This window comes from Cyphomyrmex costatus, unplaced genomic scaffold (assembly GCF_001594065.2).
Source record: "Cyphomyrmex costatus isolate MS0001 unplaced genomic scaffold, Ccosl1.0 scaffold496, whole genome shotgun sequence".
In the NCBI taxonomy this organism is placed as follows: domain Eukaryota; kingdom Metazoa; phylum Arthropoda; class Insecta; order Hymenoptera; family Formicidae; genus Cyphomyrmex; species Cyphomyrmex costatus.
Window position 1 is genome coordinate 91224 of NW_017279235.1, and position 64142 is coordinate 155365.

At 33.9% G+C, this 64142-nt stretch overlaps 2 protein-coding genes across 3 annotated transcripts in view; both read right to left on the reverse strand.

Annotated features, from left to right (window-relative positions):
• The window catches only part of LOC108778196 (carbohydrate sulfotransferase 11), a 14991-nt gene extending 6110 nt beyond the window's left edge, over positions 1-8881 (reverse strand). Inside the window, exons 1-2 of the mRNA XM_018545310.1 lie at positions 8647-8881; positions 1490-1662 (exon numbers count right to left, since the gene is read on the reverse strand). Of these exons, the coding sequence (XP_018400812.1) occupies positions 1490-1662; positions 8647-8659 (186 nt within the window). The 5' untranslated portion in view covers positions 8660-8881. The remainder of the gene's footprint in view (positions 1-1489; positions 1663-8646) is intronic.
• Positions 8882-23561: 14680 nt separating this feature from the next.
• Positions 23562-45677, reverse strand: LOC108778201 (potassium/sodium hyperpolarization-activated cyclic nucleotide-gated channel 2). Of its 2 annotated transcripts, none has more exons than XM_018545317.1 (8): positions 44823-45677; positions 37807-37956; positions 35758-35976; positions 35518-35664; positions 34895-35012; positions 34479-34767; positions 33008-33143; positions 23562-25672 (listed from the first exon to the last, which is right to left on the reverse strand). In XM_018545317.1, the coding sequence occupies exons 1-8, from the start codon at positions 44868-44870 to the stop codon at positions 25529-25531; spliced, it is 1251 nt and encodes a 416-aa protein (XP_018400819.1). In that variant the 5' UTR covers positions 44871-45677; the 3' UTR covers positions 23562-25528. The 2 variants fall into 2 exon arrangements, with proteins under 2 accessions (XP_018400819.1, XP_018400820.1); XM_018545318.1 differs by having other exon boundaries at positions 25529-25672; positions 34491-34767.
• Between the last annotated feature and the right edge of the window lie 18465 nt (positions 45678-64142).

Sequence of the window (64142 nt, forward strand, 5' to 3'; positions counted from 1 at the left end):
ATATTTTTATAACCTTATAAATATCGAAACGCGTCTTTGCATTGATGTCTAATGAATTTATACTGCTTTTTCAAAACTGGATCTAAAAGTATTACATATCCATAGCTATCACAATATTTTAACGGTTTATTTTTACACAGAAATCTTTTCAATAAATGCAGAAACTGAATTCTGTAACAATAACATGGCATCAAATGTTCAAAGAAAACATATCTGTAGTAAAAAAACTTTCAGGACCGAGTAAAAAATTTTTACTAGTTTTTTTTACTCAAAATATTTTACTTAAAATTGATAGTTTTTTCGGTAAATTTCTGTCTCTGACACGTTATTCGTACAAAAGTTGCTTTAATATAAGAATTTTAATAAGTTTTGTGTGAAGATAAAACTTTGCTGCCACCCTCCAAACTGAAATCCTTTCATGGAAGAGCTTATTGTTGTGATGATATATTATACAATCAAATCGATGATAACATATTTCTATTGAAATGTAGGATACATTTATTTGTCTGATGAATCTCATATCAAAAGATTTAATGGATGTAGTACATATTTATATTCGTTCCCGACAATCGCGAAATAATTGTTTGCACATCAAGAAGGTTATTTTACTTATTTTACAGTTTATTTTACTGAGATATCTAAAATTTTGGCTAGAGAGAGAGAAGAGAGAGAGAGAGAGAGCTGAAAATAATTGTATTGAATCATAAAAATATTTACGTAAGAATCTTAAGTAACGATGAGCAATGCTACAAAAAGTTTTGATATACTAGCAACTAATTTGAACATCCTACATAATTATTTTGATGGTCCAAGAAAACCATTTTCAGATCTGAATTAACTAGAATTTTGGATATTTTAGCAAAATCCTTCCCTGTAAAAGTAACTTTTAACTACCTTTTCGGATATTTAAATAGACCATATTAGGCGAGCACTGATCCACGTACCGCATTGCGCCTGGAAATGTGCCAATCTATGGTCGTTGTGCTTTATGTAAGGCAAACGTTTTCGGTCTCCTAGGAATCCGGTTGGAAGTTAATACAGAACTCTGCGCTCCCTCAAAATCAACTCTTTTTTTATGCGAACTTTTGTTATGATAAGAATGAATAACATTCCTTCTTGAAATAACACCTTTATAGCTCGTTAATTGAGATAAATGTTTACTTAAGTGCTAGCTTAAAAATGGAACTCAGCGCGCAATTATCAGCAGAATTAAAATTCAGATCTATACATTAGTATTGCATTTTTTGTGTATAATGTTGAAAATTGATGCGAATTCGATTGAATATGAAATTTTAAATGATTCTGGAAAATGCTATTAAAGTTCTTAAATATATAAAACATCATGCTGATGTTAAATAATTTATGATAGTTCGGCTTTCAAGTTCTATATATTGGTACTTGCATTATTTGAAACAACATAGTGCAGATTTCTAGAATATTAAAGATTCGCGAAATATCGCTGATAAAATTTCTGTAAAATACAACTCACCTCCAGCGAATTCCCGTGCTGCAGAGTGTTGGTGCCATCCTGGCCTGATAGTACTAGGATGATAAGTGCCAGGACACTAGCGGCAAAAATAGCACGACGAATTCCTGCCAAGACGCGACGACGTGGGGTCATCTTCTCCCGGAGAACGTGTTTCCGCCTGTATTCATATCGGACTGAAATACATTTATAGTGTAACTATGTATGGCGTTTCCTACGTAATGAATAGTTGTAATTAATTGCTGATCTGCGAGTTAATTACTGATCCTTCATTACGTTAATTACATTATCGCTCGCTCGCTCGCGACAATGATACTTCAAATCTCATTAACTAGGATGCTCGAGATTAGGTGATAAACGAACCATAAACATGTATCAAGATGTTGTAGCTATTATGCTTCTCGATCAGAAATTATTCAGTACTTCGCAATTTGTAACTCTCACGTCTGATGACGACACTCGTATCATTGTTTGTTTTAGAATGGTAACCGTTTAAATTTGGTAGTGTAAATAATCTTTATTTCACAGTGAGATAGAGAGACGGCAGATTAATAGCTCGAGTGACAAATATACATCTTCGCGCAACGCGTTCGACGTGCTCAATTAATTTTGAACTTCTTTTAGAATTCTTATAAACAATTCTCATTATATTGACATACATTTTCTATCCTAACGCCTACATGGAAAGATGCGTCTGCAACGTAATAGATGTTTTTTCCATACATCAATAATTGAATCAACAAAAAATACAAACTTTATAATATTTGTATTCGATTAAAAAAAGAAATGTTAAATTATTTTTCTAAAATACATAAATATTTTTCGTAGTACTTTTTTAAGGCGGCTTTTAATTTTTTGATATTTGAAACACATTTCTTAATTTTAAAATAATATTGAAGAAATTTATTTAAAAAAGAAAAAAACAAATATTATTAATTATATATTCTTCATTAAGACTAAAAAATTGTATGTTTAGCCTTCTAACCGTCTTCAGCAATGAAACATCAAATACTTATTAGAATGCTTGTATTCCTTTATGAAAATGAAGATATGCAATGTCCATTACGGTCTCCAAAGCAAGTCAACAACTTTTCTTATAAAGGAAAGATCTCCTATACTAGCTGTAAAGCTAGATGGTCTCAAAGTATTGAGTGCCTTAGAATGGAATGCATTGAAATCAATAAAATTCTAATGAGAAAGATGACATAAATTGATTTACCAGAACAGAATCCGCAACAGATGTGTAAACTGCCAGTCAGTGTTATAAACTAATTGATAGAAGGTTAATGATTTAAAAAATTAAATGGTATTACAATCGCTTAAAATTGGATAAAACAAGATGTATATTCTATACTCAATCAAACAATAAAATGAGAGTCGGATTTGTTATAACAGATAACGTTGTTTCAAATCATATTTGTTGTCAAAGATAAAAACGAATTAAAAGTAACTATGTATAAAAGGCTTGGTTTAGTAATTTGGTATCTGCTTTTAAATTGATGTTATTATTTTGATTAATCATCTCAGATATATTTATTTTATATTAATTGTTCCTTGTAATTAATCGATAATTTAATCGAGACGCCAAGTAATTAAGAAATATAATCAAATGATATCAATCAAATGTATATATCTTTATTAACCGTCAGTTACCTCACATATTTTTACTTTCGTTGTTACTGTACGTGAGTATAGCATACCTCGTCAATGTTCAAGTATTTCTAATTTTTGGTAAGATGCACTGATTAAAGTAAATGTGTAAAATTTTCTTTTTGTGTAAAATATTATTTTTTAAAATTATTAATTGTTCTTAATATAGAGATAATAAAGAGACTAAAAGAATGAAAATCTGAGGAAGAGAAGTGCCTAATCGAGTCTTGTACAATTTTTCTTACGTTTCGATCCTCGGTTTGGATCCTTATCAAAGAACTTCTAATATGGTATAAACATTGTGCTACCTAGAACACTTTATATTAAAATTACTTAACTGATGTTAGAAGCTTGTGAAGATAAATAATTGTTAACAGTAATATTCAAGTCCAAAGTATTAATACAATGTGAAATAAGACAGTAAAAGTATTATAATAATAGAGAGAAATTGTAAATGTAACACTGAGAATACAAAAACTGCGAAAGATATATGTGTGAAACTGCATTAAAATAATATCATACTCAAATGAAAGATAGAAAGAAAAAATAAAATAGATAGTTAATTATAAGAAACTGATGTGATTGTAAGAAATATAGAATTTTTATGCAAAATCACTTACATGCTATAATATTAGAAGTAGCGAATTGTAACGTTCTTGTCGAGTGTTTATGTGATAATGTGACTTTTAAAGTTAATTCTTTTATAATTAATGTCATTAATGAATTTCTTTGATTTCCATTTTTTTAATAATGTTTTAAGACTGGAAATAACCTTGCTTACCGGATTATAGACAAGTAAAAGATAAGTATTTTGATCTTTGAGAATATTTTTAATAGGTAAACAAAATTTTTCTCCGAGTTGAAGAAGAGATTGAACGTCATTCGGTATAATGTGTTGAGTCAAATTGATAAACCATTTGTCATTAATTTGATTTATGTCATACTTAATGTGTCGATAAAGGAATGAACTTATTTACACATCTACTGTTAAAAGTGTATATTTTAATTAAAAATATGTGTCAAAATATTTCCGCGCAAGTATAATAATTATTTTAACAAGTGAAATTGCACAATTTTTTTTAAATAGAAAAAGCTTTTTCACACGAACTGACGATGCTATAGGTATGGGAAAGTATACGTTGGATACTTAACTTTTTTCTCCTCCTACATCTAATACCTTTTCGATTAGCTTGCATATAAACATGTATCGAGAACACGCGTAACGATTAAAGAATACTTAAACCGAGGACTTAGATACAAAATAATTAGATCAGCGCAGAAAATTATAGGAGCTCGTAAGAGCGTTGTGTTTATTCGCGGAATGCTACAGACGGTGCGAGAAGGAGGTGCGGCAGTTCGATGGAATGGGTAATCAGTTTCGCATTTCCCGGTGCCGGTATGCGTCTGTCTGTGTATCGAGATCGCGAGTATTTGCGCGCCAAGCAGCTATGGAGCCGCGGAAATGTGACCGCATCCACGCGATAAGCATTTGTGCGCTGCAGAAATTCTCACGGTCAGTATGTCAGCGGTAACGTCGGCGTGGATAATCCCATTCACAGTTGACTTTCTCCACGTATAATCGTGTGTTTGTTACAGATAACTCGTAGATAGGTTACTCGTCGAATGGCAGATTTATCGAGATTTGTTTTTATTGTATTCCGTTATTGTATTTGTCGAATTATGCAAACTGCTACAATGAAGCACATAATATTCTGATACGTATCTAAGTTAGTCAGTCATTGTGAGAAGGAAGTTCGAGATCATTACGCAATGAGTACATGTGTGAAGGATAATAATCTGCAGTGAGGAGAAGAATATTGAAAAAACAAGATCTTAACAATTGAAAAAACAATTGAAAAAAACTGTTTCTTAATAATTGGTCAATATTCTACTGTGCAATTAAGTGTAATTATTGCTTGCGCGTCGCGATATATGGTAAAACAAAGTCTCATGTTAGAATAATCGCAGAGAAATGTGTAATTATCGAATAAAGCGAATTAAGTGTAGACTATTATAAATTTTGCTTTTCTTGAAACAAGTTTCGCGTTGATGTATTGTTCGCGTTGCACTTGACAGGTAAAAAGAGCCGGAAAGAAAAATTGCACAGTTGCGAATTGAGTAGGGTGAATTTTTTTATGAAAGTATTACGCTAAAAGGACGATCGAATTCCATTAGGTTTTATAAAATAAGTTTCAGAGATAGTTCACAGGAGCAGCACGTATCAGTGCTGTAAATATAATAAGTACGATGAATTATATATAGATGTTACTTTTTTATTGATTTAAACAAAAATTTTATTAATGTAATTGTACATAGATAAGATATTAGAGATAAATATACAGAAAAACATAAAGAGATAATTACAATTGCAATTCTGTAATTATTGAATTCTGTGTAATTATTGACATATATTTCAAGTAGTATAAGTAATTGTTTTTTTAATATATTACTGTTTCTTTATCTATGTACATATATTATACATAGCAACTTGTTTGCAATGTCGATGTTACAATATCATATAGCTACGGGTATTAGTCGGTCAGTCTTTAAAACAAATAAAAAATGACTTCTTTCCGTTTCATACTATTGAGATAATCTATTGTGCTATTCATCTGTAGTCACATAATCTTTACGTAACTCTATTCTTTACTAGTCGATGCAATCAGTAAAATGTGCTTTTTCCTGCTTCCATGGCATCATAAAAAAATGTATTCAAGTCAACTAAGTATTCGGAAAATATTTCTTTTTTTTATTGTATAATTAGATTTGCGATAAGATACACACTACGTGTATAACAGTAAAAAAAGTATATAACATCACATGAAATTGAGTCTTATCGACTAGAATGATAACCTTTGCATAATATTAGCATGATTAAACATATAAATAAAATTTATTTTATTCTCGAATATATACATTGAGAGAAACGTTTTTGATATTTGTATATATAATTACACTGGAAAAATAGTCTGATTACATTAATTCGGGTTGAAAATAGACAAATCAGAATTTTCTAATTAAATCTATTGCAATTCTAATTGAGATCAATAGAATTCCGATAATCAAAATCTTCTGATTCGTTCATTTTTAACTAGAATTATTTTTAGTATACATATTACCATAATTCTAGCCAATAAATTATAGTTATTACTCTTAGCAATAATAATTTTACGTTTAATTTTATTAACAAATATATATTTTTTATGCATTTTTTGGTAGTTATTTTAATTCTACCCAAGTAACTGACGAGTAAAACTATTTAAAATCCCAATCAAGATATAAACGCTTTCCATTTACTGTGCACAAAAGACGCGCAAAATCCGAACGCATATATACTGAACAAAAACAATAAATAAGTTATTCTAATTAATAATAATCTATTAATGTTATAAACAGTGACTGTAGATATCTACGCAAATTGCACATATTTTTATCAAGAAAATTATTTCAATGAAGTAAAACTTTATCAAGTCCTTGTTTATTTCCTACGCAATGTTGTTGCAACTAATGAAAATATTGTGATACTAAACTGATATGTGATAAATGATACTGCAACTAATAATATAGCAATTTTTCTGTGTATAAGTCATCTTCGCGTGCGACAATGCAAAATTTCGCACTAACGTCAGGATTTCAGCATTAGATTATATAAGCCCAGACGATTCCATGTGCATGTGACTTATGTTTTCCGTGAGATCCATGATGAGAGAAACGGTTCGCTCTCACAGCGAAGGGAACGATCTTTGATCTCGACGTGAATGGAACTGTTGATTTGTAATTCACGATTACATTTGCATTGTGTACGCGTAATAAGAACTTATTTGAGGCATGTGACATCCGCAGATGTTGACTCAAACATTAACCTATTAAGTAACATTTGATTAAAATTGTGTTTATGAAAGATAGTATTTCAGGAGATAAGTAGTTCAAGATGAAAACACTATTGATATTTCCAGAAAGAATTAGCTGATAATTTAAAGATCCCATAATATGAATCTTAATAAATTTTATCATCAAACTATAAGTTAGCAATGGATAATATTAATAAATTGTTAAAAAGCAGAATTGTTACTTAATGTAAATAATTATAATAAGATGTTTGTAAAATCAGGTTGTGTGTGTGAGATAATAATTTGTTTACGATGCAGATTCATACATATAAGCGATGGATTAACGAAACATCTCTAAGCAAATTGTATTAAGTGATTTTATCATTAAAAGTAGGTTCTGACGTTTGTATTATAAAATATGCGTGACCCTACGGGCTCAGAAACGTTGAGACCTACTTTTGTAATTGTTCGTTTTCAAGGATCGGTTTATAAAAATTAGCCTTGAAATTACATTCTTCAATGACGAGTAGCCGCGAGCGATATTAAAAGAATCAAATGGCAGATAAGATTTCACTATTTCTAATGTCAATTAATTTTGCCCTTAATTTAAGTGGACTCGATTAGTTCATTTCTTCTTCTACATCTCTGTGGGTAGCACTATATATTTGAACAAAGAGATAATGAGAATATCTAATGTGCAATTAGTTAACCTGCATTATCGGTGTAATTTGACTTCTTTCTAAAGCCAAAAGAAAATTAATCAGCTGAATTATGATTAACCATTTCAGGCTGTTAAGCTTAGATTTTTAAGCATGTGTCACGTAGTGCGTCAAGTACTACCTTTAAATTCGAGATACTAATTTCGAGTTATTAACAAGAAATTTTCTTAATTAGTGAAATATGATATACGAAGTAATGATAATACCATATAATGATTTGATTGACGGTACTACCCCTATGAACTTAAATTTTTTTTAAGAAATACAAGACTTCTGTATTTCATGTAAATGTATAATATTCAGCGTTACAAACGTTTGTTACTCGTACATTTCTGGAATAAATGACAATCATCTTCCAAAGTATCTTTCGCCCCTTTCATTTTTTATAGTATTTAAATTCCTTATAATTGCATAATTTTATTTCAATGTGCACCTTCAATTTATAGCGTTACATGCTTAAAAGTGTAGTTTTATTAACGATACGTTTTAACTATAGTTTAACTTTTTGATTCTTTTGCGATTCTAGTTTATGGCATTGATAATGTATGAAGAGAATATATGAAAGAAGAAAATGTGTTTAATCACGATTGATATTAATAACACGACGTTTCACACAATTAGATATCACGAATCTTTAAAATCTTGGGATTGCTATACGAAACGATCACGAATGTTATGATAATTTTCACTTGGTCTAATATTATCGTTCATACACGCGATTCGACATTACGTTAGTTTTATCTTTCTTGTATCCCCGTGACATTATCGCGAAAAGCAGCGCTTCCTATGGATGACGATCGGTCCTCGCGTTCGTGGAGAAATGGTTGTGTACAGCTGTGCCATGGGTTCACGAGGTCAGCGGGTGGCCTTTCTAATCCCGGGATTTGCGCGCAGGGGTCGCGTTTTATCGCCGAGGGGACCCCCGTGTCCAGGTCGATCATCGCGTGTATCGCGGGTATACCTTCTCCGGGCATATATCCAACGGCGAGATCACTGACGCATTTGTTATCGCGTGCGAGTGTCGTCGGCGGGCGTCGTTTCTCCCCCGGGTCGGTCGGTGCAACGCGTCGGTGCGAGGGTCGTCAGACGTGGTCGCACCGCAGGAGACCAGGATGCGCGCGGACGCAGTATATGTGATGCCACGTGATGCGTGCCGCGTGTCACCAGGAAAAGTGCGGATGCCATACGATCACGGCGGCATCGTGCAGATCACTGAGACCGACCGACCGGCCCGTTTCGTAAGCGCCTCGACGCTACCGCCCGACCCGTCCCACCAGGGCCGGGGTTTCGCAGGGTGTTCTAATAGGCGCGATGCTTCCAACTTTCATATACTATCGGAGCACGTGAAACACTCGATGCGACAATCATTTTGACACTCGTGGGGACTATCTCTTTTCAGACGAAATTAATCTAGATATTCTCCTAAAATTCAAAACTGGGGAACCAAATTTAAAGAGAAAGATTGATTTCTTTTTTTAGTTCAAAAGTAATCAAGTTCTCGGTGTATATGATCGAAGCGAATATGTATACTTATATACATATATATATAATAGAATATTTATTTGTTATAAATTAAATGTCATACGTGGTGTATACGTTTTCCGTAATATCTCATGCGTGAATAAAAACAGTTTATAACAATAAAATTAAACGAAATAAGGATGCATTTGTAAGAGAGTACTATATGAATATAAGAATAATAAATATATTAATCTTTTTTGTGTCGGGGTATAAATACTCCAAGCCAGACCTGTGGCAGCCTACTCCTGTTCATTGGTCGGTTTTTTCGCGGGTCGATTTGCCGCTGGACGTTTCTCGCGCAAACGCACCGCCGCCGCTAGCAAGGCACCGCGAGTGAGCGGTGCTCCTTCTCGGAGATCGATCACACACAATTGAAATTGAGACTTAATTACTAATGATAACTGGTGATTCGCGGCACGTCGACCACGCCATAGTAATCGCGAATTGTAAATGCTTTCAAGATATTGCAATTTGCGTTGCGAAAAATTGGTCATGAAATATTGCACCTCGAATGCAATTAACATTTCCCCGTCTTTCTCAAATCTGAGTTAATAAAATAAAATAATAAAAAAAAATAATGTACAAGATTTTATAATTTTATTAGAACTAACATGAATTATATTTTTACATTATATTTAATTTTATTTTTCTGACATTTGTCTTTGTTATTTGCATTTCAATTCGTATTGAGATATAGAAAAGAAGAATGAAGTATGAAAAATATCGAAGAATAGGTATGAAAACTATAAATAAAAGAATTGTTGGTATAATCTTTTTATTCATTGGTTAAGACAATCTGCTTTTACTTGTTTGGCCTGATTTCATACGGCTGTCTTCGCCTCATCATCGCTATTGAATTGTTGTGGCGTTTGAAATTCTTTCACCCACTGACTTCCGGTTGGTTTTCCACTTGAAGAAATTTTTAGCGACTCCTTCAACGGTGATGAGGTGAAAATAGCTATACCAGATTGCGTCAAGACGTCAGTAGCAGACTTCTTCGACCAAACTTCTGTTGCGATACAATATCTCAATTTAGAAAGCAACAGACTGAAAAGTAGATTAAGAGTATAAGATTGTAACGAAAGTTTCAACTATTTAATATTTATTTTTTTAGACATATTAATTTGTGAAGAAAGATGTCTAATTAATTAATTTTTAATTTCGCGCTTGAAGTTACTTTAAATATGTTATTAAAATGAAAGGAAAACATATGGTGCATAAGAGAAAGGGGAATGTATAAAACATCGCAATTTGAATTTTATGGAAAGAAGAAAAAAGAGAAATAAATTTTGCAAATTATATTAGCATTCTCTTTAGTTGCAATTTGCATAATAGAATTATTCCATCACCGTTGATATCGCGTTATTATACTTTTGCAGGAACATCGCGATTAGTATCTTTGTTCGCGGGTCGATTTGCATGGATAATGTCAATGTAAGCGTTGCATTCAAGGTCGATTCGCGTATACATATCCGTCAACTTGGCTATTGTGTTTTATCTGTGCTTGACCTGATTTCTTTTGGGAAAAGACATTCGCAATTTTTTTATTCGTAATTATTTTTTATACGACAAATAGTATCTGAAATATCAAATAAAGTAATATCAATTGGAAAATATCAAAATTTTAAATCCATATATATTCTCAGGAAGCTCAAATCGAGCAAACAAAGAAGTAAGATTAAGTTGAATTGTCTGAATGGCGGAAGTTGAGATGATTTATTTTCTTTCTAAGTCCAATGGTAGTTTGTCTTCGATTATTCTCGCATTGATATCACAATCTGTTCGAACAATGAATCTGTCAGTTTGAATACGACGCATTACTTTTACCATTCTTTTTCAACATGATTGATATTCAAACATGATTAATTAAAATGCAAGCTGTTTGTCGCTTCGATTAGCTCGCATCGATCTGCATTCATGCTATATTCAATATGCATACATCATATAACATGTTACATAACATCAGGGATTTAATGAATGCATATAAGTATCCATTACACATATACAAATCATGCATCAATCAACATCATGTATCATTATTAAATGAGACAACTATCTATGTCATGGCACAACAATGAATTTTAATTAAGAGATTTTGTTGTGTGTGAGAGAGATTTAGTTTATCTTTATACTTAAGTGCTCTTTATACTTAAGTACATGGAATGAATGATTTTTTTGAAGTATTAAAAAAATTAGTTGTACGTACATAGATATGAAAATAATTTTATTTTAAGTATAATGAGTAATGCTGCAAAAAATTTTAACATTTTAGCAATTAGTTTAAGCGTTCTACGTAATTATTTTATCCAACAAACTTATTTTTAAAATAATACATTTTTAAATGTTAACAAAATTATCTTTTGTATAGTTTTGCGAACTAATCCAATTCATGACACACCTTTCCTATCTTCAATGTCAATATTTGCATTACTCGGAGAAAGCGCGCGAGATATCTTTTCAAGAATAATTTCTCCCAATAGATTATGACATCACATCACGCGATGCAACGATTTATTGCCATAAATGTGCAATTTAATTGCATAGAGGATAAAAATTTCCGAGAATTAAAATCGAATGTTCTAAAATAAATTTTGTTATTGTTTTTATATTTTATGGATGAGTTTTATATTCTATAACGGGATATATACATAATAATTTGAGTAAACATTTATGAATATATTAAATTTTCTTCAAATCTTTTAAACTTTATAATTTTGATTTATGTTTTAAATTATCAATTAAAAACTAAATTTTGTAATAATAATAATAAATTTTTATAATAAGATTCTTATTGTTTAATGAATATTTGTTATAATTGTAATTTACGCGCTGCAGACTTTATATTATTTAAAAGCAACAAGATATTTTATTATATGCACATGAGATTAATTGAAAATTGTATGTTGCGGAAAAGAGAAACTTTTAGACGCGTGATAATAGCGTAGAACACAATTACAATTTTATTTGCAGCACGTTGCTCAACCCCAGATATTATCCATACGTGTTATCTACACGGGACGAGGAGATTTTCGGCAAGGCGATATTCTGGAAATTGAATGAAGGATATTTTTTCCGTTCAGAAAAAGTTAACTCGATCCATCCCGGAGCTGTTGTGGCGACAATGGTGCTCGATCTACCGACGTTCGATCAACAGCCTGTCATCAAGTGCTGGGGTATAATCTCATATGAGATGGAGGAGACACAATTCCAAATTCCTCTGCCGACCACTGAGCTCTCCGTTGTCGAAACGGTCAATAATTCATGTATAAAATTTTTAAATGAAAACGAGCATAGTACGATATTAGCCTTGAAAAGCGTATCTACTATAGATAAGATCTTTAATATTCAGTTCTCAAGAGATGATCGAGACAATCGAGATGATCGAAATAGGTTCAACAATAAACTCTTTCGTTTTTTTACCGCGAGAACCTTTACAAAAGTTTGGGACAACGTTTTCTTGGTGAAAGAACACAGCTCCCTGATGTACTGTCTGGTCGAGGTACAATTGGTCGATGTTGACAAAGCGAATATCAGGATCTTTGCCAGGTAATGGATTGCTGACGAGCGGAACTGCGTTCTCTTCAGCAAATTTATGATAAAACGTATTGCGATGATGGAAGGTAGATTTACATTATCAACGATACGATTTCAGATCTGTCAATCAGCTGAACATAATATTGCATCTTCTGCAAAATGAATTTCCGGTAGTATCTGATATGGAGGAGATGGATGATTGCGTTGAGGCTGCGAAGGCTTTGATACGCGAGTTAGAGATGATTCGCGATAAAAAGAGCAGCCTCGAGATACAAGAAGCAAAAGTGATAACAGACTTGCTTATTTCTTAAGTTCTATTTAGCATTGTATATAAAAGATATTCTTAGATAATATGCAACGTAATATAATTATGTTGATACGATAATGTCATATAAAAATATACTAAAAAGTGCCAAACCTTGTTGACAGCAATTGATGCAACAATATATGTATTATTCAAAAAATTCACTGACTAGATAAAAAACTAACTGACAAGATAAAAAAGAGCATTATAAAGTTTCTATCACTTTTGTCTAATTTTTGTATGTAGCATTTTTGTAATATCGATATAACATAATTATGGAATTAAAATTAATATCAAGGTAATTGTTACTTTCTTAAAAAATTTATACAAATTTATAATCTGTAATTTTTTTTACTATGAAATATAATAATAATAGGTTTATTGAAGTAAAAGAATTTGCATGTACATACGAAGAAACATTCACACTGGAAATGGAAGGCAGGCGTTAGACGTTGTAAATTTTTGAAATAATTTATTTTGTTAAACTATATAAAGCACATATTCGTAACATATATACTGTAGTGAGAGTGGATAGTGAGTGATCGGAGTGATAGAGTGAGTGAGCGAGTCAGTGAGTGAGTCAATATGGGTCAGTAGACTTCGCTGAGCACTTTCGATAAAAAATATCATCGCTACGACCAGTGTGCATTTAACGTCATCAACGATTACATACGATATAATTCTCTCTTTGATACATATGTATATACAGTCGTTCTATTACAGGTACCTATCACTTTGTTATATATGCCCATCATATTTCGGCCGTGTCTTATGTATATCTCGACTGATTTACGCGTCGCAATAGTATGTATACGCCTATATATTTAAGATATCTACATTATAAAATCGATAAACGCCTTCGCTGTTGATTAAGACTGAATGTAAAGGGGCACAGCAGCGGTAAGACGAGAGAATTCTGTTAAAATACCGACTATTTATTTGTTTTGCACTTCGTAGGTTGAGCCTGTAATGAAATATTGCGAAGTGTGCACTCATCGGTAGAAATTCAAATCTTCTTTCCTTTTTTTTTTTTTTATTATTCTCAAGATGTATCGATACGATATTTTAGCGGAGCAGTTGACGCCAGTTCCATCGATCTGACGCGACGTTAATATACAGGGTGTCTCAAAATTGGCGAACCACAATATTATTTCAAGAAGATCCTCGAAAAAAAAAAGTTAAGTTATTTGCCATCTTTCTCATTCCGAACAGCAGTTTTTTTTTTTTAGCGATATAGTTATTATTTTGAATAGTTTTTGAGATATAAATGAGGTGTAAAATTGTGATACCACTTATAACTATGCTTACGATATTGACAGGCATAATTAGCCAGTTTTGAACTTTTATATTTTAAAAACTACTGTTCGAAATGAAGAGCTACTGCTAAAAAATTACTGCTCGGATTGATAAATGGCAAATAGGTTTTTAACTTATTATTTTTTTAAAAACTTTTGATGCAAAGTAGTTTTTGGAACAACCACGCGGCTTTGTTATCTCGCACTTTATGTACTTTTGTATATAAGGTTTATATATATTACTCGATATATTAACTAATTTAAGATTAGAGCTATAAGGCGAATGTCATGGCGCACACTTTTGTATTATTTTTTTGTCAATAAAAAAACTTTTCTGGTGTGATATTTTGATTCGTGAATTTTGGAACACCTTGTTTACTTGCGTTAATTAATCGAGATTGCTTTAAAGTTTATCGGTTGATTAGTAGCTGGTCGTTTTTTGTCTGGTGGTTGATAATAAAAGTTTTTTTTTTTAATCGTTACTTTTTTTTTGTTTTTAACCCATCCTCAACAGAACCGGCTCATTCGCACGTGGAGAAAAATCTCGCCCGAGACGAGAGGTTAGCATTATTACTCTACATCATCAATCAACGATCATTTGTCACGATACTTGTTAACAGCGAGTTAATTAATCTTGTTTGTGTGCCTGGAATTGAAAGCTTTCTCCCTGGCGAACTCCGCTGGCGTCTACGTTTATTGCAACGCGCGACATCACTCGGCCTTTTATATTTTTTATCACACACACTCTCTCTCTCTCTCTCTTTCTCTCTCGCTCTCTTTCTCTCTTTCATGTATTGTCCGCTTGACTTATTTACATACTACATTGGGCTTCGACTGTACACGCGGATATATATCCATATGTATATTCAATGTACATAGGTACTCAATTCCCATTCGTTCTCGTTTCTCGTGAGCGTAATTTACAATAAACTAGTTTTGACGTTTTCATTCTCGTCATCGTCGTCGGTGTCGTCGTCATCGCTGTCAATGTCGTCGCCGTCACCGTCATAGTAGTTGTCCTCGTTTGAATATCGCATAATTCACTAATACACACGCAGTATTCGACATTCTCGTTTCCGAAGCTTTAAATTGTACGCAGAGCAATCTCGGTTTTATAAAGGTCTCAAACACTAAACCGATCGCTGAGTCGCGTTTTTATTTCGAGCGACTTCGGCTCATTTTTTATAGGACTATATAAGACTGCTTGAGCTTCGTAATCTAAAGACCATGGATTCGATTATTAAGACATAATTTTTGCTTAACTTGATTTATTATTTGCTATTACATAAAGAACTGATTTAGTATAAAGTAGATTTTAGAATAAAAATATTCAGGATGAATAAAATAAAATAAGTTTATAAAAAACATTTTAACTTAATACATTTTACATAGAATTATTCCAAAAATAGCAAAGGTGTTGAAAGACTAATAATCTCTGTAATGATTCTATTCCTTTGCATTTCATTATTTTTAACGCGATTTTAATAAAATTTATCAGGTTATTAGACATGTAAATATGGTCCTCAAATGATGCTATTGAAATCCAAATGAAAGAAAACAAACTCGAATGCATTAATATTAACATTTCTCAACGTGCAAAAAAGCGATCCGTAATTTAACGTACTATCAGTTTGCCGAAAAAATTCTGCTATTTCAAGAGCAATGTAATTAAATTCATATTTAAACAATCAATTTAATGGAAGCCGATGTCTGTCTTCTTTTATTATAAACAAGAAAATCTTAAAATTGATGTGTGCTTTGAAATGTAAAAATAATTGTACTGTAATTATATATACAATTTTAATGGTATGTATAACTAAGTTTACAGTGAAAATCTTGGAACCAACATTATATTTCTCATGATGTTCCGCAGTACAATCAATATCGACGTCTTTGCAAGATAATCGCTGTTATGATACAAGTATCGTATTATATGTATATCAGTATTGATTGCGAGCTTTGATGTAACCATCTCCTTTTCTGTGAATTTATTTGATAAATAGAAAGAAATGAAATGTGCGCGGAGATACTGAATTAATTGTTTCATATAAAATGCTGCATACTTCACCAAATTTTTAATGAAAATTCTTAGATGCATCTTTTTTGTATCCTAAAAACATTTATAATTCAAAGTCGAGACACATGATACATGTAATTTGCATTTTATTGAATAGAAAAACAGATATGTGAAAATACAATCCAATTAAAAAAATCAAAGTATTTGTAATTATTTGTTTTTTGTAGTGCACATAAAATTAAAGTATATATATCCAGATTTCAGAGCATTTATTATTAATGTTCAAAGTTCAAATGTATTTTGAAGAAGTAGTTGAAGACACAATTTCGTATTAATCTTCTATGCATTAGTGTTACTTATAACTCACGCGCGCGCTTCTGTTGTACTATAGAAAATAAAGATCTTCTAGATTTTCCCTATCACTTGTAGAAAAAACTACGCACAAAATTGTAATACAGTATAATACAGCCACATTTACATGAGTCATAGGATGGAGGAGAAATCAGTTTTTTGAACAGGCAATACTAATTGCACCAAAGTATTTATTCTTAGAATAAATAGCAGCGAAGGCACTAAATTATATTAATATCTGTTCATTAATGATTATTACGAAAGTAAAGTTAACATTTTATCAGCATACAAGTGCCGTCTAGAAATAAGAACAATCCCAGAAACTCTATTGTTTAAATTTTTACAAGTATGAGCGTCATATTTTGCGATATGCAAGGAAAGTGTTATGTAGATTCTTTTTAATTTACATTTCATTTGATGCATTTCTTTCGCATTTACTTCCTATTATGCGGTAACGTAAACTCTTTGCAAAATATTTATCGCAATGCCGATTTGGCGGACTAACGCTGCAATATAACGAATATATATTTTACGCTGATTGAAATCCTAATTATGACACTCGCCGTAACCGAGAAAAATTAGAGTATATGTACTTGCAGACGTTTACGTTAATCGCGTCGTAATGCGTGTGGAAATCTATTGACGAAATATACAAACGTTTGCCTTATTTTCGCCGACTTAGCAGCATAGAGACGTCGTTTACTTTTTCCCCACTACGTGATTAACCTTAATACTTGTTTCTCTTTGAAATTGTTCTCTCCGCTACTTATACGATTTATCGCGATTGACTTCACTGGTAGAACGTGTCGCTCTGTAATATTTTATTTGCAATTCATTCTATTATATATGTACACGTCTGTCCGCGCGTCCGTGTACATCGGTAACGCGTTCGTTTTATGCGGCATTCGATAGCGGTAATCGGAAAATAATCTCCAGCGAGAAATACCTCGACGTAACTCTAGTACCTAGTCAGACAAGAAATACAGTCGTCGCAGTCGTGCGCTTTACACGGATCGGCTATTTATACAGTAATTTTACAAAGCTTCGTTAAGCGCGCGCATTGCAGGGTACACGTACGCGCGGACATATTTAACATAGATTACATTATCAGTGATTAAATAATAGCATAGAAAATAATTGTTTTCCTCGCCACGAAGCTAGAGTCTTTCAACTATATTTTACCATTGACCTTTGATACTTGATATTGTTTTTTTTCTTTTACTCTCATTTTCTTATACATAGTTTAGTTCTTCAACTAGTTAATCGCTAGTGTGATACTGTATGAAATCTCGGAGTATGCATGTAACGTGTGTTTATGTGTTTGCTTGTACGTGTTTATACATTCGCGCTCGTCATGCTTCGTCGCTCCGAACGTTATGTATGCGGATGCACGTATAATTTCGTCGGCGGGCAGGACACAATGTGTGACGATATGCACTAAAAGAAGACGTTCTTTTTCTTTCTTTTCTTTTTTCGGATAAAAAAGCAAGAACGCTTTTGAGAATAAGTGTCATAAAATATATTGCTACAGAATGTATAATATCTTAAGTAGTATGTTATTATTTATAATTTGATTTATAAGTGGCCAAGTTTTCTCTCTTTCAACGATGAAAGTAATACCGAAGTGAATCGATAGTACACGAAGATTTGCGTTGTCAGAATTTGTATTTTGTATTCGAGTATCTTTGGAAATTTAATTGATTGGCATTGTACTGGATTTAGTATATCTGCTTAATACCGTATATCTGAACAAAAGCGCAATTTTGGAACATTTTGGGTACAGATTACTCTGATTGAATCGAAAATTATGAAAAGTCACTTTTCGTTGCAATTGAAACAACTAGTAACCCTGCGTTATCTTTTTTCTTGGTTTTTTTTTTAAATTATTACTTCGCGATTATGATAAAGAAAAATTCGCGTGTGCAAAATCAATTAGATTTCTTTAAATTCTCTTTTACGTTAAGAATTTCCGTCCCCGTTCTTTTTTTTTTTAGTGTCTAACGTTCGCGGTTCCTTTTTATCCGTATAGCACATATGTATCAAGGCGCGACGTATTTAAAACTAAAATATTGGGAAGGGAATTAGTTCGTGATGTTTTCATGTTGACTCCTCTCTAGATGAGTTATCTAGATGAGTGGAATTGAAAAACGGGTAAATGAACTTTTGTTGTCCTGCGCGAAATGTATGACGTAGAAATTAAATGGACGGGCGAAGTTGAGTATTGCTATCGATGGTATGTACATGATTAATGAACGCTCTTTCACTCACTAGAAGTAATTCAATCTTAATTATAATACATTTAATTATACATATATACTCTCACACTTTGCACCTTCATCCCTTACTTGTTATTTTCGTGCGCTTCTGAGGAGTCTCGCATACACTGTTTTCGAGTGACTGTTCAACTTCCATCGGTTATTTGTTAACGTGATTACACGTATAATATCTATCGCGATCGATCGTGATCACGGTATATCTTATGCGTGCACGCGGTGAATGTAGATACTCCTTTCTACTTATGTTTTTCTTTCATGTGCATTAGCTTTTGACTCGTTTGCCTATTGTGTGTGTTATGACTTTGTGTTACACCGTGTGTATGTATATGCTTGTGTCTGCGTGTACCGTGTGTCTCATGACATGTTTACTTATTATATACCTTCTCCGCCACGGTATCTCAATTATACAGTAACATTTTGCTAAGGCATTCGTTATGGCAAGTATATTTTAAAGGTGCCGATGTCTAAACGCGCGTGAAATACTTCTCGTACACTTTATAAAAGTATAGTCGGCCGGTTAATTCCCTAAATATATATAATATAGCCAGGCTAGAATCGAATCGGTTTTTTTGTTTTTTTTTTTAAAAAGAAACAACGGCCCCGTTAGAAAAGAAGTGTGACCTCGATTCGAAGTTATATATATATATATAGGTATGCGGCTTGCACATTCGCGGCCCGCGCTAATTTTTCCCTAATCGCATGCAGTTCCTCTATCTAGATTTGTACGCCTAATTATCCCGTTAGTAAAATATATCGAATTGCAAATTGCTACGTAAATCGCAAAACGAGAAGAAGTTAGATCTCGAAAAAGCACGAGTATGTGTTCCTTCGGCCAGAACGCGTACGGCTACTAACTTCCACTCGGCATAAAAGAGTGACGCCTAACGAGGTGCAACTGCATCTCCGAGATGTCGTACGATAGCTTGAGATATTCGTACATACCAAGCGTTATTAGCTGAAGGTCCGATTGATTTTCTCGTTCGAATTAATTGAATGCTTGCTATTAATTATTGCTTACTCACAGCATGAGCTGACTTTAATGAAATACGCATAGCAGCGTAGAACGACATATAGTCCGCACATTCCTTTATTATTATTACTTTATATCCTTACGATACACGTCAGATTTTTTGCGAGTAATGGCGTAGCATTAACGAAAGTAATTAGCTCGTTTGCACGATTAGAATTATATATTGAAATTTAAATATGAATTTCTGCGTAAATTTGGATAAAATATAAATTGATTTATCTCACACAACAATGAATAAGAGTCCAATTATTCTTTTAATATTAATATCTTCAAATAATCGAAGAGAGATAGGTATACTGTTCTATAAGCTACACCATTAGTATCGCGAAAGATGCCGACACTGTACTTATAAAGAATCGTAGCATTCTTACTCTGCCATGTATTTCATCCAAATTTTCGTACCGTTTCTGCAGCTAAATTTTTGGAAAATTTTCTATTACGAAACAAGTGAATCTTCAAATCGCTAAAAGAAACGGAAGCGAAGTTGCGTAGAAAAATCGAAGTACATTTCATTGAGAAGTATCTCTTTTCTCTCAGTCATCTAATCGCTTCGTTCAATCAAGCAAACTTTCACTATAACTGATAATGTTCCCCGATGTAGTCTTTCCTTCGCACGCTCGAAAAAACGATCGTAATTACAAACGCAATAACGTGTAATAGAAAAAACGTCGGTAGATTCATATCAGCACCGCAACAGCGTACATACATATTCATACCATAAGCACGACGTCGTATTCCCGCTCATGGTGTGAACCCTGTAGAAAACTCTTTCGTAGAAAATTGACGCTAGGGTAAATGTGTTTTCTTCATTTTATTATTTTTTTTTTTTTACAAGGCGTACTACACGCAGGTTTCCCAACTAGCTGCCGTAGTTTTCACACGGTGTCACGATATTTCCAAAGAAAAGGCACAGAAAATTGAAAACTTTAATATGGAATTCTAAACAGATACACGACGTAAATTCGATCAGATAGTCGTTTAATGCGACCTCTGATGAGGAATTGTCCGCTGCTCTTTCAACTCGCGGAGTTTGATCTGTGGTTTAAAAAAAAAAAGAAAAGAAATGGAAAAACGGTGACCTGTGATAGCACCATTGCATTCGAGAAACTGTTAAGATCTACGTGATTACACACTTCTATTTAATATTGTACAAGAATTACCGCACGCGCATGTGAACTGATGTGTGCATAATTCGTTGTTTCAATCACATTTGATTTTTCGAACAGTTCTAGAAAAACGGACAATGGTAGTGGATCTTTAAATGATATGTTCATATTTGTCGATATCGTTGAAGTAATTTCAAATAGTATTCAATCGGAATAATTTTAGGTATATATTGAAGATGCGTTTGACAGTGTGCGGCACATAATGGAATAAGAATAAAATACTTTTTTTATCGAAAACAGAGTACCGTGTCACCGTGTGAGAACCATTGAGAAACGCTTAACAGCGGATCATCTAATAGCATTTTATTTAACTTTGGACAGTCGCATGTTTCTTCGTCGATCGTTCTTACAGCTTTTGATCCTTGAAACCGGAAACGGAAATAGTAAGTCTACTTCGAAGGGAAGATAATTTTATACAGTCATTATTTAGCGCGATATTTAACGCATGAGATTACCGATGCACACTCGAGAGATGTACAATACGTGGAAATTTTGTTCAAGTCTTAAATCTGCTTTAAGTGAATTGCGAAATTGAAAATATTCTAAAAAAGAAAAAATGAAAAAAAGTCTAATACGACGCTATACCAGTCGAGCGTTTTTGCTGAGCGCACTTTAAAAACAATTCCCGCATCCAGCGAATACTTTCGCGATGTCTTTCAACAGAACGATTGATATGTGAGATTTGAAACATCCATTTAAGATTTCGTCTTTTTCTTCGCAGCGTCCCATTCTGCTCTATATACATCGTGACTAAATTGACGCACATTAATCAGCCTCGCACGACAATTGTATCTAACGCTCTCGTAATTGAGGTGTACGGCTATCCGGTTAATTTCTTGCGACGAATGTAGACTTGCGTTTCTCGTTTTAAAAATCTCAGGCTTCCTACTCGATTGCCGGTACAAACGCTATATGCGTCCATTTCCGATTTCCGGATCTGTTCCCTTTTCTTTTGTTCCCTTCCCCCCTGGTCTGATTCAATATATATTCCGCTGTTCACGCGCAACTTGACTCTCAATACAAAAACTATTCACCTCTTTTTTTGTTTTTATTTAATAAGTGTCTCACTCTTGTCTGTTTTACGGAGTAAGGTTCACACATCTCGAATAGTCACACGATTTCTCTGTTTAATCCTAAATAATTATTCTCCCCCCCCCCCACGTCTTCTTTTTTGTAGTGCGCTATATAGAGATGTGTATCTCCTTACGTACATATTACGTACGGTATTATGTACACGTAATATCTCGTATGTGTATGCGAATAGAGTACTAACACAGCACTTCCTTGCCGCACAGTTTGTTTTTCTTTTTTTTTTTTTAATCGTTTTATCGATATAAGTAGACAGTGGCTAAATAGTGTCTATCAGTTAGCAGTGGTAACAGTACAGCTCCTCTGTTTCTTTTGTATATCAATCACTTCGTTCGTTCCCTCGCACTCGTCTCGGAGCACAGTAACAATGTTATATATATTTATTTATTTATAATATTTATATATTAATGCGTACCTGTTAGGCCCGAACCGGCAGATTAATCCTAGACCGTTCGTACAGATTAAACTATAAAAACGTCGACATGCGGTCTACGACTACTCTACCATTGGAATGTTTTGACCTCTCGTACGCATTCTCTCTCCTTACACTCTTGTGGCTATTATAGTATTTATATATATATATATATATGTATATATATATATTGAGGATGAGATGTGTGTTGAAGATGTGTAAATAATGACAAAAAACTATGTCTCTCTTACATGAAAAATAGGTACTTTTTTCTTTTTCATTTTCTCTCTCTCTCTCTCTCTCTCTTTCTTTCTTTCTCTCGTTCTCTTTTTCCCTCTCGCACGCGTGTGTAAGTGTTTATGTTTACATATGTATATGTATGAAACGCGCGTCTAAACTCTTACGTGAAGATATATGTACATTGATGTATTCGCGATAATGTATACGCATCAACTATAGAAAAAATGATCGGCTCACTCCTTCTTAATCGTGCGCTCGCTAATGGAATCTCGTTATCATACAAGTAAAAATAACATTCGGGCGTTATTTTTAATAAAAAAAAATGATCGATTTATTTCTCACACGCGGAAGGGAGCACCGCAATCTCGAATTTGAGAGAAAACAAAAGCGAATAGCTGCGTTCGATCGCATGCTGACAAAAGAACGTCCCTTTAATCCGAAAAGAGCACAGCGTTATTTAACATACTTCACTTAAAAGAAATGTGTTAACTCCATTAATTTTAAATACAAATTGCTGAAAGAAAATAATCTTTTTAACGAATTTGATAAAAATATGTTTACTTTGTTGTGTAATTTTATAGAAATTAAGGAACATTATGTTGTAAATGTTGTAACACGATGTTACAAATATACTTGTGCTCTTCGATATTAAGAATTAAGGAGTATGAGTTAGGATTTATAGTTGTAAAAACTAAATAGTACTATAATTATCTCTTAAAAACTTCTTTAGCCGAATGCTAGGAGGTATTTGAAATGAAATATTCTGTTTGATTTCGGTTAGCGTCTATAAAATACGTAAAGCGAGATCGATCGGTATGGTTCAATTGGCCTCGAAGATATTGGTATTTATAAAACGTTGTTTAAAACGGAATACAATAGATTAAGCTCCGGGGGGATTATGATGTATAAACTGTTCGTAAGTATCGGTTTAGTCGGTGTCAAACCATTTCGCACGTAGAGTTGAACATTATAGGGTTATCTTGCAACACGATATTTAACCACTATGCATAATACTTCATATATGTATATAACTGTATCTTTTTTTTGGTAATTTATTTAGTCGCCTAATTATGCGGTAGTGGTGTAGTAATCATTGCAAGTAATAATCGTAACAATAATAATAATTTATTACATAGTATTTATAGCTTTTTTATAGTACATCGCGTTTTTTCTTGTTTTCATTTCATAAAAAGATACTTTGCTCGCATTACGCTTATAATTCATTCATTGACATGTAACCACAGCGGCCCGAAGAACTCTCAACAAGTAAACACAGCCTTCAGGCCCTCGGTAGGATTTGTGGAACCGATTAATTCTTATAATCGCATTTCTCTCTCTTTTTCTGGATTCTTAAATGCGTGACCGTAATTTCCTTCTTACCGATCATATTTCTATACCAGGACGGTCTATCGAATGTATCCGACATTGAGTCGCAACACTTAATCATCACTCGCGGCTTTAGTGTTATTATATAATAATACAAAATGAAACGTAGCAAAATAAGGAGGATCTATCAAACAAGCGAAGTCATGGAACGCAAACTTATTTCGCGTCTGAAATCAGAAAAAGAGCCTTCACCGATAAGATATTTTTAACCCATCTTACGTGAACCTTTTCCCCTTTTGTTCTTGTATTTCTTTCCCCGCACGGAGTATTACGTTTTTCACTTATTTACGCGGCTCTAATGTATAGTACGAAGCTAAAGATAAATCGCATCAACTTAATCGGAGTACTCTGATCTTACGACGATTTCTCTATGTTAGTTGTTGCTTTAAAAAAAAGAGCAATCTAATTCTTCATGTAGATTATATTGGTTTTTTCTTCTTTCCTAAGGTGCGAAACGTCAACTTGCAAAATCACAGAGAATTACGCATCGTTACACTTTTACTTAGGATTATACCTAACTTTTTCCCCATGATGTGGGCTACATATTCTCTATATAAATTTCTAGGCCTGCTCTTCGTCGTCTTTGAGATCTTCATTCTTCGCTGCGTCCATCCATCTTTAATATTGCATCTGATGCGACGCGGCGATTGTTCTCAATGAAGAGACACGGCGTAAAACGTGGCTCCATGTTCTCCAACCGAGATACAGATGTTTCTTCTTTTTTCTTCTTTGTGCTCGTAAAAGATTAAAATTTCGCGATTGTTTGGAGTCGCTTTGTCATCACTTTTCTAAATAAAAGGAGTCGAATCAAGTTTGAAAGATAAAGAGGCCTAAATTGTAAAAGTTTTTCCTTTATTCTTCAAACCGTTTCTTTCCATCACGGAATTATTTTACGATATATATGTTTCATAAAGATCTTTATATCATTGTACTAAAGTTTATTTGTTCGCGGAAATCTGTATCATAGTTGGAGTATAGGACTCGACCCGGTGGTTTTGCGGTCCTGGACGAAAATGCCGTCAGATTAATATAAGAAGGCGCTATAAATCGATTGCTAAAGGACTACTGGCATGGCCGATATCTATGTATAGACCGTTGCTATAGGATCGCCCTAGCACCGGGCACAAAACCACCATAGTTGTCCTATCGATGAGATAAGTTCTATCATTCTTCCAACATGGAGCCGTTAGTATCTCTGCATATGCTAATAAAACGAGTGTCGTCATTGATACGAATCCTTGTGGAAAGTGTCGCTCTTGTGAAAGATCCTTCGTTCCCTCGTAAGTTCTTGGCTCGCGAAATTGTTCTCAGATTTTGGTCTGGGCAAGAGGCAAGCCGGCAGCATTCTGAGCTCCATACTATGTACCTGAAATGGCAAATTTTGTAAAGATGACATGCATATATCTATTTCTGTAAAGATACGAGAAATTGCAGAACTTTATTTATAATTATTTGTTTGCATTTTATAGTGGAGTAATTCTACCGGAAATTGACGAGAAATAGGAACTGTACTGAAAGAGCGATTTTATTTATGGAATAGGTCAAAAACAATGTAAATAAAGATATTGTGAAGTTTCCCGGTTGTACGAGGTCCGGAACATTTGTTTATTTAACATTTGTTAAAAAAACGCTGTTTTTTAATGATTTCTTCATCAGTTTTTTTCGAATATCTCAGGTTGTACTCATCGTACAGAAGTCAAAAAAATACCGTTGTCTTCGTCATGAAATTGCCTTCAAAAAAGTAAGACACAGTCTAGTCGGAAATGTTACAACATAACCTCTAAAAAAAATAAAATCCATCTGACATGGTAAATTTTCGTTTTTATTTTTTAATTTTTTTTCTAATTCGTCAATTTTAATGATATTGCGGGAAAAGTTACTTCTTATGGTCGTAAATAAGTGTACCAAATTTGAATTAAAAATATTTATTAGAACGGCCGTAAAGCTTGTTTGAATTTGAAAATCGTCGAGCCTGTAACTTTGGTGCAACGCATGCTATCGGACTTTTTTTTTTTTAAATTGTAGGGTTTTTTATGCTCTTTAAGATGATTATAAATAAAATTGCTGAAATCGTCAATAACGATTTTTTTTTACAATTTAAACACAAAAAAAATTTTGTTTTCTCCATTTCGACAAATTCGGTTGTTTAAACAATTTACAATTGTGTTTAAAAGATAAATTTTTATTTAACGAAAGAATATATTACAATTTGTTCATATGAGGTAAGTAGTTGGTTTTTGTTGTGTAAATGAGAAGCAAGTATTATGTGTTTTTATATAGAAACATAGTCTGCATTATACGAGATGCTGCACAGAAAAGTTTTATTATTTCACTGGAATGTATCCAACACAATACATTCCCTAAATTCCAGACGCATCAGGTTAGGTAGCCAAATGCGTCGACCGTTACGTCTAATGTAAGGGGTCTGAGTCCCCTCACTTCGCTCGACGAAGCCAGTCGAGTTCATATGAGACGTGGTTGTGTTATTGTGACTAGTACTTTTATTGACATATATTGTACGTGACAAGTGATAATTGTTTATGGTAATACTTAATTGTTATTTCGATTTATTTTTATAAATGATGTGAATATTTTATTAAATTATGAATTGACAAATTATCGATTCATATGCAGTAAACGAAAATATAGTACATTTACGTTATGATTCATAATTTCCGTAGACGCACTGCAGCGAAAGTACTAAGTACATCGAACAGCGTTAATTTTAGATTGTTGGTGAAAATAAACGCTTCAAAATTCGAAGAGAATTGTGGTAAGTAATATTATGTGTTGTACATAAGAAATACAAACCGATACTAGTTGATTAGTTCTATCTGTTGTTTTCAAAACATGAAACGATTGCATATATGTGTACAAACACAAATGTATTGAAAATAGTTTTTTAAGTTTTCTTTGTAAATTAATTATTTCATAAACTGAATATAATGCTAATGTAAAAGTGTACAATTTCTTAATTAGTAAAATATTACTAGTTCATTGAAGTAACAAAAGATTCTTTTTCCAGCAACTTTTCGTAGTACGTTAACAACCAACTCAAATTTTTTCTGATGGCGGATACAAATTGTATTTTTTGCGACTTACCCTTGGATCCGGATGGCAATGCAGTTCTTTCTTTACATGAAAACGCTTGTACAAAATTGCGAAGTATTTGTCGTAAAAAAGAAGAGGGATCATTGCGAAGAAAATTGTACAGAGTCGAAGTTCCTATTACTGTACATAAGAAATGTTATAAATCATTTACTGAAATTGGTACAAGTGAAGAAAATATACCATCGACTTCTACGATGCAATTAAGATCATCAAGTGATTTCAGTGAGTTAGTTCTAAATTATGATGAATGTATTTTTTGTCAAGAAGATTGTGCATCATCTACATTTAAAAATTCTGAATCAAGGAAGCCGAAGAATAAGCGAATGAATGTCAACACTATATCTCATGAAAGTACTGTAAAAAAACATTGTGAAAAGCGCAGAACATAACAAAAACGATAGAAATGAAAGAATCATTACCATTTTAAATGAAGGGACAGATGTATTAAAGAAAATACATTATCACTCGCAATGTTTAACAAAATTTTATAAAGAAAATGAGGGTCATACAAAGACTGAAGGTCATGTATCACTTATTGTTAAATATATTGTTAATTTTATACAAAGCCACCCAGACGTCGAGCAATTTAGCCTGCAAGATCTAATATTGCAATTTAAAAATGACCATAGCGAAGTGACGATACCCACTTTGAAGTGGATCAAAAAGCAAATATTAGTGAACAGTACAAGCGACATATTTCTTGCAAGCAATAATTGTCAAGAGACTGTGATATGCCGTCGCCAAGAAGGAAATAGAATACTCATTAAACATTTTCAACAGTCGAAGAAGCAACAAATTCCACTTCAAAAAGAACAGGAACAAATGCATACAATAAAAGAAGCGGCTGAAATAATAATTAATGATCTGAACAGTAAAACATACGACTTGAGTGAATATCCAGCAGCCGATAAATTTTTTGATAATCTTGAACAATACATACCGCAGTCATTGTTTAAATTTTTGTGGATTCTTATAACTAGCAAAAAAGAAGAAAAGCATGAGTGGCATAAAAAAATTGTATCCATAGCACACAGCATAATAGCTGCAATGTTGCCGAAAATAATAATGTCTCCTTTGCAACTTGGACTCGCCGTAACGTTGTATCACAGATATGGTTCCAAAAACTAATTGAAATGTTATCAAGTTTTGGATTTTGCAGTTCATACAGAGCAGTATTACTTTTCCAAGCTTCTGCAATAAGTGTTGTAAATAATTCGACCATGCAAAAATGTTTCGGTCAATTTGCATTTGATAACGTTGACCATAATGTTTGTACACTCGACGGGTTAAATACATTTCATTGTATGGGTGGCATACAAATTATTGTTCCACATGACGCATTCCAGCATGAAAGTATTTCCAAGGTCAACAAATTACCCACTGCAAGAACATTTGTTAAAGAAGGTACCATCTCCCTAAAGCACTTTGAAAATCATCCAAATAAACAATTTTCAGATGTATGTTATCAAAAATTGGATGGACATGATTTATGTGAAAATAAGCACATCAAAAATATACAACTATCTGCAGGTGACTTCTTATGGCTGTATACAAAATTTTCAAATATCGACAATAGTACCGGATGGAATCACTTTATGGAGCAATTAACAAAAGATCAAGAATATGAAAGAAGTAAAGTTGTATGTTTACCGTTTATTTGCGCACCTCCGTCCGATAAAGATACTATATACACGTCTTTATTATTAGCCAACGCCAAAGCACAGGCTTCAAATTTTACGTACAGTTATGTCACTTTCGATTTGCCTCTATACATAAAAGCATTAGAAATAACTTTGACTGCGAAAAATGATAGTTTGAAGAATGTGATACCAATCTTGGGTGGATTTCACTTGCTTATGTCTTACATGGGTGCAGTTGGAAAAATAATGGATGGTAGTGGAATTAAGGACATTTTAAGTTTAATATACGCGGAAAATTCCGTAAAACACATTTTAACTGGACATGTGTACGCCAGAGCAGTCCGAGCTCACGTACAAATACATGCCGCAATAGCACATTTGATATTTTCATTCATTGACTTAACGGAGGAAGAGAAGGAACTTTTGGATACATTGCAAGCAAAAGTAGGACATGCTAATATTGCACATGACTTTGATGAGGCATTATACAAATCAATACTACAAAAATTTAATGACAAGTTAGATGAACTATCCGCGGATAATAGGCCAACTGCTCAGCTGTGGGTGCAATATTTTCAGATGGTTACGCTAATAAAAAAATTTCTAGAAGCTGCTCGTTGCACTTTGTGGGATCAATATTTGAAATGTATTGTGCAAATGCTGCCTGTTTTTCACGCAGCCGGATATCATTTATATGCCAAATGCGCACATTTATTTGTTCAGCAAATGCTGCAATTGCGTGAACAGGAGCACAGGGAGTACATGAAGAATTTTTCAGTGAGAAGAACGGATAAATTTTACTGTGGAATCTTCGGTGATCAAACGATTGAAACAGACCTCATGAAGCTTTTTAAAGATCCCGGAAGAGGCTTAACACATGGTAGAGGCACAAATGATGCGAGTATAGCCAAGTGGATTTTATCGATGCCTACTTTCACGGACATATTTCAAAGCTGCCAGGATTATTGCAAAGTATCTATTTTTGGCACAAGCGAGCAGCACAAATCAGACAAACATGATGACGGAGGCTCCGTACGTGTTAAAAGAGATAACAGGGATTTGATGCAGTTGAAAGAGTGGCTTGAAGACAATTCACCGTTTTCGAACACGGACAAATTGATATCATTGAGAACGGGTGTTATTGGCGGCGATAAAGTGAACTGCCATAAAGTTTTCGAGATAGGGACTCGTGCTGTAACATCTATGTTTGGATTTAAATTACAAGACATATAAGTTGGTAGTAAATCTCGAGTAACTCCGTTATCAGTGATGCTATCAAAAATTACACTTGATAAAAAAGATATTCCGATTGACCCGACATTGCTTTTCCAGCGCATATGTCTTCTTAAAAAAGACGACGATGAATTGAGAGGATTCTTCGAATATGAGCTTGCTCCGTACCCTCTAAGTATTTTTAACGAACATGAGATGAGAAAAAATACAAAATCAGATTTTTATGACATGTTCAGTCCACTTGCGGAGAAGCCTACGTTTCAAGACACATTTTATGTTATTGACGGAAGTTATTTACTCCACAAAGTATTGTGGCCCAAGAACTCTTCTTATACAGAAATATTCGATACGTATGTGAAGTATATACAAAGAAATTATACAGACAATTTGTCTTGTACAATTGTGTTTGATGGCTACACTGATGATCATTGCGGCACGAAAAATATTGAATATCAACGAAGAATAAATAATACTTATCCAGTACAAGTCAACATCAGTGATGTCCAGTCGTCTCCTCCAACGAACCAAAAGACGTTTCTTTTGCACAGTAAAAATAAAGAACACTTCATCTCTTTGTTGTGTCAACATCTTGAAAGAGCAGGAATTACGAGTAAAATATGCAGAGGCGACGCAGATATTCACATTATTCATGCTGCCTTATCACACAAAAGAAATAATGAGAATGCTGACGTCATAGTTGTGGGACAAGGCATTGACCTATTAGTCATATTGACTAGTCTTGCATCGTCAATGTCGCAATATGTATACTTTTTAAAACCTGCCATAGGAAAATCACAAGCAAGATATTACAATCAATTTTCTTTTAAATATTCAGATATACGAGATTGTATTTTATTTTTGCACGCATTCTCGGGATGCGACACAACATCTGCATTTTACGGTGTTGGAAAAAAGAAAATTTGTGATGTTGTTCGGAAATACAAATCCTTGCATAAAGATATACAAATATTTTATGATCCGGAGATAACTAAAATAAATTTGTACAGAATTGGAAGAAGTTGTATAGAGGCGTTGTACAACTCAAATCCGGACAAAGACGCAAATCTGAATGTACTTAGATTCAAGTGCTTTCAAAAACGTACAACAAACACTGCATGTAAATTACTTGAATTGCCACCAACTGCACCTGCAGCTAATAATCATATATTGCGAGTATATTTGCAGGTCCAAAAATGGTTATTTAATACAAGTAAATTACCCAGCGAGTATAGCTGGGAGATGACAGGTAGTGGTCTAATGCCAATTGCATTACCGAAAGGCACAAAGTCACTTCCTGACAGTTTACTGCAATCGATTTTGTGTGCGTGTAAATCCGGGTGCAAAACCAAACTGTGCACATGCAAAAAGCACGGCATGAAATGTGCAGCCGCATGCAGATATTGCGTCGGTATGAATTGCGACAATGCGACTGAAGTTGTACCAGTTGCAGATGAAGTACATGGCATGGACAACTTCGAAATTGACGACACAAACTTGTCTCTAATGGACGTACATTCGGATGTATCCATTACAAACACCGATGAAGCCGATTCGGAGAGCGATTCGAGTATTTCCTTACCCGATTCGACTCACGAAGAACATGAATTCGATATATACGAGTGTCACACTAGCGACAGTGAGTACGCGGATTCCACGGTAAACATTAAACGTCGTAGATTAACATAATAAGAAATGTTAACACAGCCATAGAATGAAATAAAAACGATTTTTCTGCGCAATACTTCTCATTTACACAACAAAAACCAACTACTTACCTCATATGAACAAATTATTAATATATTCTTTCGTTAAATAAAAATTTATCTTTTAAACACAATTGTAAGTTGTTTAAACAACCGAATTTGTCGAAATGGAGAAAACAAAATTTTTTTTGTGTTTAAATTGTAAAAAAAAAATCGTTATTGACGATTTCAGCAATTTTATTTATAATCATCTTAAAGAGCATAAAAAACCCTACAATTTAAAAAAAAAAAAGTCCGATAGCATGCGTTGCACCAAAGTTACAGGCTCGACGATTTTCAAATTCAAACAAGCTTTACGGCCGTTCTATAAATATTTTTAATTCAAATTTGGTACACTTATTTACGACCATAAGAAGTAACTTTTTCTGCAATATCATTAAAATTGACGAATTAGAAAAAAAATTAAAAAATAAAAACGAAAATTTACCATATTAGACGGATTTTATTTTTTTTAGAGGTTATGTTGTAACATTTCCGACTAGACTGTGTCTTACTTTTTTGAAGGCAATTTCATGACGAAGACAACGGTATTTTTTTGGTTTCTGTACGATGAGTACAACCTGAGATATTCGAAAAAAACTGATGAAAAAATCATAAAAAACAGCGTTTTTTTAACAAATGTTAAATAAACAAATGTTCCGGACCTCGTACAACCGGGAAACTTCACAATATCTTTATTTACATTGTTTTTGACCTATTCCATAAATAAAATCGCTCTTTCAGTACAGTTCCTATTTCTCGTCAAAGGTAGAATTACTCCACAATAAATTGCAATCGCGATAAAATTAAATGAATTGAAGATTTGAAGGACTCTTTTAAAATTAAAGATTAAAAGGATTGTCGAGAATAATAATGTATTTCTTCTTTTGGCTGAGAGAAAAAATTTCATAAAAAAAGGCATGTATCCGTAGCTTAATCATACATTTTACGAATGTTATTCATTCGTGTACTTACTGATTCTTCACTGGCGCTGGCATGCGCGGCCTGCTCCGCGAGCGCATTTACTACGGCATTTATCGTTTTTGATTCGCTGCCAAGATCTTCTTCGCGATGAGCCACCAGGTTAGGATTCTTCCCGATTTTGTTTAGCCTACAAGGAGAGTATGATTAAGCGTAGGGAATGTTGTAGGGGACTTAACCGATTACTATTCACACCAAATTCTAAACCGCTTAGCAGCACAGTGATTCGTCCGTTTTGTGGCACTTTATAACACCCGCCGCTTATCTGTACTCAACAGCCATTATTATTTGTTTCGATACTACTTGCACTGCTAAAGGTAGTTGAATGAAGTAAACTGATAAAAAAAAATCACTTATTTTTGTCACACACTGATCACGGAATATCGAATAATGAAACAAATAATAGAATAGAGTGAATATATAGATTATATTATATAATTTCGGTAATCGATTTTTATTAAAAAAATTTGTATAGCTATTTTGTTTTCATTTTTAATTATTAATAAATAATTAATAATAAAATATTTATAAGCTATATAAAAATACAATTGCTATTGAAAATATTTTCAATAGTAACTGTATTTTTTAAAACTTTTTAGCAGAAATTTCGTAACACCGAGAAAATAATTTATAAAATAATACAATTCTTTGTATTATTATTTCATTTATTTCTAATAATTTGTATAAAATTGGTTTTCATGTAGACGTGTGACAAAAATTTCAAATAATTTGTAAAATATGTTATGCCAAATTATAAATAGAACATTATTATGTAATGAATGTGTCGAGAGTGTAAAACTTTTGTCACGATGTTGAACTACAATTGTTATTTATTCACTAGGGTAATATCCGATTTCATGAAATATGCACTACTACATCGGATATTTTCCCTTTCATGCATGTGAATATAAAATGAATTCCGGTTATTCGAAATATCGTTGCATTAAAGATATTTCGAACAGATTTAACCCTCTCAACTCATTATAACTATCGGTTGAGTTTCATAAAGCGCATGATGCGCACGATGTGTAATTTTATCCTTGTTTAACATTTGATGAAGAGCAAGAATAAAATGATACATCATGCACATCATGTGTTTTACAGAACGTAGCCATCATAAGTTAGTGCGCTTTTATCATAAATTTGTCTCAAATTCTTCCCAACTCTTCAACTGTCTCGCTCAAAATTTATATAAGAAAGTCAATTAGCGGCAATACGTCGCTTTTCCTTCGATAAATATCTCCTTGACATATGTGTGTGTATGTGTGTATAAAACAAGCGTCGAGTTCTAACAAACACATACGAAAATCGGTATGTTGAGGCGAGAGAGCGACATGATTTCCACAGGCAGCAAATGACTGATCTCCGTTTTGTCGGACAGTACGAAATGCTCAAATAAAGTAGATGAGAGTGGGAGTGATGATTGACATCTATTAGCACACCAACTCGATAGAACAAACCTAACCAAAGCTTATACCTCTCGGCGGCAACACTCTCCATCGTTCTGCGCATTAGGGGATACTGGTCCAGTACGGCGTTGAAATGGTCCACCGAGAGGCTGAAGAGATTGCAGTAGGTCTCCGCTCGGACCGACGCCACCCTTCTTGCGTTTGTCAATAGACAGATTTCGCCGAAGTAAGACCCGTCCGATAATGAGGTCGCTACTTCGCCGTTTGCCATCACGATATCGACTATGCCTTCTTGTATGAAGTACATTTTCGAACCAATTGTACCTTCCTTAATGATGATATCACCTGCAAGTACGTTACACGCTTGAATACCACGTTACGATTCGTAATTGACGCACGAGAAGATTTCTCTTCGTGTTGCGCCGAGATGTTTTATTTTGCGGATGGAAAACGCATTTATGAAACTTGATACCTGGCTGGAAGACTTCGTATCTGAGTTTCGTCACGACATCCGAGACGAAATTCGAATCGGCGTTGGCGAAGAAGGGCACCGACGCCACCAGCGATCTGCAGTTGTAGTTTATCACATCCTGAAATAAAACGCAATCTCAATAGGGCACATCTGCATTTTCTAATCTAAATCTTTTCGACGGCTTCTAAAAGATCGATACTATGTTGGTCATTAATCTTCAATTGAAAAGAATAAAAGATTTCTTGGATCTTCTATCTGCAATTATTATACGCTTTTCCTGAAATATTTTCTCGAAATAGATTCTCTTTAGCGACTGGTTGAACATTATTACTATGTTGAACATTAATAGATTTATTCACGTTGCTTGAATTCTCAAAAAGATTTGCCTTTAAAACTAGATGAATACGTCTAGTATAGGCACGCGTTAAAAAGAGAGAAAGCGAAGATTCTGAATGCAAGAAATGCAAGCAACGCGAATAGTTTAATATCATTAATTAGAAAGAACGAGAGATTTCTTGGATTTCACACAATTCAAAATATCAAAATATTAGATATATATATAATTTTTAATTTGATTTTTTAGTTTCAATCGAATAAAGTATTTTATACGAATCCTATCGTACTTCTCTCAATTTTTCCGACAGCTCCCCAAGGATCAATTCCTCATCGAAGAACTTTCCTTGGTACCGATGTTCGAAGTACTCTGTGATCCTCTGCCTCATTTCTCTCGGTAGTTTTCGATAGGCCATGTATTCCTCTACTTGTTTCACCTACGAACAAGTCAGACGGGAATCAAATTCTGGCAAACTCCGAGCGAGTTACTCTCGCGCGTGTCGGTGTTGTTATAGACGTGTTCTATCTACCTTCTCGCGATATTGTCTTCTCGAGGAATCGAGAGATTGAATGAGATTCGTCGCGTGTCCGAGGAAAAGAGCGTAACACGTCGCACCGCTGATCATGCTGAGCATGGTGAGCCACATGTCGGTCAAGGACTGTGGCGGAAACCTACCGTACCCGATACATAGCATATGCGACATGGCTTTGAAGAGGGCCCACGAGTATTGTTCCAGCCAAAATGAGTCCTGCAAGTAGGCGTCAGGTCGTAACACGGAAATGCATTTTGCAAATCGATCGCTAATTTTGGCACAAAGTGCACAGCGTTTGCGCGGAGCTTCGCCCGATTTCTTGCTTCTTGAAAAGTCGCTTTATGATTGCCAAATCGCTAAATAATTTTCACGTATTGATCGTGTACAGTTTAATAATTATTTTTGCATATCGAAGAATATACATTTGTGTTGTTTATAAATATAATTTGCAAAATTGTAGAAATATTAAGTAATCTGTAAAAGAAGAGAATTTAATTGTAGAAGGTAATGAAAGTAAGTTGAACGCATGAGAAGCTTTAGAGAAGACGATATTGAACGATTAAAAAAATTATGTACTAACAGAGAGAAACATCAAGTGACGGTGTCAAGGATTCTGATACGCTTTTTATAGGCTGTTCTTGGGCGAAAAAGAAACGATACATGTTCAGCCGTTTCGGTCATTGCATTATTTCAAGGAAATACATTTTTTAAATAATTATTGTTATAATTTGAAAAACGTACTGTATAGGAAAATATCGATATCCTTATAAATTTCATTTTATTTTATAGAACGTTAAACAAGGATAAAATTACACTTGGGGTGATTTGAATGATGATTTTGAACGCAGCCAGTAGACCGCGCGCCAGCCAAAATGTTGCTCATACCTCAGCAAGCATTCGACTCATTCGCGCGCGTAATGATTCTCCGAATTGAAGAAGTATTTCAATAAAATCTATCAGCATGGAAAACGATATTCACAATTTCCAATTTCTAATTTCATCAGAAACTGTAACAGTTTTCATTACATTCTTATTTATGGGTTCATGTGAATAACAACAACGACGATAACAATAACGATGATAATAATAAATATTCCATACAGGAGTGTATAATTATCTATTAATTTGTAATTTTACAAAATTTCATTACAATCAAAAAGTAATTAAAATTAGTAACATTAAATGAAAATAAAATTTGTAAAGATGTGTTGATGTTTTTTCCTATATATAGTACGTTTTTCAAATTATTACAATAATTATTTAAAAAATCGATTTTTTCGAAACTATGGGTTAATGACTGAAATAGCTGGACAGGTATCGGTTTTTTTTTCGCTCAAGAACAGCCTATAAAAAATATATCAAAATCCCGATACCGTCACCTAGCGTTCCTCTTATAAATAATTTTTAAAAGAAATGAATCGATTGTAAGAAGTTAATAAAAGTAAACTGAATAAAAGGGACTAGAGAAACCGATGTTAAAGAGATTATTTTTCAATCCTAGAATTGTACATTAATGTAGTGATTATTAAAATCGTAGACAGTATGTTGAAATACACTGAGAGAAATAAGTTTGTTATTAGAACAAAAGGTGATAACAAATGTCATGATTTGATAAAAACCGAATCGATCAATTATTACGAATCATTTATCATTATTCGTCAATGTAATAAATAATAGGTACACGATTTATACGAGACAAATCACATTTATTAAATTATTATTTGTACCTTATGTAAATAATTAGCTAGCAATATGACTAACAAATAAAAATTTATTGAGCAAATATATGATACTGCCTTTATTATTAACAATTAATTGAAATAGCAGACTATAGCGTCTCTCTCTTTTTCTCTCTCTCTCCTCTCTCTCTCTCTCTCTCTCTCTCTCTCTCTCTCTCATCTCTCTCCATGACAGAAAAATCTTGTATTCGTTTTCAGTACCGACATTTATTGTCACTATACTTAGAAATTATTTGTTGCAGATGTTGATATAGCTTGTTAAATTAACAAAATCTTTTTTCTCAGTGTAATACCGTTGATTACTCACTTGTAACTCGTTAATGGCTACCCATGAATTACTAGGAAATCCTTGAAGCATAGGGACCAGGAATTGCAGGCAGCCACTCCAATGGCCGATCAGGAGCATCATACAGATCAGGTTAAAAATCCGCATGAACACCGACGCCATATTCAGGAACTGCCAACAACAATGTTAAGAGTTTTATTCTCGTGCTGAATCGGGCGCGTAGGAATGTTTCTCACACGGTTTTGTTAAAACTTCTCTTGTTTATCCAAAGCTCCGATTGCGTAGTGTACAGCAAGTAAGCGAGTGTTGCACAAAAACGCGGTAATATATAATTCGTCGAATACAATTGGTTCTATTACTGTTTTTGCTCAGATTTAGGAATAATGAGTAAACTACGTGACGGAATCCGTCACTAAGATCCGATCGTTTATTAATGATTATTTACTGAATATTTTGGTATAAATTCTTTTGAGAAAATAAAGCTGTTTTTATTCTTCAATTAATCATTCATATGCTAATAAAACAGCAAATTTTTAGATAAAATCGTGCTTAAAATCAAAATTCAAGATTTTTTTTTGTAAAATTTCGATTTTTTAAAACTTGTTTTTTGTTGTTTTTTTTTTAACGGAACAATTGACGGAAAATTCTTCACTGTGTGTATAAATGGATCAATGTACAAATTCAGATCTTAGCGCGGATATACACAGTGTTCCAAAATTCGCTAACCGAAATGTTACAGCAAGAAAGATCTCAAAGGAATAGAATAGTTTTAACTATTATAAGTATTTACCACTATCGTTTCCCCCGAGCGGTATTTTATAAGAAATAAAAGTTAAAAACTGGTCAGTTAAAGATTATAGTTAAACGGTTTGTTCATGAGTCATTGTTCGATAATGTTAATAATTGCGCATATTACGTATTCAGACAATAAACAAAAGATTATATGCGTAACAGCCGCGTAATATCATATATTAATATTGTATATGAGGTTTGTTGTGAATTAGTTGATGCTGTTACTGAGCAAATGTAATGAATAAGATAAAATAATTTATCGAAATTGTATTGCTGTAATATTACTAATTTGTGTATCATGTCAATAGATGATATGAATAAAATATAAATAATTGCAATCGAGTGACATACGAGCCATTATTTTATTACAATAATTCTAAATTTTTTAATATCCTTTGATTCTCTTTAATTAAATCGTCATTAAAATTTTTTTTAAATTATTTTATGCCAATATACTAATATTATTGCATGCATGTAAACATTTTTTTTAAATTTAAACAATTAAGTATTCTGGAGAGAAATGGTCGGTTATTTATTACTTATTTTAATCTTCATTAGGGGTGTACGACATCTCATATTACATATATTAATTTTTATCGTTTGCATTTATTCTTATTCTTGTAAATTGTCGATTAATAAAGATAATTGTTTGACTGATAATCACTATAATAACACCTATAGTAATATTCAAAACGTTCACATTTAGATTAATAAAAAAAATTGTTCACATTTTTTAAATTTTTGATTGTATTGGCTTGATTTCTAATTTCGACAAACTCTAAATTTTCTATAAATAAGTATTCTGTATTAATGAATTTAAATATATTTACTCATATAACAAAAATTATGTATGTAAAAACACTTTCACAATAAATATAATAAGAAAAAATTTATTATTATTTATGTTAAGCACATGAGTGAAAAAAATTACGTAAATATGCATTTGCGTATGTAATATCTACGATATTTTTTTAAGTCCTCACTGTTTTAAAGTTTTTGCATGACTAACCTTGTACTTTGCATCACAGATAGAGCAAGTCTCAATGTTTTTTTAACTTGTCATAATAATCAACATTTCAAGAGTTATAGAAATATCAACCTTAGAAAAAATTGGATATATTCAGAGATACGGAAAAGGCTTAAATTTTTAATAATTCAGCGAAGTTTAATTAGTTAGTATCAAAATCATTAATGTAATGAGACAAATGAAATTATTTTACCCCGAAATTCGCATAGTCGTAAATCAGTATACATCAGTAAGTAATAAATAATATTACGTAAATAAAACGACTAGTTGTAATCAGTATATTTTTGAAAGTAAATGAGTAAATGATGAGAAAGAAATAAAAGAAATTTTTTTAATTAATTAAAGAGACGCAACAAACGATATTATATAGATATTATGCAGATAATCTTTTGTCTAATGTCTGTGAGTGAAATACATGATCATTAACACTGTCGATCATGTACAATTCACGGACAGTTTAACCGTAATTGGTTAAATCTATAATTTAAACTTTTATATTTGAAAAACCATCTTGCTGCAGTATTTGAGTTTGTGAATTTCGGAATACACTGTATAGTTCGAGTGAGAGTGTCACACTTTTCCTATGTTGTCGTCGCCGTTCCCATACTTTCGAGATTCTTTCTTTTTTCGTCCGTTAAGAAAAGCATGCTACATTAGAAAATACGCATCACGTGGCACACAAAAGAACAATTTAATGTAACCTAAAACGTTGATAAATAACTGGTTATTCTACGAATGCTCTAACAAAAAATATCAATCATTTGCAACTGGTTGGGCCAAGATTCTCAAACCGCTTATGCGCCAAATGTTCATAATATGACGTACACACAAAAAGGACAAAATAAAGAGTTAAAATCAATCGACGCTCTCATCATGACGTCGATGTAGTTCCGTTCGGTTCCAAACGTAAATTATAAACCGTTCGGCTCCACCGTGCGCAATAAGTACGATATGGGAATCCGTCCATAAAATAAAAAGCTGGAGGACACGCAGAGAACGCACCGACAATATGGCTAATTTGCCAAATTAACCCTTCGAGATTCCGATCTTATCTTAATGATTACGTGTGGAGAACTTCTTGATCGTCTTCTCAATAATTAATACGTACAATTAAATTGTTTTTTCTTTTCCTGGTAATTGTACGTTGAAATGGAATATTAATAGATACATGTATATAAAATGATAACAGTCGTGCAAAAAAGATTAAAGTTAAGTATAAGTTTTTAACTTTGTTTTTCGATTTTAGTATAAAGTCCACTGCACCATCTCTTAATTTTGCGTCTACTTTAATCTTGTAAAAGGATTTTTTATTTGATTCAGTCAATTTGGAAATTTTTATACGATAATCACTTCAGCTTCCCTTTAACAAGCGGCTATTTTTAATAAAATTATTCGTTAATGACAATGAGTCCAAATCTCTAAATTCAGATATATTTTATAATTTATATACGAATTTTTACAAGAGAGAGTTTTACACGTAATTAGAAATTTATTTAGAGATTAATTTGATTTTATTTATTACGAGAGAGGATCGAAGGATCTTCTTTCAAAGCACTTGCTGAATACTCGATGAATACTCGAAGGTTTGGAGTCGGTTAGCCTCAGCGTCCTCTTATTAATCGAGAGATAAGGATAGAGTTATCTAAGGATCATTGAAGGTATCATGAAGTGCGACTCATGTTCATGTATGTACATAACGTATGTACATATGTGGCGATGACATATATATCTGCTTCCGCACTAGTATGTGTGCGGTACTCGTAACGAAACGCGACACGCGCGCTGCAGTAATGACTGTGTCATGCACCGTATTCGGTCTCCGGTGTTCGCGAGACTCTGTCTTCGGATACCCCGTCGGTGGCGCAAATGAATTTCCAATACAGAGTATTGCCGCCGTCGACGGGGTATGTGCGAAGAAAATTCTCCCGAACCCGTTATGCGGCGACAAACTGAAGTTTCCGAACTTAAACGCGCTTGCCCAAACACCCGCAAGTAGTTCGAATCTTCAAGCTTTTTTCTTTCTACCGCCCACCATATCTATCATACTCGATACACTTTCGTGCTCTTATAACTTTTACGGAGAAGTTTGATGTTTTCGTAAAGAAAATTCTCGCAGGACTCGTTTCAGATGACAAATTTGTGCCGGTTAATTTATTAATAAATCTAAGCGACAGCAAAGCGAGGAGTATAGGTGGAGCTGTTTACAAGGTTCTTGTCGAGTCTTGGGCAATCGCGGTATAATGATCTTGAAATCGTACGGCAGTGGGACCTGTCCCCCTATATAACAGTTAGGTAATTATTCTTGCACTTAAACCGCAGAAATGATAGAGCCATTGCAGTACCGACAGTAATGACATAATGACGTACAATAAGCTCAAACAGATGTGTCATCTTGTTGAAGATAACTTAGTTCCATACATTTTTAAAAAGTTCTGTACAATCTCTCTTTTTACAACATTATGATATAATTGCAGCAAATAAATGCTGATAAAGTTTACAAGTGAAAAATATGTAATTCAAATTACGTCGCGATATAATAATATGTAATTTTTTCACAATCAGACTACCTTAAATTAAATAATTAGAACATTTTTTTTTTTATATCAATAATATAATATTTACAAGTGAAATTTAGTTAATTGCATCACGTTGGCTTGCATGGCTTTATCGCTTGTGCGATTACGTCGGAAACCTATAGTCGTAAAAGAGTCGCATTTACAGTTATCGTAGACATGGCCATTAATAGATTGCAACAATGTAAAAGACGACGTGAGATGCATCGATGCCCAATCGCCGTAGGATTTCGATGAAGGGCGGAGATCTGGTTATCTAAATGCGATAAAATATATTAGGGATACTGGCTAGTATCTATCGGGTGTTATGATACTCCATGGATGATGATCAATGGTAACTGTTTCTGCGCCTACGGGAAACAAGTAAGAAAAACATAGGAAACTTACGGGCTATACCACATATAGCTGAATACATTACCTGGTCTACAAGTAAAAGATCGTGTACACGTGGGAGTACACGCGCGCACGCATAAGTACATATATCGTCGATGTCTATACGAGCGATGCGACGTATATGCACGTACGTGGCGTGGTTTTACAAATTAATAAGAATAAAAAATGAAAAGATAGAAGAAAGAAGGAAACACAGGGTAAACGATACATATTGTAACTCAACATCAACCTTCTCTTCTACGAGACAGTCACAGGTCTAGTAAAGATGAAAGCTTGATTTCTGTTATGTCTCCACGAATATGATTAATGAACAATCAACGATCAATGAGTCAGCGCACTAATTAAACGAATGGCGATTGTAAGTGGCAACAACAAACGCTCTAAAACGACACCGGAACAAAAGTGTACTGCAAACTAAAGACACAACAGAGAACAACCGAGACGAGGTATGGGGGTTTATTACGGAAGAGAGATGTTTGTCGTGAGGGTGAGAGAGAGAGTTCCTCGCACTTCGGCCGAGACGAATTTTTAAGTGATCATGAGCGTAATGAGGGACGAACAAAACGCAGCTGCCAAACGTTACGTTAAGCCTCGCGCAAGCCAAGCCACACGAAGCGAGAAAGCGAAGTGTTTTCGCTCTTCTGTCGTGTTTTCGTTTTTTTTTTTTTTTTTTTACCGACTTTGCAAGCACATAGATATATAGCCAGCGATATTATACAGATAAAAGTGCATTTTCTCGGCCGAGAAGCAGCGATAGAGAGCGAGGAATGGACAGCGACAGAGCGGACGGCAATGGATAAGACGCGCGGCTGGCGAGGGTGGTTTACAAGGTGAAAATCGTTTGCAGAGCAGCGGTATAGGGGAAGATAAAGCGAGCTCTACTTTCATATGCATTGCACCCTAATTGTTATTCCGTTAGCACTCGCGCGTGTGGTCTGTATCCATTTTCCTCCTGCACCTTTATGTCTAAGGTAGCGATGCACACCTCGGGTACATGGTTGATATACACAGTATGCAATTTGCGACAAAGCGACAGAGAAGGGACGCCCAATTACGTGCGCTCGTTTTCACAGGATCGTGCACACCGTCTAGCGATCAAAAGCGTTTCACAAGATAGTGCGTGGAAACACAGGCGGTTTGCGGTCGTCCACGGGACGCGGAAGGATCGTAGGGGAAAAGGAAGGGTACAAGACGGAAGGAGCAAGGAGACGTAGATGATACATCGAACAGAGTCAAGTAGTAAACGAGAGAAAGTTAGAATGAGAGAAGACAGACAGAGAGAGAAAGGTACAAATATATATATATATATATACATATATATATATAAAGAGACGGAGAGAGGAAGGGTTTAATACGAATATACGATTGTTTTGAGTCGGACGCGCCACGCCGGACTTTTAACAACCGATCCCCGTTCGTTCACTTTCACGTCGAATATCGCGCTGTCGATCGGCGATCATCGGTAATTGGGGCCTCTTATACATTTCGTGAGGTGCTGACGCAAAGGTGGCTCGTAATTAACCGAGCATAACGTTATTTTTTTTTTTTTTATATCTATATTCGTGGGCCTCTAGATTATCATATCACACACATAGTTATGTACATGTACTTTCTCATCGCTAGGCGGGTGCCGATGGTGATTGTATAGAAGCATAGCCTATTGCTGCGGGTATATGTAATGTATAATGCGGCGGAAAAAGTAAAAGCTGAATATATGTTTGTAATAAACCAACGAGCCAATCAGCGTACAGCTCCTCCGTCCAAATTAACCTCGTCAGCCCCGCTCCCGGTCCTCACGAGACATCGACAGAACGGCAGTCGATCGATTAAATCAACAATTGGTTTATCCGGTTCCCGCGCGACGCTACATTCGAAAATATATTCTCGGCAAGGAAAGAAACGATTGATTAATTCACTAGTCAAAGATACATACTGGATACAACTTCAAGATAAAAATTGGGGTTTACACAAATTCTGAAATATTTTATTTTAATACTTCCAGTTGTTCTTCAAAGTGCTATTATATTTTTATTTATAGACTGTTTGTTAAGAAATTGTAATGTGAATGATAATTCTTTACTATTACGGAGATTTTATTTAATAATTGTGTTGATTAAATATTGGCGGATAGGGTCGAGAGAGTTGACTTCTTTCTATCGAGTCTCGCGGAAAACCGGATGGGAAATCGTCGAGGCTGATTCGGGGTGCGAATCACGTGGACGTGAGCTCGCGCGTTCGCCAGGGCGGGTTACCTTAAAAATAAGTTCGCTTTTGCTGAAACCGGACTTCTTTTTAGTCATATTGTCAGAACTTAGGCGCCCCCTCCGCTCAGTGCGTTTTTTTTGTAGGTTCTGCAATATCTAGAAACAAAAGAAAGCGGGACATAGCCAGACGTAGTAAGAAGAGGTTAGTAGAAATTCTGCAGAGGTTAATAGAAATTTCACAGAGAGGAGGCAGAAATAGTGTAAGAAATAGTGTAAGAAAGTATAGGAAACAGAGATAGAAAGAAACGGAATCGAAAGTAATAGTAAGGAGGACGGGGGAGAGAAAACGTCGGTATAGTTAGGGGTGGTTATATATATATATATGTATTAATTGACAGTTTGTAAGATGGTATGGTAGTAGCGGAAAGAGAGTAAGACGGAACTAGTATAGGAGATTGTCGGGATGGTTGCAGGATCGATTTTCTTTTTCTCGTCTCTCGTATAAGGTCAGAAATTTCCGGTGTGCGGTACTGTAGCCACATTACACAACGAACGCTGAAAGGCAATCCCATCCCGAAAATTTCATCCTTTCGTTATAATAATGTGAAGCGTACTCGGGTACGCGCGAAATCCGCCAGCAGATGCGCAAAAAGTAGTAATCGACGTCGCTGTGTGGACATTTTTAACGGTGACGTCCACTCTGAATCAGGCCGTATGTACAATCACGTGCGAATCACGTTAGTTTATCTATTTAACGACGAAACAAATTAAAGAGAAAGGGTAAAGAAAGATGATATATAATATTTACATATAGATATAAGGGTGTTAGTACCTCTCATTTTCCATCCTCCCTCCTGAATGCTAGTACTGGCACATACACAAGCACATAAACAGAGTAAATAATTACACCAGGTGTCAGTATATCGGTGTTGGTGCGAATTCTCGCTTCGCCGCGGCGAGCGTCGGTCGCCGTAATCTGGGTAATCAAACGACCGATCGATCGTTTGGGTGATGAGAGATCGGTAAAATGTGAGCTGCAGGGCGTAAATATAAAAGAACGATTTTCGATGACGTGAGCGAGTGTGTGTGCACGCGAAAGTATAATTGGCAGGAGCACGACACGATAACGAAGAGAGTAACAGTTCGATAATCCGTGAATTAGGTAATTAGTAATCAACAAGCCATTCGAATGTCAAAGCTATCGAATTAGCAGTCGCGCGCCAAGCGTGAAGCCGCAATTCCTTTTCAAGCTCGGATGAAGCTCGATGAATTAATTAGCGGTTCTGTATATATGTGTGGTATCATGGTGGATTTACAGACTGAGTAAAAAAACCACGCGATTAACTTGCAAAGCCGTGTAACTTGATCCTGGGCGTGTCTGTTAGAGCTATATTCAAGTAATTCAGCACGCGAACGTAATTGACTTCGCGACACTCTCGATATTATCTTTCATGCAAATTCTACGGTATTGTCTCGATTTGAACCAGCCGCCAAAATTTAATTGTTATGTATACGCCGTAGAGAATTTCATAGTTTTCCCACATGGGAGAGGCTGCTCATTTCGTCTCGAACAAACGCTTTAGTAATTTAGTAATTTAATCGAAAAGGACATTAATTGAAGAAAGGCTAAAGAAAACAAGTAGAAAAGTGCACATTGATTTACGCTTGAAGAAACAAAAATTATTTCAAGTATTGGTGATATAAGTAACAAACATTGTCTCGACTTATGAAATTCATATTGATGAAAGAGAGAGAAAGAGAGAGAAAGAGAGAAAGAGAGAGAGAGAGTGAGATAAAGAGAAAGAGAGAGAGAAAAATCTGCAAATGTGATAAACTGTGGAATATAAAAATTCTGCTCTTCTCGGGGCATTGTGCGCGCATCGCTGCTCTGCTGAAAGAAACAGTCTGTGACGAGATAAACATTGACAAAAGGAGAATCGCTCCCATCTTTCTGAAAAATTCCATGCAAAAGTCACGAAAAGGCAGAGGAAACTTTGATAATTATCCGTTAAGAGATCACCGCATGTATATAGTTCGAGGTGAAAGAACATCGTACATGGTCGCACACATCGATGAGATTATAAAATACACAGTGAAAGACAAAACAAGAATATATCCGTTAATCGCGGATGTCTTACGACACACTTCTTTGTCACGTCTTTACATCTTACGTATACACGTCTCAGTATAATTTGTAACAAACGCGACGAGAAACGCGCGATTTGCCAAGTACGCGTCACGAAAAATCACGCGGACGGTAGGTACAATCGCGCGTTTCTGCATGACAGTTATGATTTATCGTCTCTTAATATGCGTATATACACGCGAGTATACGTTTTAATTTGCCACGCTGAATGCAACCAGCCACGACCATTATCGCGGCGGTTTGCTATACTGTGCGGCTGTTAACTCTAATGTGCGTGCTCACAAAGGCACTCGTGTTTGTTATCTGATTTAATTACGATGTAAAGGGAAACAGGGTGTACGTGCCACGGGCAGGAAAGCTCTTGCACTCGTTACAAAGAGCACTGCGTTTTGCTGTTTCTTTTCTCTAATTAATTAATTAATGAATTAATAAGAATATAAGGGTAGAATTTTCAAATGCGTTGTGGATTCATTAAGAAGGTATACGCACGTTCATTGAAATTTGGCGACATCATCGATAAATCACATTTTTGTAATATACATATAGAAGAAACGATAACGCGGTACAAATCACATAACGAAAAGTTAATGTTAAGTAAATAAAGAGTGAAAAATTTGCGATCAATCTGTTTTATTTTATCCGTTGTCTTTTTACCTTCTTTTATAGCAATATAATTGAGAGAAATCCAAAACGTTTAGAATTGAATTGGCTTCAACTCTTAAGACAGTATCGATAAAAAAAAAAAACTCTTTCACCATCTTTCTCTATACATCTTGTACCTTGTTATTTTAAGACAGACGATAAACTTTAGTGTATTAGGGTAATCGTAACTTTAATTTTTTAAATTGACATTTGTTGTTCATTTAAATCTGTCAGATCTAATGCGTGACAAATTTCTTTCGGCAAACAATACGGAAAGTACTATATAATAAAAAAAAAAGAAAAAAAAAAGAAATAGAAAACAAGAATCGTCTCTTTCAGATCGAGTCTGCGTGATTAATCGACTGTTCTCTCCTTATTTCCTATCTCTCTTCGCAAAAACTGGAATGCACACATGAATGACAGCGTACATTACGATGTACGTTTATACACAATATAAGTACATATATGTATGTGTTCTAGAAAATGTTAACACTTCGTTTTCTAGGAATCAACACGTAAGAAGCATCTCTCTCGTGGAAAATTTTCCTCTCATTGCACAATCGAGACGAAACGAGACTTCGTTTATTGGTGATTCGCCGTGCGATCGCGAAGAGGAGCAAGCAGCAATTCTCGAGACAAGAGCGGAGACGCGAAAGACACACGCGAAAGAGAGGAGCGTCATATCCGCTACGTGTATATCGGGTGGCGAGATGGTTAAAAGATCGTACGCGGCGCGTACTTCTCTCGCTTTTATTGTGGAGGCCAGGGCGAAATATCTAACGGCGGAAAAAGAACGCTGGAAAATATCGTCGGTAATATTATAATATAAACGTGCTCCTGAGAGAAAGAGAGAGAGAGAGAGAGAGAGAGTGAGAGAGAGAGAGAGTGAGAGAGAGAAAAAGAGAGAGAACAAACGAACAAAAATATGATGATATACGGATACATACGTGGGCAGAGGAAAGTACCGACGGCGTCTGCGTAATTGTACTCTCCGTCCTGGCGGAAGTAAAATGTCAAAATGAAACAAAAAGAAACGAAATCGGAATCGCTTCCTCCTCGTTAAATCAGGCATATCTAGACAACACGAAACAACAGGCAATCAGAACGGAACGTGAATGAGGGAGGGAACGAAATAATCGGTGGGACTTTAGGGGTGCTCGCTAGAAGTTTATCTCGGGGGAGGAAGGAACAAGGAGAGAGGAGTAAATTGTCGGGAGTAAATAAAACTGGGAACACACACTGAACACGGGCACATTGCCAAGAATTTTGGACAGATAGGGTTAATTAACACCTAACACTCACAGGCAGACCTACTGTTAGACCAACCAACTTTCTCGTCTGTTGAGTGGTTCGTGTCGAATACCTTGCAGAAATTCTCTATAGAGTTTACTCTTGCTACGTCCGTATAAGAAGTTTTCAAAAGACATTTTCTGTATCATATAATCACGCGTTGATTGGATGGACGGCGATAAGATTGACGAACTCTCGGCTCTTCATCGTCACCGTGACCTCATGCGCTACCATTGTCAAAAAATGGTGCATCCGTTAAAAATGTTTATACTATCAGTATACATTTACATGCACACGTATCTAGATTATGCAAACCGTCACTGTAAGAACGTCGATAATCACTATTGACTCATACGGTAATGTACATGCGCATCTATGTCGTATCAGGCCAATAAAGTTATGCGGCTTATGGGACCGGCGATAATCGAGAGCCGAGAAATTCGAGGTGAACGTTTCAAACAGCGATCGACACGAACGTCGGCCGTTCCTGCGATCGCGCGATCCAATATTCGACACGACCAGTTCACAATGACTATTCGTGTAACCAAACTCATGTTAGTACCTAGCACAGAACGGAACTTTCCAACAAAACCCGACAAAAACAAGGTAGCATCTCATACCAAAAAACTGTTCTCAAGAACTTTGGCGAGGAATCAGCTAGTCGGTGAAACATGGATTTTATACAATATAGTTATAGAAAAACATCGTCACTAAGATATAATACTGCAAGCATTATCATTCTCCATCGATCAATACATACTGAATTCTTCTCAGCTAATATCGCATCTTCTAATCTGTGATCCATGTCACACGTCGCATCGCCAGGACTACGGGACTAAGGGCAAGACTGATCAAGAGCTTGTTGAAGTATTCTACGCAGTGAAAGCTATTTCACTTCCGTGAAAACTATAGCTGTACATTTAGCTCTGTATGAAATATCAAGTTATACTGTAACTTTTCACATTAATTTCAACCAAATTAATTTCGACCAGAATGACATTTCAATCATTTTCCGTTACCAGCGTTATACCTTACGAGAGATCAATTAATTAAAGTATAAGACTCTTTCCGCTTTGCTCGTTCGAGTTTGTAGTGTTTAGACTTTAACGAAGTCTCGCGCGACAAGAAAGGAGTTTAATTACTCCGTAAGTCTATAATAAGCTTTTGACATTTGACCAAATGGTAAGCATAGTCTTTTCTCTGCTCAATCGACTTTTTTTTGCAAAACATGAAATTCCCCGACAGTGTTAAAGCTCTTGATCGGCACTGCTACAATTCACAAACTGGAAATCTAAGTATGTCGGGTGTGTTATATGTGTGAAAAGAAAAATAACTTCTCGTACCGGAGACTTGTAAATTACACGACAAGACTATGCACGTTCTCTATGAAACTCAAAATGAAAAACGAGAGATAGGTGACCACAAACGAAAACGGCAACGGTAATTAGAATAATTGTAATCAATGAGTAACAACGAAAGAAACGACAGTAGTGAGTAATAATGATCTAGCGTATATAGATATATTTATACGTAGAAACACATTGAGTTTTGTGTTAACGAACGCTTGAATCAAGTAAGGGCAATTGGCCTTGGTTTCAGGGTAACTAGGCAGGCACACCTTGCTGGTTCGGTCTGGTTGGGGCGGTGTCGCCCGACGCTCGTAGTGCCTCTCCGGCTGTTGATAAAGGGGGATCTGTAAACCCATTCGGAAACGTGTTCTCGCAGTACGCCTAGTAGTCGATTTGTATATATTGTTTTCTTTGTACTCGTGTGTGTATGTCGAAAAATTAAGAGATTCCTGTGCGTGTTAGTGTGTATGCATGCACAGGTAAAATTGTATTGTCCATACGACTGTGATAGAATGAAAAATTGTGTGATATATCTACTCTCTGAATTTCTTAAAATAAAATAAAAGTAATTATAAGGCTTAAAATAAAATCTCACTCCAAAAAAGAGTGAAAATCTTGAATAAGAGTGGCAAATTATTATTATTTTTTTTTTTTTAAGTAAAATTCATTTAAAAAAAAGGAATGAGATTTCTTTGGAATGAATCTCACTTCAAAATAGAGTGAAAATCTGCCACTCTTATTCAGGAGTGCAAACTTTCAATAATAGCAGTATTTTCATTCTTTTGGAGTGAGCTTTCACTTTACGAAATTTAGAAAGTATACTACAATCGCGTAAGTGTAATTATAAATGGTTATAGTGGTAAGACTTGACCAATCCCATTCGAATATTTGCCTCAAACTCGACTGTAAGATTGGTCAATAATTCTTACAATTACCATTTACAATTACACTTACGCAATTGTAGAATGAACTTAATACTCATTATCAGGAAAGAGCTAGGGATAATTATTGTGTTTCACTTGATTACGTAAGAAAGTAGATGAATGTGTGTAAAAGGACGACAATATTTTTCTTGTAGACGATTTAGGATCCTCGCGAGGATCCAAATAATGTGTGTAGAGTAGCGTGAAATCACGCGTACTTGTGGTATCTTCGTTTTCAGGATATGTTATGGATGTGTATATCCAATGTATAAGGATTTTTTGCTGCTACAGATAAATTGTTAGCTCTGTGCTCGCATTGAAAAACGGTGGAGAGATAAACATAATAATATTGTATACATGTGTATGTGTATTATGAAAGACAATCATCCGATTTGTTATATATCAATGTCAATTGTGTCTGATAATATATATGAGAACTTGAAATAAAAAATTGTAAGTGCTGTTTTTTTTTTTTTTTTTACAGTGTATTTATCCTTTTTAAATAAATGAGATAGTATTTTGTGAAAAGCAATTTTTATTTATTCTGCACTTACAGTCTTTTTATGCCAAGTCTGCATTTTTCTATACAGCAAAGTATAATAAAACGACGAATTAACTAATAATTAGCCATTAGATTAAACAATTTCACTACAAATATAGCAACCCGTATATTTTATAGTCTGCCCATTGAAGAGATGATAATCAACTTTGATTGAATAATCATGCGAAATGATTTATAAATCAACTATCAACGCGCATTTTCTTAACACGATATTTAATATCACGTACGTACACATTGAAAGTCTATTCCTCGCGCTTCGGAAATAAGTATGACAATGACAACAATAAGAAGGAAGAAGAGTAGATAAATGGAAAATATTTGGCTAAGTTTCATCTTAAATGGATCTACATTTTCAATTATCCTTCTATTAGCGTCTATGAATAGTGGCGCCACAAATTACTACTCTCGTTGTCGTTGGCATACTTTCAAAGTCCATTAATATTTTCACCGAAAGCGGTACAAGAACTGATTTAATTTTGCCTTAATTAATTGAGAAAACATTTCATCCCCAATTTAACGAAAACGATTTATCGTGCATTCGACGAAGAAAGAGAATACGGGGTAGCGATTCTCGACATCATCGTATTATGGACGTCTTATAAGTTAGCAAAACAAAGTGAGCGGAATCGATTCTAACCAACTTTTTTATTTGTTGCTCATTTGTTGCTCAAAAGTTGCCAAAGAAAAAAATTTGTTGCTCTGTCGGTTTTTTTTTAAAATGATGTTACGCTAAATGAAGATTAAGTTAGCGGAACAATATACTTATAACAATGCCAATCGATGCAAAAATAACGTAGGAATTTGTTGCTAATTTGTTGCTGTCAAAATATCAATATTTTGAATATATTACATACTAAAAAATTGTAAATAACAACGAGAAACCTCAACGTGCTGGCGGAACAAGAGTAAAGTACCAGTAAAATTTGTTACACTGGCTTAAAATTGATACTGGGATGTCGTCTGCATTAGTTGCTCTCGAAATATGCAATTTACGAATTTGTTGCTTGCAAAATTAGTATAAACAACCACGAAAAACCTCAGCGTGCTGGCGGTACAAGAGTAAAGTGCCAGTAAAATTTGTTACGCTGGCTTAAAATTGATACTGAAATGTCGTCTGCATTAGTTGCTCTCGAAATATGCAATTTACGAATTTGTTGCTTGCAAAATTAGTATAAATAACCACGAAAAACCTCAGCGTGCTGGCGGTACAAGAGTAAAGTGCCAGTAAAATTTGTTACGCTGGCTTAAAATTGATACTGGGATGTCGTCTGCATTAGTTGCTCTCGAAATATGCAATTTACGAATTTGTTGCTTGCAAAATTAGTATAAACAACCACGAAAAACCTCAGCGTGCTGGCGGAACAAGAGTAAAGTACCAGTAAAAGTTACGCTGATTTAAAATTGATACTGAAATGTCGTCTGAATTAGTTGCTAATATAAAGAATTTTCATTAATTGAAAAAAATATATACTTTCATTTAAAAAATACCCAATCCTTTTAGTTTGTATATCCTTCATTAAAAAAGATCATGAAGAAGGCATACTTTTTGAAGTCGAAAAGGTAATATGCCTCCTTAATCTAACGGCTCGTGTTTCCAAATACGCGGCAGACGTGTGCTCGCGTCGCGGCGCCGCGACGTTGCAGCGCAGCGGCGCGGCGCGGCGTAGCCGATTGTCTTATGTTTGGTCATTGACGTGATACGTTGCGTAGAACGTTTGAGAAGTAGTGGAATCCTTTTGAATTCTACTTCGTCTTTCTCAGTGAGATAGTAAAAAAGTTATTTTACTTGTGAGTAGTATTGATGTTTTCATCTTACATACCGTGTATATCGATATCTTATGTGAGCTGTTTGATATAAACCGACTGTACTCTGTGAAATACGCGAATTCAGAACTAGTGTCTGTGTGTTCGTTTATCGACAGCCTTTCGTTCGTTGAGCTTTCTTTAACTATGATATTTTTGTTATCTGTGAGGTAGAATTATAAGCAATGATGATGCAGAAAGGCAGAAAAGGCATCTCTAGTGAGATTATTACAAAGACAATTTTAAAATATAAAAAGGACATACTAATAGACGATAAAATAGTGTCAAAAACTTCTTCAATTTGGCAAAAAATTGCAGATGAATTGTTGGTTTATGGAAAGATTAAACCAACATCGTTATATACATTTGTTACCTGTAATAGACATAATTTACGAGAATTATTAGGTATTAATGTATTGAAATCAAATTTGTGGAATAAAAATTGTAACGAAAGTATTACGTCTGTCGATACTTCATTAAACGATACAATTAATATAAGCAATGAAAAGGAATTTCTAATAACATTAACACTGAGAGAATACGAATCTCTATTGGATACGAAAGTATACGGAAAGCGAATTTGTGTACGATTTAAAAGCGGAGAATGGGAAGATATAATAGCACAAAAAATATGGAATCAAACGAGGATTCAGTGTGGAATAAATTTTAAAGGGCATTATTTATCATAGAATGCCGATTATGGTAATATTTATGGTAAGTGTATTATTATATATCTTATGTATAATTTCGCGCATATATGTTATTAATATGGGGAATGAGTATATAGGGTAACTCTGGCAAATACACCGCGCGAGGATATACGATTATACGCCAAAGAAAAAATAGAAGTAGTGGGGATAATTTTCCGGCATTACATGCCTTTATGTTATATTAGTATTATGTTATGATTTCAGGTTTTTATTGTTAGTATTAATGAAATTATTGTGAATTGTATCGATTTGTCACTGTAATAAGGAACGTCTTCATAAATTATAATTTAAATAAAACGATTATTGTAGGATGTGTAAAAGACTTAGTAGTTATTTCACGATACATAAGTGTAGAGGAATAGTAAAGCATATTGTACAGCAAAATACAAGTATATTCTGCTCTTGCATTCTTTATTTAACTAATGTTTGTATCGACCGTAAATTGTCAATAACAAGGAAAGTTTACACGCCAATAACGGTCTAAGCTGGATCGAGATGCTAGTAATAAGAATGTGTGAATTTTTATATACCACATATGTAGCCCCCCCTTTAAATGCGCGCTGATACATCAGACATAACGCATAAATACTACAGTAGTATTATAATATCACCGATAAATACTTGATTAATTACAATTAAATATAAAGATGTTAATTTAAAATTCCGTAAATAAATGGATCTTATTAATTTAATTCGCAATTTAACATTGCGAAGAATATCACTACGTCGACTAGCCAACAGAGGTCTATAGTTACTCATTTCAATTCTCGCAAGTGCCGAATTATATGAGTGATTGTTTATATAGAACTTCTTTCTAACATCTCCCTAAGGCGTCTAAGGTAGGCTCCCACTACATTACCTTACTGATGAGTCCAGTAGTGGAAGCCGGGACGAAACGCCAACTTATGATATTCTTCGCAATATATTAAATTAATAAGATCCATTTATTTACGGAATTTTAAATTAACATCTTTATATTTAATTGTAATTAATCAAGTATTTATCGGTGATATTATAATACTACTGTAGTATTTATGCGTTATGTCTGATGTATCAGCGCGCATTTAAAGGGGGGGCTACATATGTGGTATATAAAAATTCACACATTCTTATTACTAGCATCTCGATCCAGCTTAGACCGTTATTGGCGTGTAAACTTTCATTCTTTATTTAGTTTATTGTCTTGTATATCCCACTTATTTAGGATATACGGCAATTTTAGTAGGCGGGATTTATGCCCAAAGCATACAAAGTGCTCAGATTGGATTCAGTGCACTAAATGCAATGAATGTATTACATGAAATATACACCTCATGTTATAACACTTACTCGTATAATATATGTAGGAAGACTAATTATTATTTATTATTTCATCAATTTTATCATTCTTATTCCTTAATAAAAATATAATGAAAGAAATCATTCTTATTCCTTAATAAAACGTTGTAAATACATTTTATAAGTTATTGTGTCATTTTAAATCTTATTCATAAGAATTTGTAAATTTTTCGTGAGCTGTACATACCTCCCTCACCCCCTTTAAGAGGCTACACAACTCACCCTCATGGGATATATGGCAAAAATGTAAGGGTTTTAAAATGTTCTTTTTTAACACGAAAAATAAGTATTTTGGATTTCTAATATTTTTTTCGTAGTAGTAGACAGTACAAAGTTTGTACTGATGTACTATAGTTAATTTATCTTAAACATAGTAAATAATATTTAATAAATTAAGTTTTTGTTAGATGCGGCGTATATACCAGAGTTACCCTAATAAGAAAGATGTGTTTTCAGTGTTTTCATCTTTAACTGATAGCGATGTACAACGGTCAAGTTAGCGATAATACTAGAAATTTTTTCAAGGAATTTCACTGTCAACTTTTTTTTTAAACTGTATTAAAAGTATTTATTTTTCAGGAAAATGTCATTGTGGTTCAAATTTCCGAGGCAATTTACAAAAATGTTGTAATTATGTAAAAATAGAATGCACATTATCATCCGGAAATGGACGATGCAGGAAACGAAATTTGAGAGCTGCTAATAGGAAGAAGATTGGAGAAATCTTATGTACAAAAAGTGTAGAACTTTTTAGAGCTGAAGAAGCAAAACGATTAATGTCTCCAGGAGGGCCTGAAGCACCTCTGTTTTATACAGCAAATGTTTTGCATCGAGCTAAACATGAAAAAATTGCTTCGGATTATCTCGATCCAAACCCAATAAAATCTCTTGAAATTTTAAAAAGTACAGCTCTTGGAAAAAATGTTGTGCATAACATAGGCCAAAATCCGTTCTATTCATTTTATTGTACATCACATCAGATACAGATTTATAAAAAATTATTAAAATCAGAACATATTACCCTATATATTGATGCCAGTGGTGTTAGAGTTCCACGATTGAATAGACCAGATGGAACATTGTCTCATTATATTTTTTTGTATCACGCAGTAATTAATTCTGTTGCTGGTCAATTTTCAGTTTCGCAATTTTTGACTGAAATACATACATCTACCTTTATCAGATTTTGGTTAATGGAATGGTGTAGAATAGGTGCTCCACATCCCAAAGAAGTCGTGACAGACGCTTCACGAGCTTTATTAACTGCTGTTATAAAAGAATTTACTTGTTACCCAACTATCGAGCAATATGCGAATGCTTGTCGAAATACAGTCCCACGTTGTTATATACGTAATGATGTTGCTCATTTCATCAAAACATATTCTAATGCCCTAAAATCTACCTTAAGACCAGTTCGAACTTTTTATCTTGCAGTTATTGGACAACTTGTATTGTGTCGTCAAATAGAAGATGCAAGAAAAATTTTGAAAGCACTTTTCGTTATTTCACAATGCGAATTAGAGGGTAATCTGGAAGGATCACACACCAAATCTGATTGTGAGACTCAGAAACAATTCCTAGAACATCTTATCACTGGAAAAGAAGTTATATATGACGAGAAAGAATGTAATAATGAAAAATCTATTCCAAAATTAGAATTTGACGAAGACGAACAAACGGAAATATCTTCAAATTGGTGGTCAAAATGGGGAGAAGAAATAAATCATGAAATTCAGGACAATATTTCTCAAAAGGGTACTCGAGCTAATGCACATTACGCACCTCATATAACCAATAAGTTATTACGTGATATTAGCACAATACCTTTATGGAGTAACATATATACAGACAAATTTGGATATGGACGTATACCAGTATCGAGTGCTTCAGTTGAAGGTGAATTCAACAAATTAAAAAATTTAGTCATAAATAAGTCTTTAAGAGTAGATAAATTTGTTGAAGAACACATTAAATATTTAACTGGAAGAATTATTATAGCAGATACCGGCATACAACAAAGAAAAATCGATTTATCAACTAATATTAAGTCGTCTACTTATTCTCGTGATAGTCTCAAAGTTGAACATCATAAATTTCAAGATAATTCAAATTTTACTGACAAAGATATGAGTCTACTAGAAAACAATGAGAAAGGATTAAATTTAATTAAAACTGAAGATATTAGTTCCATATCTTTTTCAAAACAGTCACGGATTTCAGACTCAAATGATTGTGAACCAAATGTGTCGCAGAACGAAACATGTTTGAGCAATATAGAAAAGAACACTAATCTTTATTTAACTGATAGTGATTTATCAATAACTCATAGTTACAAAGAATGTGACAATTTATATATGTCAGACAAAGAAAATATAGAAGAAAAAATATAAAACAAATTAAATCAAGAAAAAGAAAGATTAAAAAGGACATGTACATTTCTGACATAGACAATACTTTAACAGATCCAGAAATTACAGCTTTAAGAGAAGTAGAAAATTGGAGAGGAAAAGTCACTGGACAGTCCAAGAAACGGAAAGGAAAATATTTAGGTCAACGAATGGATGAAATTTCGGATATTCTAAAAGCAAAACCAAAGAAAAAAATACCCCTCTTAAAAAATGGTAGCTGTCTTACTTTACAAACCACGAAATTTGGAGACAAGTCGATGCTCGTTACGAACACGTGTGCATTTGACAGTTTATGCCAAAGCATTTTAATTATATGTCAAGATGTTACCTATATAAAAACATTTATTACGCAAAAAGCATCATCTATACCATTATTCAACATGATAGTCAATATTTTAAAAACAGGTTTGATTCAAATATATCTTATCATTAGTATTTTTTAAAGTAATTTTTATTCTATTATTTACAAAAAATCCGAATCTATTACAAAATTGAATATTATTTATGTAATAACCTAAGCTCCACTGTTCGTAATAAAATTGTGACAAAATTAGAAGACCGACATTAAATAACTTTACCTTGACTACAACTTTTCACTAAATGATAGAAGCAACAAAAGTGGAAATAAAACGACAAGCTTACCATAAATAGCATTAGGTTTTGCGATAGGTTCCTTTATGATGATGGGCAACTTCTTATACATAAATAGTTCTTTAATAAATAATTGCTTATATACAGGTATTACAACAAAAACCTATCGCCTACGTGCTGACATATTATGTGACATCTTCGGTACAAGCATTAAAGGAAATGTAAATCTTGTTAATTGTTACAGTAGCATAGCATACGTAACAAGTAAAACATTAATTAACTGCCCAAGCATTGAGCACGAAGTTTACTGCTCAAAAGGTTGCATAAAACATCGAAAAACGATGAATGTTCTACTATTAGAAAATACAAACTTAACGAAAACTTCATTTGATATAATAATTAAGGATTACTTAACAATAACACCGAAAATGTGTCAAACATGTTCTACGACCACTACAGCTGAAGTTGTAGCAGCTGGTAAATGCTACATTAACAATTTTATCAGTATTATATATGTATTCAGCGAACATAAAGATAAACATTAAATACTTAATTTAAATTACTAAGATTTTATATTTTTATATCTTTTTAGGTCCACTGATTTTCATAGAAATGTACAATAAAGAAGGAAAAGAAAAATATTTTATGTTAAAAGAATTACCAACACAATTTGAAATAAGAATAAAAAATCGGAAAACAAAGTACACATTTTTTGCAGTTATAGATTATAAAGGACCACATCATACCCGAACATCAAACCAACAATTAGGACATTTCACAACAATATGTCTTCGACCAAATAAGACATGGATCCAATACGATGACTTAAAAGAAAAAGAACAAACGAAACCTGACACATATACAATAGATCCGCAATTATTAAAATATATATTGTATAAAAAATTAAAAATAATCTTTTAACTTCAGGCTGAGATTTTCACATCTATTTATCTCCTATCCTGGAACAGCCATCATTCCAAATCAAGTTCAGATCAAGTACTTGCTTCTCGCAGGTTTTTGGTACAAAAATAATGTAGAAGCAATATACCATCAGAAAATATCATTAAGGTGAATGTCCCGATTTCTACTCAAGTTCCTATTTCTACTCACTATGAACACGTCTTATTAATATAAATATTCTATTTATAGAATAAATTGTAGAAAGGTTAATTTTAAATTATTTATAATATTCTATCAATAGAATGTTTATATTAATAAGACATGTTCGTAGTGAGTAGAAATAGAAACTTGAGTAGAAATTGGGACATTCACCATACTTTAACTTTTTATTTACATAAGAAACCAAAAATTAACAGTTTCTCTTAGCCAATCCCCAGGCTGTGCTCTAATAAGTGTATAAGATTCATTAACCGATCATCAAAGTTCTTTTCAGTAACAATTTTAAACAACCAACAAATGTTTTACTAGTACTTTACATTTGTTCCGCCAGCACTAGCACGCTGAGGTTTTTCGTGGTTGTTTATACTAATTTTGCAAGCAACAAATTCGTAAATTGCATATTTCGAGAGCAACTAATGCAGACGACATCCCAGTATCAATTTTAAGCCAGTGTAACAAATTTTACTGGTACTTTACTCTTGTTCCGCCAGCACGTTGAGGTTTCTCGTTGTTATTTACAATTTTTTAGTATGTAATATATTCAAAATATTGATATTTTGACAGCAACAAATTAGCAACAAATTCCTACGTTATTTTTGCATCGATTGGCATTGTTATAAGTATATTGTTCCGCTAACTTAATCTTCATTTAGCGTAACATCATTTTAAAAAAAAACCGACAGAGCAACAAATTTTTTTCTTTGGCAACTTTTGAGCAACAAATGAGCAACAAATAAAAAAGTTGGTTAGAATCGATTCCGCTCACTTTGTTTCGCTAACTTATAAGACGTAGATTCTCTGCTACATAAGGGTGGCTTCAAAGGCCTAGTCACACCCGATATCCGTCGTAGCCTGAAACTGACTCGCTATCAAAGCGAGGAGGTCACCGTGAGCTATCAGGATTACATGACGCATTGTCACAATCGAAGATGCTAGCAGATCGCCTGGGGTCCAGGCCAGGGATCCCTGCCCCAACGATCCGCTGAGGCCCGTTATAACAACGCTCATATGGTCAATTCGTCTCATTTGCAACATGATAGCGCCCGATACAATTCTTTCGCGTCTGGCCAACAGTGTTTACAGATGGTCACGCAACCGAATCGCTCGACGTTCATACATCCATTACCTTTACCACCGATTACCCCAGTTATGATACCAATACGTAACAATCCTCCCATTTGGTGGGATAATGCGGGTCCGTCCTATTCGCCTGCGCCGCTTTATCCTCGACCACCCCATCGCTTCTTAATGCAGGAGGCTATGGAGCGTGGGGTACGTAAAAGAAAATGACATTGGAGACGGATATTTCTTGCAATTTTCCACTGTTTAAAGTGGTGCGTCTTTCTGTGTCTCAGTGTACACAGCCTCCCGTTTATGATACCGCATACTCTGTCTTGAGATTAATCATACAATATATGATGGCACTGTCTAATTGTTGCGTATCTTATCTTATTAAAATCACAAGTAATGACATTAAAGAATTTAAAACTTCATTAAATATTATATTGATTGATATACGTTTGTCAAATGCTTTAGAATCAAAACAATTAAAAAAAATGCTTTTTGCTTGGCTTTAATATTATATTGGCTATAATATTCATTATTCAATTATTTTGTAGCTATATTATTTATTTTATTTCATTTTTTTCATAAATTTATTCAATTTTCTTTTTGTTATAACAATTAGCTTTGCCACCATATTACAAAAGAATCTGTTCTTTGTATCGATAACATAAAAATAATAATGAACATTTTTATAAGACAGTGATCATGCCTAAAATTCACTGCCTGCTTTCACATGATATAATGTACAAAATGATGTCAGAATTATTCCTTTTTTTTTTTACAATATGTATGATCTATAAAAATTCTTACAAATCAAGTGAAAATTAGTCAAATCTGTAATAATATATAATAATGTCTTTTGGTTAATGTTTTTAGTATATTTTAGATTTGATATATAATTTATTGGTACAGAATATGCAATATAGAACATAAATTCGTATTAGAAAAAAGGATCTTTATCTTCACTGTTAAAAAAGACATGAAATTTCATGTAAATGTAACGGAAGCAAATTTCAAGCAGATACATTAAAATTGTTAAATCTAACAATAAGTTACTTATAATTTTATGCTCGATCATTGACAACATTGAACGATTTTAATGTACCTGCTTGAAATTTGCTTCCGTTACTTTACATGAAATTTAATGTATATATTTTTAACAGTGTTGTTAACATATAACAATACATCCGTTGTGCATTTAATCACATCAAAAAGACAGTAAGTTTAATGGAGAAATCACAAATTTTCTGTGGTTAATTGTGATTTAGTTGTTAAAGTATGAGAAGAAATCATACGCGTAGTGAAAGATATAAATATTAGATATGTAAGTTTAACATAAAAGAAAAAAAAATATATAAAAGATCTCATTGTGAGTTTGTGTTATCGGATTGGTAAGATATTATAATTTCGCGATAGTTGTACTACTTGCAGTATTTTATGCCGTGTAACTATTTTATAAATTTTAATTTCGCAATATAAACTGAATTGATGATTTTTCGGCGTTAATTCTACTTCCCTTGAATTGCCAGCTATTTTCAGTAGCGGGCTCTTAAACACTGCCAATTTAATCGTCTTGTTATGTCTTTTATACTAATGCAATGCTCGTTAGAAGTAAATGAAAAAATTGTTATTATATCTTATCTTTGTTATAGTATGTGTTATTCTTCGTGTTTATCCGTTATAGTATGCGTTATTATTGTAATTATACGCAAAATGTTTGCATCGATAATAATTAGCGGGTTCCTAAAATCTTGTCTTCTGTGAATCTCGGCATAAAAAAACGTCCAACGAACTGCCACATACTTGTCGATTCATGTGTGCTCATTTGATCTATGGAACTCCATTTGTATAATAGACATTATTACGGTTTATACGTAAAAAACTAAAAAATTTACCTTTTTAAAAAAAGGTAGAAAATGCGCTAAGAGTGCGAGCTTCTGATAAAAAACCGTTTGGGCCAGTTTCACAAACGCCAATTACTTAATCGGCTGTAGAACCGACTAATTATATTTGCTGTTTAGTAGACCATGATGTAAACTAGATCAATTCAAATGGTTCTGATGACATGTATCATTTGTATAAAAGATATGATATCAATTAACAGATTGGTACTCTGGAATTACAAGCAATTATTTTTCATTGTACGGGCTAGTATAAATTTCGAATCAAATCTCAATAAACGACTTTGGGTGTGTGAAGTTGGCACCTCCATACTTCGAAATCGGAGTTCTGATAAGAGTTCTGGATTCTTCGCAACAAGAGGAAGAGCTCCTGATAATTTTTAGAAAGAGTTCCGTTTAGGAACACCAAAAAAACAGACTTTGAAAAATAGGGGTGCTAACTTCACACCCAACATTAGCACCGCATTCTGAATAGCCTATTCGATGTATTTGAACGAGTACTAGAGTTCCTGATATAAAAAAATTTTTTTGATTCTTTTCAAAAAAATTAAAAAAATTAATATCAGACCAGAATAGTTCTGAATAGCGTATCAGATTCCTCTCGGCGAGATCTAGAGTTCCTGATAAATAAAAATTACTAAATCTCTATCATTGTTTAAAAAATTGTCAAAAAATAGACTTTGAAAACTGGGGGAGCCAACTTCACACTCAACACTAGCACCGAATAGTTCTGAATAGCCCATTCGAAGTCTTTTGATGAGCATTATAGTTCTTGATAAAAAACAAATTATTTATTCATAACTGAAAAAAATTTTTAATTTAAAAAATAATAACAACGAAGAAGCTTCAAGCATTGCATCTCAATGTGTTTCTGGCGAAACATTAAATGCATATTATAATGCTGAAGCTGCCGAAAATATAAAACGCCTAATGCACTATCTTCCTCTTTGGACCTGTATTATATCATATTATGGTATAGGAAATAGAGTCGCTACATCTTCTAGCATTGGAGCGGAATTCGCGAATATAAAAACACGAGCCTTTAGAAACGAACTGTCTCTAAGAGCCGATAAATTTATTTTTCGTCATGTAGACTATTTAGATGGACGTGTGAAAGAAGCTTCAGCAAAATCTACATTTTCGAAAATCGCTTCAATTAACGAAGAAATAAAGACTTTTTTACAAGAACCTGTGAACCAAAAAGTCGAAATTAGTAGTGTATCGATTAATATCAATCTATCACAAAGCAGATTTGTCTGTTCTTCATTCAATAAAGATGATGTTTGTAATAATATACGAGTACAAGATGTCGAAAATGTAGATAACTTGCTCGAAGAAAGTATAAAAATACAAAAATTTAAATAATTAATATAAAAACTAGTTATAGACTCTTTTTGTTAAAAACAAATAAACAATCGTGAATTATAAGGCTATAAAGAGTCAAACGCAGTTGATCATGCGAAAAATTAATTTAATCTTACAATTAAAAATACAGTCGAACGTTTCGGTCTGTGATTTAGA

Excerpts from the sequence above, each read along its gene's own strand:
- LOC108778201 (XM_018545317.1), bottom strand. The coding sequence starts at position 44,870 with ATGACTAAAAAGAAGTCCGGTTTCAGCAAAAGCGAACTTATTTTTAAG. Across the intron at positions 37,957-44,822 it reads AAAGCGAACTTATTTTTAAG|TTCCTGAATATGGCGTCGGT; the intron begins GTAACCCGCCCT and ends TGTTGTTGGCAG. Across the intron at positions 35,665-35,757 it reads GAAGACAATATCGCGAGAAG|GTGAAACAAGTAGAGGAATA; the intron begins GTAGATAGAACA and ends ACTTGTTCGTAG.